The 60,948-nt window shown below is 33.6% G+C and overlaps 2 long non-coding RNA genes across 4 annotated transcripts; both read right to left on the bottom strand.

Moving 5' to 3' along the window:
- Positions 1 to 23,737: 23,737 nt before the first annotated feature.
- Positions 23,738 to 27,565, bottom strand: LOC114305251 (uncharacterized). 3 transcript variants are annotated; one of them, XR_014338614.1, is made up of 4 exons: positions 24,717 to 25,512; positions 24,408 to 24,446; positions 24,093 to 24,172; positions 23,738 to 23,989 (listed from the first exon to the last, which is right to left on the bottom strand). It is a non-coding gene; the product is annotated as an uncharacterized LOC114305251 (long non-coding RNA). The 3 variants fall into 3 exon arrangements; XR_014338612.1 differs by lacking the exons at positions 24,408 to 24,446; positions 24,717 to 25,512 and adding an exon at positions 27,079 to 27,565; XR_014338613.1 differs by lacking the exon at positions 24,717 to 25,512 and having other exon boundaries at positions 24,408 to 24,615.
- Positions 27,566 to 31,316: 3,751 nt separating this feature from the next.
- Positions 31,317 to 33,839, bottom strand: LOC145796740 (uncharacterized). Its single transcript, XR_014337247.1, has 3 exons — positions 33,615 to 33,839; positions 32,310 to 32,406; positions 31,317 to 31,955 (listed from the first exon to the last, which is right to left on the bottom strand). It is a non-coding gene; the product is annotated as an uncharacterized LOC145796740 (long non-coding RNA).
- Between the last annotated feature and the right edge of the window lie 27,109 nt (positions 33,840 to 60,948).

Below are 60,948 nucleotides of genomic sequence, written 5' to 3'. Positions count from 1 at the left end.
TACATGTTATTGATACAGCACTAAAATGTGTATCAAATGAGAAGTATGAAGTGTTTTGATATGAGCCTGAGTCTCATTTGTGTTGTTGATATTGGAAGTAATGTGAATATGTTATATAGTTCACTGTTGTAAGTTTGGCCAGGTTCTGAGCCATATTGAAAATAATGGGAATTGAAACATGTCATAAACATTAGTGTCATGAGACGGTATTAAGTTATAGTTGATTATCTTGGTTAACCATCTATTGAATGCTATAGCTTTATTCAATGCTTATATTTGGTTTAGTATTTTTCTACTGGGCTGTGGCTCACCCTTTATGGGAACATCAGTTTCAGGTTCAGGTGATAAGCTACCTCCAAGGACTTAGCTTGGAAGGAATTGGAGTTGAAGACTCTGTTTAGTTTAGTTGTTATTTATTTATTTGATATTACATGTAAACATTCAAGCCTAGGGCTTTACTTGTATTTGAGTTAGAACTCATATTCTGTGTCCAAGTGTTGGCTTGGAAAGATGTTAGCCCGTAGGGCATTTAATTTGATGTTACATGTAACGCTTTGATTTAGTAATACTCTGATGAATGAATTAATGAATTGTTTTCTTTAAATATTGCATGTCAATGATATATATATATATATATATAATGAGTTTATTTTGAGGGTGTTACAAAAAGAATTGGAAAGCTTAGACTTGTCAAATTTTATTGGGATAAATTAAATTTTCATTACAATTTGGAAATATACAACCAATAGTCCATAAATTTTGCATAACGATATTGTTTTCTTCCTTAATGTTAAATTCACATAGCACTTTATCCCCTTATAAAAAAATGTTTTCATCTTTTACACACTATACTTTATCATTATTTATCTTCCTGTCCTTATATTCTCTGTATTAATTTCATTTGATTTACTCTTATTAAAAGAAAGCTGTCAATATAATTATGTTAAATTTGTAGAGTTTATTTTTATTTTTTAAATCTCAAAAGGGTTAGTATAATTTATTCTTCATTTTGTTTCACTTGTTTTCTTTTATGGGAGATTTATTAGAAAATTCTATTTCAAGTATTTGTATTCCAATTAGTCCATAAGATATTTTTGTATTTAAGGTATTTTATGGACATTTCTACCTTTACAAATATTTTTTGAACGGTTAGCAATTTGGTGATGTGAACATTCATATTTTACAATGTGAATATTCATATTGATATGTTAACATTCACATTGACAATATGAATATTCACATCACGGAACATTCACATTATAAATGTGAATATTATTAGGGATATTTTATAACTATGTCACCCATAGGACTTAATGGAATATAAAAAAATAATGTGAATTAAATGGAACATAAGTAGGTGAAAAAAGATTTTTGAAAAAGTGCCCCATCTTTTATCTAGGAGCTTCTATTGTAAGATAATTTTATTGAGTAGATTGATAATACCGAATCGTATGTTTGACGAATTCAATTGGAGAGAAATAGTTGGACTTGATGGGCTCATTTTAGAGCCCATTTTAGTTATTTAAATGATTTATTTTTTAAAACTTGTTAATTAAAAAATATTCGTATAAAAAAAATAAAGTCAAAAAAAATCTTTTTAGCTTCTACTTTTCTTTTCTTTTTTTGAGCCTTTGATGGATTTTTTTTAAAAAAAATAGTTTGGTTTGAGTTTTTTAAATTAAGTTTATTGAAAATTGAGGTTTTTTTTTTATTTTTTTGTGTTTTTTTTTTTGTTTTTAGTAAATATTTTTAAAATTTTAAGCATTTTTAGATGTACCTTACTTAGATGTATCTAAAAACTAAAAAATTTGTGAAAAAATATTTTAAAAAATTAATAAATATATAAAAATATAAAAAATATACTGAATTCTCGTATTTTTTTTATATATTTTTGGTATTTAGTAAATTTTTAAAAGATTTTTTTTAAAAAAATTATACTTTTTATGTGTATTTATGTTAGATGTGTCGAAAAATTAAAAAAATTTCGTAAAATATTAAAAAAATTTAATAAAAACAAAAAACCATGGAAAATAGGAAAATAAATTTTTCTGAAAAGTATTTTTGAAAAACCAAAAACAAGCAAATTCTTTTCACATCCTTCTAGTCTAAGAAGGATCTCAAAGTTTACCCAAAAAAATAAAAAACTCACTAAAACAGAACCCTACTAAAATGACAATCACCGAACCCAACCTTGATATCTTGCAAGCAAAAGTAAGAGGACTTTACATGAACTATTTTTTGACCACACCACAACATAATCTCACAAATACAACTTTTTATTTTGTATGAAACAAAATTAGACCACACCACAACATAATAAGATCAAGCAAAATTTAGAAACATATCAAACACAAATTAAAAAATAAAAAATAAAAAATTTGAGAAAAAACCTGACATATTTCATTCACACACATGTTCACTTTTCAAAAACTTATTCAATTCTATAATCCAAATACGGATTCTTGAAACTCATTCAAACACCAAATCCTTCAGCAGCTACCTCCTCCAGAAAAACTACCACCATGATGGCCACCACCGTAGTGACCACCAGAATAACCGCTAGACAACATCGTTGCAGCAACAGCCCCAGTGCTATGGTTTTGGTTACCCCCACCATCACCCTTTTTTGATTCTTCATCAGCAGCATATGCAAAAATAATCATGAACATGATCGACACGAACATAACAATCATGCTAAGTAGAAGACTTACGCCACCAACAACACCACCACTATCATCACCACCCACCTAGAAAGCACGAATATGGATACGAGGTATGGATACGATACGATACCGATACGGTGATTTAGCAAAACTTAAAAAAGTAAGATACGGGTACGGTTAGGATACGTTTGTAAAAAATAAAAATTAAATAAATTATTAACAGTAAGTTACACATAAACTCAAAATGTTGAGAAATCACAGTAATTTTATGATGCAAAATACTAATCTTTAAGAATTAAGTATTAATTTAAGGTAGTAGTTAATTTAATTTTTAAATTTTCAATAGGTCTTGCTAATATTTCATTTCAATATCAAGTCTAATATGTTGATATTATAATATCAAAACAATCTACAACTTGACCCTATGCTTTTTCCCTTTGCACTAGTCAAAAATATTATATGCAAATTTATTTGCTTATTTATTTATTGATATTTAATTTTACTATTATTATATTATCTTATTAATTCTTACTTCTACGTAATTATAGGGGACATGCATGATACGATGAAAATATGTCAATTTGATGAATTCTATTACTTTAGCTTACTATGTTGTTTTTATAAAAAAAACTAAGCAAAGTATTATAAAAATATTCTATTTATCCTCACAATTATATTATATTATGATGTTATGCAAGAAATGATACAATTCTAATTTCGTAAAAGGAGTAATATGTGACTTGGACCATTTGATACTTTAAAATTAATTAAGAAGTATTCGATAATATGTGACTTGGAGCATCTGATACTTCAAAACTAAGTATTCAATACTTCAAAATTAATGAAAAATTAATTAAAAAGTATCCGATATTTTTAATACGTATCTGATACATATCCGTAAGTATCTAAGAAATATTAGTATCCAATATAGATACGATACAATATATCTTCGTATTTGAAGTATCCGTACTTCATAGCCACCCACAGGATCAAACTACCTTACCACGTTTGTGTCTCTCTTTAGCCAGCTCGAGTTCAGAAGATTTAATGCATGACTTGTATAGAGAATTTTTTTTTTTTTTTTTTTTTTTTTTTGGTTTGATTGCGAAAGTCAATGGTTAGTGATTTGTTATTAGATTAACATTTATAAAAGTTAGTTTTTCCATCCTTACAAAGTATCAAGGGTGTGTTTGGTTAGACGGATTGGATAAGAGAATATTAGAATCCATCGTTCTTGAATCCTAGAACTGTGAATCTTCCTAACTATTTGGTTGGATTAAATGTGTATTCCGTGTTTGTTTTCTAGTGGGATTAAATGTCTGAAAATGACTATTTTTAGTGAATCCAATATTTAGTTGGACGGACTGGATAAGAATAAATGTTCAAAAGATTATTTTATCATTGTAATTTATATTTTTTATTTAATATATAATTTTAAATTTGTAATCTATAATTTATAATTTATAATTTAACAACACTAATTTTTTTTAATTTATAAGGCCATAATTTTTAATTTATTATTTTTAATTAAATTTAATTTATAATTTATATTTTTTATTTAATATATAATTTTAAATTAACAACACTAAAAAAATAATTTTAATTAATATATAAATTTAATTTTTTTGACAACACTAAAAAAAATTAATTTATAAGGCCATAATTTTTAATTTATTATTTTTAATTAAATTAAATTTATAATTTATATTTTTTATTTAGTATATAATTTTAAATTAACCACACTAAAAAAATAATTTAGAAATGTTCAAAACATTATTTTACCTTTTTTTTCAATTGTTTACTAAGTAATAACAGGAGGGTAAAATGGACATTTCACATATGAGTTCCATAAGATACCAATCCCATGGAAATAATCCACCCCCCCTCTACATATGGGGGGTAAGGAGTCCGGCCAGATTTCATATACGGTGGACTAAAAACAAAAAAAAAAACAAACGCCGAATTATCCACTTCCAATGAATTATAATCCAATCTCACCCCCTAATCCCTCCGGTCAAACACCCCGAAGTGTTTTTCTCCTAATTCAACTCTCTTAGGGAGGGTTAAACTTATGACTTCTCTATGAGATTAAATCTTTAGAAGAGTCATGCTTGTATAAGACCCATTTGGGAAACGATTTATTTAGTAATTTTTTAATCAAAATATGAGATAAAAAAATATAAATATGTTTGAAAATAACTTTTTGGTTTTTTTTTTTATTAAAAAATATATAAAATAGAATGATTGGAAAAAAAAAAATTTCTTTATATGAGTTAAATTTTTAAAACTTTTTAAACCTTTTTTAACTTATCAACTAAAATCAACACTTCTTAGCGTGACTGAATATTAGAGTATGGCGTGCCATATTTATGCAGATTTGTTTTGGGTAAGTTTTATAAATATATATATATATATATTTATACGTGCAGTAATCTTTGACTCTTTTTTTTTTTTTTTGGATAAGTTTCTATTACTCTTTCTTTTTATTAGATTATTTACATGGAGATCTTTTAAATTATCAAAAAGTATTATTCTGACTTCTTAAATTATACAAATATATGCATAGACCTCTCTAATTTATTAAAAAGTACTGTTTTATCCCCTAAACTATAAAAGCATATAAATGGATCTCCCTAAATTACTGATGTGTTTCATTTTGACCACTTTCATTAAGAGTCCAATTGATACATTTTTATAATTTAAGAAATCTATTTATATACTTTCATAGGTCAAAGTGATATACACTTTTATAATTTAAGAAGTCAAAATAACATTTCTTAATAATTTAAGGGACCTTTGTGTAAATAACTTTGTTTATTTACAATTCAATGTAAAAACACGTAACATTATCAACAAAATATAATATTAAAGGATGATCATATGGCATTATTGTCTTTACAGATATTTTCCCTTATCTTATAATTTATTTATTTATTTTTATTTTTGTAACTCTTATCCTATGCAAAAAAAAAAGAAAAAAAAAAAAAGAAAAAACAAAACTGTTATTCTATCGTTTGATGCCCTCTTATTTTAACCGCTGCCCATTGGTTTTTTTTTTTTTTTTTTTTCAGACTAAAAATTGAATTTTTCATATTTGTTTTGTTTTTAATGAATTTTTTAAATATTTTGCATAAATATTTATTTTTTAGATACACTTAACAAGTATCATATTTGTGATTTTTTTTTAAAAAAAAAAATTCACCATATACGAAGAATATTAAAAAAAAAAATACATTTTCGTATTTTATTGTATTCAATGATTTTTTTTAATTTTTTTTACAAATTTTTTAGTTTTTAAGTATATCAAGATTAAATTGATCAAAAAAGTTTTAAAAAAAAATTGATTAATTCATTTTTAAGAATCACTAAAAATATAAAAATACAGATTGAAAATTAAAAAAATTATTTTTGAAAAACTCCAAACAATGCCACCACCATTACCCTTGTCTGGATCCTCATCACACGATCCACACCCAAAAATGATCATGGGCATGATCAACATAAACATAACAATCATGCAAAGATACACCATCAGTCCATAGCAATTAACCACACAAGACCTGCTTCACCTCTACTTCCGCCGCCGCCCACCATAGCAAAATATCCTGTCATGTTTTCTGGCTAGTTGGCTATTGAATACATATGTTTATTTATTTATATTTTTGGTACTCTGGAAAGGAAAGAGCAGAGTTATGTTAGAGTTTTTAAATATTTTATCAAATATTTTACAAAATCTTCACAAATATGTGAATTTGTATGAATCTCGTCTCATATGAGAAGTTTGATAGAATATTTAAAGTATATAGCATTTATCGGAATACATATGTTTATATAGATATTACCATAGTAATCCCTTCATTAAGCATTAAGCGAGTTAGACAACAACTGCTTAGGTGGGGCCCATATTTGAGAAAGCCTCCAAATTAATTAATTAAATATAAAAAAATCCACGAAATCAGTCGGGTTGGCCTTGGATATTATATTATTGTTTATGTGATATTTTATAATAAAATTTTTATAAGTCAGTATATTTGATTTATTTTTTGTTAAATAATTATAAGATAATAAATGACTCAATTAACATTTTATATAATTTTTTAGTTATCAACAAGACTCACAAAAATGTCACATAATAATGAAAAATATTTGAAACTTTCATTAATCTTTCACAATTTTTTTTTTAATTAGTTAAAGACTCAATAATATGGGATCTATCACTTTTATCACATGATTGTAAATATATTTGTAGATGTAAAATATATTTGATCAGTTTGTATGCACTTCGACTAATCACTAGGGATTAATTTCACCATCCACTAGGAGAGCCCCAATTAGCCTTGTAAATGGATCGGATCGAATCTGTCAAAATTTGAATCTGATCCGATTAAGACAAACCAAAATCTGATCCAAATCCGTTTATAGATCACCCGAATCTGAATTAGATAACTTCGGATGTTCGATCTGATAATCTGGTCCGAACTATTTAATTATTTATTGAGCTACAATTTTATATAATTTGATTTTTTTTCCATTGTTTTTTCTTCATTCAAATTGAGAATAATCGGATCAGATTATCGGAGTGGATCGGATTTTTGCATATCTGATCCGTTTAATAAACAGATTCATATTATCGGATTGCCAAATCGGATTTTTCTGTAAATGAATTCGGATTTTAGAATCGGGTTCGGTTCAGATTCAGATTAAATTTGATCCATTGACAGCCGAGCAAAGTTTTGTATGGACTGGCCAAACAAAAAAATTGATAGCATCTTGGAGATTTCGAATCTAAGACCTAGAGAAAAGCAAATTTCTAAGTTCCAAGCCTACACCACTTTGAATTTAGATTAGGGTCTTAGTAAAAAACAATAATATAAAATCATTATATTTATTTATTACATTATGTTCATTCTTTTTTATGTTATCACAAAATTAATAATTGATGTGATGACCTATTAAATCAATACAATTATAATGTAATAACAATAATGTTCCTTTTAAATAAACGAAATATATAAATGTGCAAAGAAAACTTAAGATGTAATCCAAATTTATGCTAAGTGTGATGGACATTACACCCAAATTAAATTTGGATCACATAATTTTGTTGAATGAATGTTTATGTGTGTGCACACAATAAAACTTATCATGGTGGCTAGTTTTCTTCCATTGACCACAACTACAATTGAGAAGACTCCAATTATAATTTTGGACAAGTTCGTGGGCTCAAAAACATATTTGAGAACGTTAGATTGACATTGCTTTCGTGAATGTTTTTATTTGTGTGAGGATCTTAATAAAATGGGGTATTTTTTTTAAGGTCCCTGATATTATAATTTTACAGTATGAAGGACATCAAATATTTTCATGATGTCTAAGGTCCCTCAACATCAATTCAGAGAAAATTGGTCCAGAGAAAATTCAAGTCAGAGAAAATTGATGCAGAGAAATTTTCCTTAGCCTTTCATGGACTCTAGAGAAATTTCAAATTTCTTTGCCATGGGTTTGATCCTCCACCATTGTTGCTACTGTTGTTACCATCTCCACTGCCACTCGACTCCGGAGACCAAAATGCCCCAACTGTGGCACAAGTCTTTAAGTAGGAATGCTTCCCTATATTAAAACTATGAAGCTTTTTATCAGATTCCAAATCAAATTTTCAGAGAAAATTTCAAATTTCTCTAAACAAATCACATAAAAATTTTCAAAAAAAAATTCAAAATTCTATCCACTATAGAACCAATCGATTTTGCGGTGACTTGGATACATATTCACAGAGAAAATCCCATCACCAGAGAATTTCTCTGGATTTAAAACCAGAGAAATTTTCTGCATCACCAAAAAAAAAAAAAAAACAACAATAACAACAACCCAGAGAAATTCTATTTTTGGTCTTTGAAATTTCTCTGGACACTTCAACCCAGAGAAATTCAATTGGGTTGATCCAGAGAAATTATCTGGTTTGTCTTGATAATTTCTTATTCTTATTTGCTAGTGTCCTAATTTTTGCAGAGATAGTCAAGGAAATACTAAAAGAACGCCTTGATTCCGCCTCGAAAACAGACAGCCATGGATGTTCGCCATTGCACCTAGCTTGCAACAAAGGTCACCTTGAGACAACCAGAGAACTCCTCAGATCAAACTCAGATCTCTGTTCTTTACAAGACCATAAAGGTCGAACTCCCTTCTACTGGGCAGCCATCAAAGGTCGAGTTAACAATGTCGACAAAATACTCTCCATGAGCCTTGAATCTGTTGAGATGGTTGAACTAGTGCTCTGCTGGATATGGATGTGGATTTGTGGTCTCCACTTATAGATAGTGCATCCTGGACAGATTGTCTTTTCTCGAAGCTCTAATTGTGGAAGACTTCTCACCATGCTGCGATTCATCAAGATTCGCAACTTCTTGTATTCACGGCGACAGCGTATGGTTTCAGAAGAGAAAGGAGTGTTGTTCCGATCATCTTCATTTTCTCTCTCTAGAAAGCTCTGGGTTTCTCTCTCTATATGTATGTATGTAAGTACATGTCTGTGTGGTTGTGGGTAAGAATGACAGTGGGTTTGACTGAAATTTGTCTGATATATGTTTAGGACCTTAGACATCAAAAAATAATTTTGTGGATCTCTTCCATTACGAAAAGTGGGAGAGGGACCCTAGACCGATTTTTCCTAATAAAATTTATTTTTTTCTAGCTCTATTAAATCCTTTATTTTAGAATAATCAATCTACGTTGAATATTAAGTTTTAATAATTTTTATTTGTATTAAATGTCAGAAAATACAAAACAAATGGAGCGTAAAAATGATATTTTGGCTAAATTGGGACTAGTGTTCTAAGACCATTGTCATTGTGGCTAGTGTTCTAAGTGATCACAACTACATTTGAGTTTCATGTGTTTTTTTAATTTTGTTGACTTGAAATTTTTTTAAAATTTCACATGAAACCCATTATTTTGTGTTTTCTAATAAGAAAATCACATAAAATATTAATTTCCGATAATATTTTCTTTAAAAAAAAAATTATACTCAACGTCACCCCACAACCAATCTACTCAATGACTTCTTCATAATTTTTATTTTCAGCATCAAATAAATTTACAAGAATTATTCATCAAGGAGTAAACTCCTCTCTAGTTAGATTTTCCAATTGGAGGGTGTTATTCGACCTCCATGAGCTCACTACGAAGCCTGCATTGATGATTTGAACCATTCACTATATAGAGCTCGTTGAGTATTTTATCTCTGCTAAATATTATGTTGATTGGATATTGATAGACACTTGATCGGATAATATTTATGTCAACAATTTATTTTAAAAATCAAACTTACCGTTAACATAAATGTAATCTGATCAAGTGGATATCGATATCTGACCAAAGTATTTTTTACAAGGATGAAATACTTAACAACTTTTACATATTGAACGATTCAAATTATCAATGCAGACTCCATGATAAGCCTTAGAGGTCCAACATCACCCTCTAGTCCAAATTGGACTGGAGAGAAGCCTCCATTTGGCAATATGGATTTTCCAAAGAACAATACACATTGAAACATAAGGAGGAATTTGTGAGAATATATTGTATATATGGCATGTTGTGTATATATGCCATGATTGTGTAAATAGGAATTAGCATGATTGTGTAAATAGGAATTAGTTAGTATTTCCTTTTTTAGTCATAGATTTAGGGCTATATAAACTGATGAACTCTTTGTAAATTGACACAATTGAATATACAGATTTTTCAGAAAACTTACATGGTATCAGAGCCACATCTGAAACCCTAGGTCTTGCCTCCACTTGCTATTTGAAGTTTTCTCTGGTCTTTTTTGAAGCCACGAAGGTCTTTCTAGGTCAGGATAGTCTTCTCTGAAGTTGCGACTAACTTCTGGTGCTGGGTCTAAAGTCACAAGTCTCTGAAGGTCTCTCTCACTCTCTCGTGACGTCTCTGAAGGTCTCTCACATTCTCTCACTGCATCTGTTATGGCTAGTTTTTTGGTTTTCTCTCTCTGGCTCTGGTCAAGTTCGAAGCCTACCTCTCTCTGGAATCGTGGCGATCCTATCTCTCTCTAATTCTGGGGCTGAAGTTAGACAAGACTGTTTGATTTTGGTTTGGCTCTCTGGTTCTCTCTCTCTCTCTGGTTCTGCTTGGGTCGTAATATTGCTCTTGGTTATTTTGAAAGGGCTGAAGTCAATTAGGAGCTTAGGTCTCTCCTTATTACTGCTTGACCCATTATTCTCTGTTCATTACACTTAGACCCCTATTTGGTTATTTCGGTTTTATGCCACTTGAATCCTTCAGTTTTCTAGTTACTATGTTGTCTCTGGCTTCTAATGAGTGTGCTTTCTTCCATTGGAAAGGCCATTAGAAGTATCATTGTCCCAAGAAGGGATGTTTGTCTGCTTTGCCTGTGTCTGCCTCGTCTTCTCAGCAATTTCCGATCAAGTTCTGCGCTTCTCCTTTGAGTGTCGTTCGGCTTTCCACCAGTTCTATTGCATCTACTCTGGTTCCTGATCTTGACTTGGCTTCCTTGACTACTCAGATTAGTCAGTTTCAACATACACTGATTAGTCAGTTTCATCATATATTGTCTACCTCCCAGCCATCCCCGTATGCCTCCATTGTTTCCTCTTTTCATTCAGGTTTGCTTGGGTCTTCTTTAGGTATCTCTTCGTCTGTTTGGATTTTTGACTTTGTACCTCTCATCATATGACTCCCCATCTCTCCTTACTCAAAATTGTACTCCTCATCCCCTCCCTATTACTGACAATGCTGCTAATGGGTCTGATTTATTTGTTGGGTCTGTTCTACCGTCTGCTATGTCTGATGTTTCTATTTCATCTGTCCTATATGTTCCTCAATTATTTGTCAGTTTATTATTTATCAATCAGCTTGATGCCTCTGGTTTTGATGTTATTTTTTTTTCTTCTATCTATTCTGTGCAGGATCGGATGTCTAAGCAGCAAATTGGGACTGCCCGTGGAGTTGGAGACCTCTATGTGGTAGAGAGCTTGCATTTGCCTATGGCAACCTCTCAGACTGTCTTTTCCTCTTTTCAGTTAGATTCTCTGTCTAGTCTTTTCTACTTGTGGCATTCTAGATTAGGGCATTTGTCTGTTGATCGCTTACGGTCTTTAGCTTAGTCGGGTATATTAGGTAAAGTTTCTGCTAGTGAACTTACTGAATATCGGGGGTGTAAACTTGTCAAAATGACAGCCTTATCTTTTCATAAAAGTACTTCTATATTTGATACACCATTTTCTTTAGTTCATACTAATGTTTGGGGCCCTTCTCCTGTTCTCACTGAAGGGGGTTTTGTATATTATGTGTCTTTATTGATGACTGCACCCGTTACACTTGGGTTTATCTTATGACTCATAAGTCTGACTTCTACCAGATATACCCTACTTTCCAATCTATGGCCACTACACAGTTTGGGTCTACTATTAAATTGTTGTAATCTGACTTGAGTGGGAAATATTTTAAAACTGAATTCTGTGAATACTTAGCCAAATTGGGTATCATTCACCAAACTTCTTGTACTGATTCACCTGCCCAAAATGGTCGAACTAAGCGTAAATACCGTCATCTTCTTGAGACAGCTAGGTCTCTCCTTCTCTCTGCGTCCGTTTTGGTTCCATTTTGGGGTGAGATAGTTCTTACTGTTGTTTTTCTTCTCAACCGTATGCCTGCCCCCTTTCTTTCTGGTCGGTCTCCTTATGAGGCTCTGTTTTCTCAACTTCCTAATTACTCTCTCCTTTGTGTGTTTGGGTCTGCTTATTTTGTCATTTTACCCCGTAAAGATAGGACCAAACTTAGTGCCCGGTCTGTCCTATGTGTCTTTGTGGGTTATAGTCTCACTCAAAAAGGTTATCGCTGTTATGACCTTGTTTTCCGTCCCCTTTATGTCTTATTTTCTCGAACGTCTACCTTAGTTTCAGCTGTAATGCCCTGAAATAAACCCAACATGTATAATACATCATGCCACATTCATTAATTAAATATAACCATTCTCTAACCTTTACATCATAAATCTCCAAGGTTTTATACAAAAGTTCCACATGCGGATATACATTCAATGATAAGAAGAACACATGAATCTATAGCATGTGAAACGTCTAGTCTCAAAACAAATAAAATGCCCTTAAGGGCTTACATCTTCCAAGGCAATAGCCCGGTTACACAAAATGGTCTCTTCAACCCACACACGTTTAGCCCTTGGCTTACAAAAAATCACAACAAAAACAAGAGCCATCTACTCTTCACCAAAACATATCCACGCCCTCAGTTTGGCGAGATCACCACATCGTTACCTGCACCAAAGTCCCATAGGGGTGAGCGTAAAGCCTAGTAGAGAATTCTTACAAAGTATATATAGTTATGCAAATTCTCAATGAAGAATGCAAATGCCAATGCCATGCCATGCCATTTTAAAAAAAATTTCCTTTCATGCTCTTCTTGAAATGCATCATGTTTCATTACATTTCGCTAACTCAACATTTTCCGAAACTTCCAATTTTTAAATCAATAGGGGGCGGTAAATACGACACTGGTAATCCCTAGGTTGGTGTCTGCAAGTAGGCTCAACAAGGACTACCAAAAACCCCACTTTACTGGTTGCTAACCGGAAGGGAAGTGATACCTCCTCCGCGCGTGTTTTCGATCTTTCACCCCAAACACTCAGGCCAACTTATCAATCTCATCTACACCTCCTAACCGGGCTTACCCACGTATTTACCCCTTAAACATTTCCGTACTTCATATTACAATGTCCTTTTCATTTCGGGAAGTAACTATCTTCAATCTAAATTCACAATGCATATTAATAAATTTAATGAGTATACAATGCAATGATTTTCCATACCTCATAGCTTTTCTTCATTTTTAAATATCTCTACAATAATGTCAACAGTCACATTTTCCATTTTCTCTTTTCAATGTTCTTCCACAAGATAGCCATATGTCATTAACACATAGTTACAACTTCTCGTTTCACAAGTCTTAACAATTTAGTCCCTTCAAGACTACATGTAGTGTTTTCAAAACATAAATCTTCAATGTTTATAAATCTCACAAATCCATAGTGCACAACAATTTGTCATCTCACAACCATATATCATCTTATATTTGACAATAATTCCAAAAAAAATAACTTATCCATTTCGAAATGTCAATTTGATTTGCCATTTTGTAAAACCACAACATGAAAACCTACACATATCTATTCTTTTATCACAAGAAGAATAAAATCACTCTTAGACATTTCCATACTTTCCAAAATCCCCAAATTTCTAGGGTTTCTCATCATAAACAAAATATTTCCATTCCGTTGGTGAAGCCCTACCAAAAACCATTTTTTTTTTAGTTTAATAAAAAGGAAATTAACCCTAGGATTAACAAGGGTTGAGATTTAAAACCCACTCTTTAAAACTCTCTACATTTTGGTCTCAAATAAACATTAACATAAAATTTCAAGAAAATTTTTTAAATCAACATTATCATAGCAAAACATGTATACATGACTCAAGAAATCCCTACCTCAAAGTTTGATGATGAAAGAAAGTGAAATCCTAGCTTTGAAGGAAGATTCTTCAATTTCCCACAACACCAAGAGGAGCCCTACCTTTGATTTTCAAGATTTGTGAGAGATGATGACTCTAGGCTCAAAGGATCACAAGAAATCAAAGGTTTTGGGTACTAGATGAGTGTTTTTAGAGAGAAGGAAGAGTAAAAATGTTTTTTGAGAGAGGGAGATGTTGAAAACAATGAGATTCATTCGGCCCTAAAAGATAACAAAAAAAAAAAAACAGGGTTTTCGGACTAGACCCGTCCCACACGTACGGCCTGTGCCCCCGCACGTGCAGAGCCTTCCTCCTGCACGTGCAGCCTTCCTCGCCCGCACCTAGCCCACATCTGCATATTTTATAGAGTGCTGCCTTACACTTCCCCTGAAATCCGTACATGCGGCCTCACCTCCCGCACGTGCGGCCTAAGGCCCCGCACATGCGGCCCTGGTTTCCTCAGGCCAGAATTTTTCCCACCCTATTCTAGGCACTTCAGGCTTGACCTCTCACCCTCCGGAACAAAATGAAATCCAACACCGGAACAAACAAGGATAGAAATTTGAGGTAAAGCTTCTGAACATTACAAGTCCAAGAGATTAACAAAGCTCTAAGCAGGACCCGACACACTAACGAGGTAAAACCAAGGTTAAACCAAAGAAGCAAGACGGGTAAGACACCGGGTCATCACAACGCTTCCTCCTTTCACCGCCCCAGTTTCCAAAGAGGATTTTGTTAATATTGATCCTTTCCTTCTGAGGTCCCGTCTGATGAGTACATCCCCTACTGTTGATCCTCCTACTTCTGACAACTCTGATCCTGCTGTACACCGATATCCTACTCATAAGCGTCGTCCTCCAAACAGGTTGGGTTGGTCTAATACATGTTTTTCTACTTCCTATCGTACTTTTTTTTTGGTCTATTATTCATTCTTTTTCAGAACCTCAGTCTTACACGGAGGCCTGTCAGGATCCTAATTGGGTTCAAGCTATAGAGGATGAGTTGTTTGCCTTGTAGAAGACTAACACTTAGGAGTTGGTTCCTTAACCTGCTGGCAATAATTTGGTTGGTTGCAAATGTGTCTATAAAGTCAAGACTCATTCTGATGGTTCTCTCGAGCAATACAATGTTGGCTTGGTTGCTAAGGTCTTTTCACAAGAGCATGGTATTGATTATGAGGAGACATTTGCCCCTATTGCTAAGATGACTACTGTCTGTACTTTGATTTATGTCGCTGCTGTTCGACATTGGCCTCTCTATCAGATGGACGTTAAGAATGCGTTTCTTAACGGTCATCTCACTGAGAAGGTCTATATGTGTCCTCCCTCTGGCCTTCTCCACTCCTCTAAGCAGGTTTGTCATCTTCGGCGTGCTCTGTATGGTTTGAAACAATCTCCTCGTGCTTGGTATGATTGCTTTCAGACTACTGTTACTGAGCTTGGGTTTTATCCTTCTGTTTCAGACTCCGCTTTGTTTTTGAGACATGCCTCGGCTGGTTTTGTTGCTCTCTTTCTCTCTGTGGATGATATGATCATCACTGGCTCTGACTCTTCTGCTATCTTTGAGATCATGCAACATCTCTTCTGCACCTTCGAAATAAAGGATCTAGGTCCATTACGATATTTTCTTGGTATTGAGGTTGTCTATTCTCCAAAGGGCTATTTTCTGTCTCAGGCCAAGTATGCTAATGATTTATTCACCGTGCTGGTCTTACTGATACTAAGGTTTCTGATACCCCTATTGAGCTTAATGTGAAGCTCAATTTTACTGATGGTGTCTCTCTAGATGATTCCTTTTTTTATCGCGAGCTTGTAGGTTATTTAGTTTATTTGACTGTCACTCGCTCTGATATTGCTATGTTGTTCATATGGTTAGTCAGTTCGTTTCTGCTCCTTGCTCTACCCATTGGGCTGCTTTAGTTCACATTCTTCGCTATCTCCGGGGTACCATCTTTTAGGGCTTACTGTTGTCCTCTACTTCCTCTTTAGACTTGGTGGCCTATGCTGATTCCGACTGGGCTGGTGATGTTAATGATCGGAAGTCCACTTCTGGTTTCTGTATGTTTCTTGGCGATTCCTTGATCTCTTGGAAAAGCAAGAAACAAACTGTTGTTGCTTGCTCTACTATCGAAGCTGAGTACCGTGCTATGGCTCATGCTACTGCTGAGCTTGTTTGACTTCGTTATCTTCTCTCGGATTTGGGTATACCTCAGTTTTCTCTGACCTCTCTCTATTGTGACAATCGCAGTACTATTCAGATTGCCCACAATACCGTCTTCCATGAACGGACGAAACACATTGAGATTGATTGTCACGTTGTCCGACAGCATTTGCAATTTGGCTCTATCTCGCTTCCTTTCGTCTCCTCGGCTTTGCAACTTGCGAACTTCTTCACCAAGACTCACACTACCGCTCAGTTTTAATTTCTTCTTAGCAAACTCTCTGTGTTTTCTGCTAAAACACCTTGAGTTTGAGCAGGGGTGTGAGAATATATTGTATATATGGCATGATTGTATAAATAGGAATTAGTTAGTATTTCCTTTTTCAGTCATAGATTTAGAGATATATAAACTGATGAACTCTTTGTAAATTGACACAATTGAATATGTAGATTCTTCAGAAAACTTACAGAATCAAGTTCCAACATTTATTTAGTTTACAACATATTATAAGAGAGAGATGAAATTTTCTAAAACATTAAATAAATAAAAAAATGGGAAAACAAACAAGAAAGTACTTCTTAAAACTCCATCACAACCCCCACTCCCACTGCTATCACCCCCGCTCACAGCAGCAACGTCATTGACGTAGTTATGTTGTTTGTGATCAAACAAACTACAAGCAAAGATGATAGTTGGTACAAGCAACACCGACATAACAATCATGCAGAGATAGAAGGTAGCTTCATCCGTTTCAGTACCACCACCACCACCCACTATATCAAGGTACCTTGCCATCTATAAGTGTTGGGTATATCTCCTTAGTGGAGTATGGGACCTAATTGGTTTATTAAAAATATTTAATTTGTTTTGGTGTTGGTTATAATATATTTTTATATATTATATCTAACTTGTGGAGGTCCAATGGGCATTTTATAATCAGTTTGGTAGCAACTAGGGTTTTGATAAAAAGTCCAAGATTCAACAATATATATAAATATTGCCTTTGCTTTTCCGAAGGATTATGTGGTTTTTTCAAATATTTTGATGAAAAATTCGGTGGCTTTGCTTTGTGGAGTAGTAACTAATTTACTTTTGGGAGATTGTGCTTCGGGTATGTATTTTTTGGTGAGATAAATGGTTGCTGTGGAATTCAATTTCGATGGGTTTGTTCTTGAAGCTTAGCGTCTCTGATTTGATGCTAGTTTGATTCAGATTTGTGATCTTTTTCAACTTTGTTTCGAAGACTTTTGTTCATCTATTCGGTGAGGTCTTTCCTCTTGATTATTTGTGATTATTTGGAATTCACCTAAAGGTGGTTTGTGAGATCATTCGTGTCTCGTTTGTAATCGTTTGAATTTTTTTTTGTTAATAGTGGAATCGGATTTTGATCCTGTGGACGTACCTCACATTGAGGGAACCACGTAAAATTCTTGTGTTATTATTGATTTAATTTTTCTGCAGTAGTTTTTATTCCTATTGATTGATTTACTTATGGGAAATCATTTATTTTCTCTAACAACTGGTATCAGAGCTTACGGTTTATGTAGGTTTATTTATTTGTGTAAATCAATGGATGAGAATGTGGGTCTTATGTCTAGCTTCAATGGAAGTAATTGAGTAACTTGGAAAACTAAAATGGAGGACCTATTATTTTATAAAAAAATTGTATGGGCCTATTAAGGGTGATAGTGGCAAACCAAAGGATATGAAAGATGATGAATGGAAGAGGCTTAATCGAAATGTCGTTGGTGTTATCCGTCAATGGATTGATGACAGTGTGTTTCATCATGTTACTACTGAAACTTTGGCACATGATTTATGGAAAAAATTAGAAAGCCTTTATGACAGAAAATCAACCACAAATAAAACTTTTCTATTTTGTAAGTTGGTTAATTTAAAATATAAAGATGACAACCCCATTCCGGAACATTTAAATGAAATAAAGAGTATTGTTAACCAACTTGCTTCTATGAAAATTGTTTTTGATGATGAGTTACAGGCTTTGATGCTACTTAATTCTTTACCCGAAAGTTGGGAGACTTTGATTATGACAGTTAGTAATTCGGCGCCCGATGGAGTTGTCACAATGAGCCAAGTCACTAGTAGCTTATGGAATGAAGAAATTAGAAGAAAATCAGTAGGTTTCTCTCATTCGGAGGCATTTGTTATGAGAGGCCGAAGTAAAACAAGGGAGAGGAGTAAGACTCCTCATGGTCGTGATCAAAGCTGTGACAAATCAAGAGATGGCTCTTTTTCAAAGAAAGACATTGAGTGCCATTATTGCCATGAGAAAGGGCACATGAAGCGAGAATGCCAAAAGCTCAAGAACAAGGAGAAAAAGCATGACAAAAGTGTAGATAAGAAGCAAAAAGACATAACGGCGGTTACTACCGATGATCTCATGGTCGTTTGTGAAGGTGATTGTATCAATTTTGTGGGCCAAAAGAGTAATTGAGTAATTGATTCCGGTGCTTCTTTTCATGTGATTTCTCGAGTTGATTTCTTTAGTACCTATGCCAAAGGAGATTATAGGTGTGTTCGAATGGGTAATGAAGGTTTGACCAAGATTGTTGGCATGGGTGATGTTTGCTTGGAAACAAATTTGGGCTGCAAGTTGTTACTTAAAGATATGAGGCATGTTCCTGACATTCACCTCAATTTGATCTCTACCGGAAAACTAGATGACGAAGGCTATAACAACAAATTTGGTGATGGAATATGGAAGCTCACAAAAGGTTCTTTGGTGGTGGCTAAGTGCAAGAAGACTCATACACTTTATTCGATGCAAGAAAAAATTTGTAAAAGTGTTGTCAATGCACTTGAAGATGATACTTCTACCGAATTGTGGCACAAGCGGCTTGGGCACATGAGTGAAAAAGGGACTGCAAGTTTTGTTCAAAAAAGAGCTTCTATCCGGTTTGAAAGGCACACATCTTAAAATTTGTGTTCATTGTTTAGCAAGTAAACAACATAGAGTTTCTTTTCATAAAAATTTTGCTTCTAGAAAATAAAATGTTTTAGAGTTGATTCATTCGAATGTTTGTGGTCCTTTAAAAGTTAAAACACATAGTGGTGCACTTTATTTTGTTACTTTTATTGATGATTATTCAAGGAAAATTTAAGCTTTTATATTAAAAACTAAAGATCAAGTTTTAGATGTATTTAAGCATTTCCAGGCCATGGTTGAAAGAGAAACAAGGCAAAAATTGAATTGCATCCGATCAGACAATGGTGGTGAATACATTGGGCCATTTGATGAGTATTGTCGCAGCCAAGGTATTCAGCACCAAAAGACAGTTAAGAAGACTCCTCAACAAAATGGCGTTGCCGAGAGGATGAACAACATCATTGTGGAAAGAATAAGGTGTCTGCTTTCACATGCTAAATTGCCAAGATCTTTTTAGGGTGAAGCAATGAGGACAGCGGTTGACGTGCGGTTGACGTGATCAATTTATCTCCTTCCATCCTTTGAATGGTGATGTCTTATGAGCACTTGAGAGTGTTTGGTTGCCGAGCTTTTGTTTACATTCGAAAAGATGAGAGGTCCAAGCTTGATAGTAAGTCCAGACAATGTATTCTTCTTGGCTATAGGGGTGATAAATTTGGTAATAGATTGTGGGATCCGATCGACAAGAAAGTTATTCGAAGCCGTGATGTTGTGTTAATTGAAGACCAAACAATTGAAGACTTTGGCAAAGGTGATCAACCGGAGCCAAAAACTAGTGATCTCATTGACATTGATCCATCTCCTTCATCTTCGGTGGATAATGAAAATGGGGGAGATGTGCAGCCACCTCTTGAAGATGTAGATGATGATGCTACTCCAAATGAAGTTGAGCCCAGAATTGAGGAAGAGCATCCAACTCAAAAACCGTCACCACAACTTGAGTTGAGAAAATCTACAAGGGACCGGCAACCTTCGAGAAAGTACCCTCCCAATGAATTTGTGTTGATTTTATTCAAGGAGAGCCTGAGAACTACCATGAAGCAATTGAGCATGCAAAGAAAGGTGATTGGAAAAAGGCCATGGTAGAAGAGATGAATTCCTTACTTGAAAATCACACTTATGATTTAGTAAAGTTGCCTAAAGGGAGGAAAATTATGAAAAATAAGTAGGTCTTCAAATTGAAGAATGATGGCAAGAATCTGATGTACAAGGCACATCTTGTTGTGAAAGGCTTTGGGCAAAAGAAAGGTATTGACTTTGATGAAATTTTCTCGCTAGTTGTGAAGATGTCTTCTATTCGGGGTTATACTTGGCATGGCTGCAAGTATGAACCTTGAAGTTGAGCAACTTGATGTGAAGACCGCATTTCTTCATGGTGACCTTGAAGAAGAAATTTACATGGAACAACTAGAAGGTTTTGTGGAAAAAGGGAAAGAGAAATTTGTTTGCGAATTGAAGAAAAGTTTGTATAGCCTCAAGCAAGCCCCGTGGCAATGGTACAAAAAAATTGACTCTTTCATGATGAATAATGGTTTTTCTAAAACCACTTCGAACATTGTGTGTTTGTGAAAAATTTCTTAGAATCTTTTGCTTTATGTTGATGACATATTAATTATGGGTCAAGATAACACTATGATTAACAAGTTGAAATTGGAGTTGAGCAAATCTTTAACTATGAAAGATTTGGGGCGGGTAGAGCAAATACTTTGTATGAAAATTGTTCGTGATCGCAAAAAGAAAGCTACATTGAAAAAGTTTTTGAGAGGTTCAACATGGATAAAACAAAGTCAGTTGGTTGTCCACTTGCGGGTCATTTCAAGCTTAGTTCAAATCAATGTCCTACAAGTGAGAAAGACAAGAAAGAGACGCTGAAAATTCCTTATGCTTTAGTGGTTGGTTCTTTGATGTACGCTATGGTTTGTATAAGGCCAGATATTGCTCACGCTATTGGTGTGGTGAGCTATTTTCTCTCTAATCCGGGTGAAGAACATTGGATAGTGGTAAAATGGATTCTAAGGTATCCTCGAAGGACTTCAAAGGTGTGTTTGTATTTTGGGGATAGGAAGTCGATGCTTGATGGGTTTACAGATTCTGGCATGGCCAGTGATGTTGATTCCAGAAAATCTACTTCGGGGTATTTGATGACTTTTGTAGGGGAGCTGTGACATGGCAATCTAAATTACAAAAATGTGTTGCTCTCTCAACTACCGAAGTTGAATTTATTGTCATTACAGAAACTTGCAAAGAAGAGTTATGGTTGAAATTTTTTTGCTAGAGTTGGGTTTGAAACAAGAAAGGTATGTGCTTTATTGTGATAGTCAAAGTACTATTCATTTGAGTAAAAATTCTACTTTTCATTCGACATCGAAACACATTGATGTGAGATACCATTGGATTCGTAATGTGTTAAATTCAAAATTATTACAACTCGAAAGGGTTCACACAAATGATAATATTTTGAATATGTTAACTAAGACTTTGTCGAGGGACAAACATTTGAACTGTCGAACTTTGATGAGTATGGTTGATGTCTCCACCTAAGTTGGTAAGGGGAGAATTGTTGGGTATACCTCCTTAGTGGAGTATGGGACCCAATTGGAGATCCAATGAATATTTTATAATCAGTTTAGTAGCAACTAAGGTTTTGATAAAAAGTCCAAAATTCAATAATATATATAAATATTGCCTTTGCTCTTCCGAATTATGCGGTTGCTTTACAAATATTTTGATGAAAAATTCGGTGGCTTTGCTTTGTGGTTGCTGTGGAATTCAATTTCGGTGGGTTTGTTCTTGAAACTTAGTGTCTCTAATTTGATGCTAGTTTGATTCAGATTTGTGATCTTCTTCAACTTTGTTTCAAAGACTTTTGTTCATTTATTTGGTGAGGTCTTTCCTCTTGATTATTTGTGATTATTTTGAATTCACCAAAGAGTGTTTTGTAAGATCATTCGTGTCTTATTTGTAATCGTTTGAAATTTATTTAGTTGATAGTAGAATCGGATTTCGATCTTGTAGATGTACCTCATATTGAGGGAACCACGTAAAATTCTTGTGTCTTGATTTAATTTTTCCGCATTAATTTTTATTCCCATGGATTGATTTACTTGTGGAAAATTATCTATTTTTCCTAACAATTAAAACAACAATATCAAAATATATATCAATTTCGACATACAGTTATACTCTTTGATATCAGTCTATATACGATTGTTTTGTAGATATCAGAGAGATTGTTTGAGTTCAGAAGACTGAATGCTCAAGTTTTCTTGCTTTGACGGTTGACTTGTTTACTCTGTTTTCCTCTTTGTTTCTCCACATTGAAAATTCAAAAAAATTGTAATTGGTTTTGGAGGAGGGTACACTCTGTTTGCTTGTTTCATATGAAGCTAACGTTGGGGTCCACCATTTTTGAGGTATGACCCAAACTCTCATTTGTAAACCTTACATTCACCAAGTTTCGATAACATTGTCGGGAGCCCCAAACACATTTTTGGATTTTGTAAATGTGAATGTACACATTGAAAAGACTAAAGAGTTGGTTTCACATTCATGAAAGTGTTCCACTTTAATTATAAATATTCTATTTGGAGGGAGTTTCTAAGAAATGAGTTTGTCTTGAACTTATTTTCATAATTCCAATCATTTATATTATAAGACTTATCAAATAAATTATTCAAAAAAAAAAAAAATTAGATTAGTTTGACATTTATAACTCTATAACAAGATTACACTACAAAAAAATTGACTTTTTGCGACGGTAAAATACCGTCGCTAATACTCCTAATGCCGTCGCTAATACTTTTTGCGACGGTAAAATGACTTTTGCGACGGCAAGAGGGGGGTCGCAACTGCAGGGGTTGCAAAAGAGTTTTTGCGACGGTAAGTGCCGTCGCTAATGTTTTGCGACGGCATTTTTTACCTTTTTGCGACGGCACCGTGCAGTCGCTAATAACGTTTGAAATTTCTTGACTTTTTTGCGACGACCTTATTTTACCGTCGCTAAAAATGTTATTTGAGACGACAAAAAATACCGTCGCTAATAGTCTTTTTCTTTAAAAAAAACACTGTTTTTGCGACGGTGTGGTGCCGTCGCAAAAAGTATAAAAAATATGAAATTTTCTATTTTTTGCGACAGTATAATGCCGTCGCAAAAAATATTAAAAAATAATAAAATTTTTATTTTAAATAATAAAATTTCTATTTTTTGCAACAGTATAATGTCGTCGCAAAAACTAAAACCTATAACAAAATTAATAAAAATATTAAAAATTTCTATTTTTTCCGACGGTGGTGCCGTCTCTCACTCTCTAAGAGCTGATTATTTACATTCCATTCACAAAAACATCATAACAGAAAATAAAAATAAAAATTGATCAAACCATCAAATTCAATATTTTACAATGAATAATTAAACTGTACATGTTCATAAAAGCATATTTAAATTATAAAATTCACCCAAATCCTAAAAAAAATAAAATAATAAAATAAAATCTAAAATTCACCAATCAGCACATTGGATATTTAAATGCTCTTACAAAAAATAAAAAAATAAAAAATTTCCAACAAGATCTCAATTTTGAGCCTATTTCAAAAATCAAGCTGCAAATTCCTACTTCTAGAATCAGATCTTCCCCTCGGCAAAATTTATCCTTTTGACCTACAAATAAATAGATAACAGTTGCAAATTATAATCTTTTGGAGAAACCAACCATTTAAACACCAGTAATGAAGACAATGAAAACTGTGGAAAGAACACTTACGTTGTCATCAGGAACAACTGCATATCTCTCAGAGTAAACTTTAATCGGGTCTACTGGTTTTTCTGTGACATCACTATCTCCTGAACATCACAAAGAACAAACCAAAGTTAATACCAATATTTCACTATCACATCATCATCAATTATTATCATTCAATTATAGATTAAGGTATACTTAGTTTCATGTATCATTCAGCTCCAAGGCACTAAACTAACAATGTGATCTCATCAAATATATGCTATATGTTGTAAATTCATGCATGAGCAACGATTATATAAATTTTGCACATGAAAGGAAAAATAATAATACAATCACCTAGGTTTGCCTAGGGTCTTGGGTGCTCTACTGAATTTTCTACAATATCCCCCACCAACATTGGGGCTTTGCACTCCAGCAAAATCCGTAGGTAAGGCTACACATACACCTAGACCCGATCCATACCACAGAGCATCATTGACGATCCTTGCATAAAGAAAGATTTAATACCTTGCACATTGCCTATTAGTCTGTTGGCCTAGAGAGATAGAGCACATTGGTGGATCTTCATATAATAAGAAGGTAAAGACTGATTATAACATGGGAAAAATCAGCTCATTTAAGAACCTAAACTTAAAACTTCCTTACCTTCAATAAATCTCATGGCACAACCAGTAAATGATGTATATGCACATATTTATAGGTAACAAAACTTAGTGATTCAATCACCTAGAAAGCCAAAAGTGGACTACAGGGAAAAGGAAATAAATAATAAAAACCTCACTATTTAAAGAGTAAAGAATTAACCAGAATTAATATATATATATATATATTGGGGCAAATTCGACATTAAAACCGTGCACACTGACCAAGCCAGCCAAATTTTCAGACTACCCTAAAAATTATGAAATATCAAAAGTAACTGAAACAAAAGTATCCTTTTCATGAATAACACCACTAATAACTTTGAGCCATACACATGAGTATGAATTACGTACGATTCATGCAAAGCTTCATTACCTATGATTCATGCAAATCTTCATATGATAATAAGATCCATAGAATTTTTAATTTTTTTATAAAATTTTTAGGGACAAAAATAAACATGATGTTGATGCTGTCTTTAGTCCATGTTCACAAGTCCAAACCGAGTAGCAGCATACATCATCAATCATTAGGTAGCGTCAAAATAACTATATAATATTGTTTATGTAATGTTTTGAGCAAATAAAGAGCCGCAAAATAAGTTAGGCGAGTAGTTCGTTATTTCTCACCAATTTAATAAAAATGAATAAACATTGTACTATCCCGTAAAATTTTTCACTATGCTTATGTTTGGAAAAAGTAAAGGACAATAGAAAAATATATATTTTATTTCCATTTGTCTCACTTTTTTCATAATCTAAACACAATTTACGTGATTAATTAAAAACATCAATTTACGTTATTTCTCACACTTTACTACTTTAACAAAGTGTGACATATTGCTAAATAATTTATGTGAGTGCTTCAATTCAAAGATTGTGCACGCAATAGGTCAACCAATATTGATCATGTTGGAAAGGATTAGGGTGTATTTGATGGAGAGGATGAGGAGTAAAAGAGAATTGGCTAAAAAGTGGTATGATGATATGGGTTCTAAATTTCACAAAATCATAGAAGGATAAGAATTAAGCTAACAAATATATTGCTTCTTTAGCTGGAAATAGGATTTTCAAAGTTTAGGGAATGGCTGGGGATAAATTTGTTGTTGACTTGGATGCTAAGACTTGTTTCATGCAGGAGATGGGATTTAACAGGTATCCCATGTCCACATGCAATCTGTGTCATGTGGTGTTGCTATGAGGAACCCCGAAAAGTATGTCCATGACTGCCATAGAAAGGATGCCTATTTGAGGGCATATAACCATATAACTTATCCAATGAATGGACAAGAGTTGTGGGTGAAAACAGGGAATAAACCAATACTGCTTCCTGTATACTCTAAGATGCCTGGAAGGCCAAGGAAGATGAGGATAAGGGAACCAGATGAGCTGCCTAAGAGTCCCACCAAGCTAAGGAAGTATCAAACTTCAGTGAAATGTAGACAATGTGGGGAAGTTGGGCACAACATGAGAACTTGTAAGGGCGAGTTGCAACAAGGGAAGGTAGCACCATGGTACTTAATTGTTTCAATTCAATTCAATTTACATCTGCAAATTATGTATTTTACATAATCAGCAAACCAATAACCAACAATGGAAAAGGGGAAAGGCCACACAGCAGCAGTACCAATAGAGCCAACACAGCTCTGTCACTACCTAGCCACCATCACCACAGCTCAGAACACCAGCAACTAAATGTGTAAAGGGTCCAATTGCAGCATCAAATGCCAGGCCAATAGCTCAAGGTGTAAAGGGTCCAAATGCAACAGGTGTTAGGGGTCCAGTTGCAGCAGGTTTTAGAGGTCCAACTCAAGGGTGTTAGGCCATCAGTTGATCTCTAATTGATGCTTTTATGACATGTAATGGATTGATGAATAGATCATAACAGTTAGTTCTTTTAGTTGTTTGTCTCCATGCCCATTAATTTAACTTTACATGCAACACATACATGGACTTCACATAGATCTTAACAGTAGGTTTGAGGAAGGTAGGTATTTCATTATTTATCATGTGAATACAATGGATAGCAAAACCAATAATTCAATAACAATGGAGCCTAATAAATGAGCAACATAACAAAATTCAATTTCGATATTTTAATACACACAATCTGCTTTCCTTCCTTCCCTCTTTCCCTTCCTCATCCTTACCTAGCAAGAACTCCCCCAAATAGAAAAAACTTTTTTTTTAAAAAAAAAATTCACCAAAAAAAAAAAAAAAGACTACAAACAACAATCAAGCAATTTCAAACAGATTTCAAGCAATATCAAACAAATTTCAAGCAATCTCAACTAATCTCAAGCAATTTAATGCAAATTTGAAGCATTTCTCCATCATCAGAAAGACAATTTCAGAAAAATAAATACCTAGATTTCAATCAGACGATTTCAGCAATCTGAAGCTTCGTCTTGTTCACGTGCTAGCTTCATCTTAGGGTTTGTGTGTGGGGTTTCGGACCTCTGTCGAACCAGTATCATACTCTAGGGTGGTCTAGTGAGAGCAAATCATCAAGCAAGAATGGGCCGGCCAGTCACCAGCGAATCGACATAGCAAGACGTGGTCGACTTAGATTCAGTCATGTGGTGAATCTATGGAATCCAGACCTGAAAATGCCATTGTCGACCATCGCGAAGTTCAGAGGAGGAATATAAAACCCGTCGTCGTCGGTGGGGTCGAAGTCGTCGAGGCTCGGCGGCGAGAGCTTCGTGAGAGGGTTGAGTTGTGGTGGTTATACGACGGCGACTTCGATGGTTTTGCACATATCGCCGCCGCCGCCTTGGAGGAGAGGAAGGCGAAACCCTAGATGGAGAGAGAGAGAGAGAGCGAGCAGGAGGAGAGGGACGGCTCTGTTGTGTTTGGGTTGTGTTTGTGTTTGTTCTCAAACAAAACCCTACACAAGCCCACAAATGTTATAGTTAATGAATTTTTTATTAAAATAAAAAATTATTAAAATAATTTTTATAGTTGATAATTTTTTTTTTTCATTTGGTAAAGTTAAAAATTTATTTGTTTTATATTTATTTTATATTTATTTTAATGAATAAAAAATAATTATTATTTTTTTATTTGGTAAAAATATGAATAATATTTTCCATTAAAATAAAGTTAATTTTTGTGGTCAATGAAAAAGAGAGAAGATAGATGAGAGAAGAGATAAATGAATGAGAGACACAGAGAGAGAGAGAGAGAGTCAAATAGACAGAGAGAGAGAAGAGTGATGAATAAGAGAGAGAAAGAAAAGAGAGAGAAGAAGATGAAAAAATGGGTGAAAAGATATAGACAAAGAGAGAGACAGAGAGAGAGAAGGAGCTCGATAAATAGAGAAGATGAGAGTAATAAAGTGAGTAAGGCGAACATAGTGGGGGAGAGATAGACAAATAGACAAGTAGACAGAGAGAGAGAGAAAGAGAAGAGTGATGAGTGAGAGAGAGACAGTGAAAGAGAGAGATAGACAGAAAAAGAGATAGGGAGAGAGATGGAGAGAGGGAGAGATAGAAAAAAAGAGAGAAACAAGAGATGAACGAGAGATAGACAAAAAAAAAGAGAGAAATAGAGCGAAAAGAGATGAGCGAGAGAGAGAGACACAGAAAAAGAGAGAGACATAGAGAGAAGAGAAATGAGCGACAGAGAGAGAAGATTTTTTTTTTTTTTGCAACGGAAGAATTGTTAAAAAAATTATTTTTTATTAAAATAATTTTTTTTTTATAGTTGATGAATTTTATTTTTTTTTACATTTAGTAAGGTTGAGACAGTAAGAGAAAGAGAAGAGAGAAAGGAAGATGAAAAAATGGATGAAAAGATATAGACAAAGAGAGAAAGAGCGAAAAGAGATAAATGAGAAAGAGACAGAGAGAGATGAGCGAGAGAGATAAAGAGAAGAGAGATGAGTGACAGAGATAGAGAGAGAAGACAGATGAGAGAGATATGAGCGAGAGACAACGAGAGAAAGAGAGAGACAGAGACAGACAGACAGACAAACAGAGAAGAGTGATGAGTTAGAGAGAGAGAGAGAGAGACAAAGAGAGAAAAAGATAGAGAGTGGGAGACAGAAAAAGAGACAGAGAGAGAAAAGAGATGAACGAGAGAGATAGAGAGAAGAGAGATGAAGGAAAGAGACAGAGAGAGAAAAGAGATGAGAGAAAAGATAGATAAATCGAGGAGAAGCTCGATAAATAGAGAATATGAGATGGAGAGAGTGAGCAAGACGAATATAATGAGGGAGAAATACACAAATAGACAAGCATACAGAGAGAGAGATGAGTGATGAGTGAGAGAGAGACAGAGAGAGAGAGATAAACAGAAAAAGAGAGAGAGAGAGAGAGAGAGAGAGAATGAGAGATAGAAAAAGAGAGAGAAACAAGAGATGAGCGAAAGATAGACAAAAAGAGAGAAATAGAGCGAAAAGAGATGAGCGAGAGAGAGACACAGAAAAAGAGAGATGAGTGAAAGAGATAGAGAGATATAAATAAGAGAGAGAGAAAAAAAAAATAAATGAGAGAGATAGAGAGAAGAAAGATGAGCGAGAGAGATAAAGAGAGAAGACATAAGAGATAGAGAGAAGAAAGATATGCGAGAGACACAGAGAGAAAATGAGAGAGATACACAGACAGACAGAGAAAGAAGAGTGATGAGTGAAAGAGATAAAGAGAACAGAGAGAGATAAATACAGAGAGACAGGAAGATGAAAAAATGAATGAAAAGAGATGTTATATTAAAAGAGTAAGACGACATCGTTTTTTTTATTTTTTTTGTGACAGAAAAATACCATTGAATTTATTCAAACTATTTTGTGACTGTATATATATGAAGCTGTCTCAAAACCACAATCACTATGTTAGGTTAGAGTTTTCCAAAAACTCTTTTGAGAAAATTATACTTTCTTGTTTTCCGTGTTATATTATTTTTACTGAATTTTTTTAATTTTTAATTTTTAGACACACCTAACATAAATACACCTAAAAAGTAAAAAAATCTTTTAAAAATTCACTAAATACCAAAAATACAAAAGAAATACAATAATTCAATACATTTTTTTTTTTTATATTTGTATGTATTTATTAACTTTTAAAAATATTTTTTCATAATTTTTTTTTTTAGATACATTTAAGTAAAGTGCATCTAAAAAAAATATTTAAAAATTTAAAAATATTCACTTAAAAAAAAAAACCACAAAACAGAGTATTTGCGACGGTAAAAAATGCCGTCTCAAAAACCAGAGTATTTGCGACGGTAGAAAAATACCGTCTCAAAAAACAGAGTATTTGCGACGGTAGAAAAATACCGTCTCAAAAAACAGAGTATTTGCGACGGTAGAAAAATACCGTCGCAAATACTCTCCTTTTTTGCGACGGTATTTTTCTACCGTCGCAAATACTCTGGTTTTTGAGACGGCATTTTTTACCGTCGCAAATACTCTGTTTTTTGAGACGGTATTTTTTACCGTCGCAAAAAGTCACTTTTTGCGACGGCAAGTGTACCGTCGCAAATAGTTCCGTCTTTTAAGCCCCATTTTCTTGTAGTGTTACATTTATTTATTTTTAAAACAATTAACATGATTTTGATTGTTATGTATTCCTATTTATAGTTTGAGTATCCATAATTGGCAGACTATTTGTGAATGTCATCGTTGAATAACGGAATAAGGATCCTCTAGAGTTTTTTTTTCCTTCAGTTTAAAAATTCCTAAAATTTGGAGCAATTGTGTAGGAAGATTTACATAATTACCCTCATATTTATACAAGGGCAAAAGTCGTTCATAAATGAAAATTTTTTTATTTTTTAATAGTGTCACAACTGTGTTTTCACGTTCATACCAACATGAATTCTCTACTTTACATAATAGTATAAATATAAAATAAAAAAACAGAACATGAAGCAGGACTCAATACCGAAAGGCAGGGGCAGAGCTATGCTTATAACAGTGGTGTCAACCGACACCACTGAGTTTCCAAAAAAATTTAGAGTACCATGTAATTTTTATCCAAAATTGTTGCCTACTTACACAATGAACCCAGTGGGTCTATCCACTAAAAAAAAAAAAACCATTCTGAAAACTTTACATATTGACCCCACTCACTCTCACTATATATATACAAACAAAATCAAATTTTATTCGGAAAGTTTAGCACTCTACAAATAAACCCACCGTTTGTTTATTCTTCTTGGTCCCAATCTTGATTCTACCGTCGATAATCATTTGGAACGGCAATCACAATTTATGGTCGTTTGGTCTTTGAATGTGGCACCACCAAGGTCATATTTCTTTTGAGTAGTACTACCGACCCCCAGTGAGCCGACCCCCACTGACAACCCCAGTGAGGTGTCGGCTCCCCATTGGCTGAAAAAAAAAAAAAAAAAAAACAGTTTTTTTCCTCCAATCAGAGAGGACCCCCAATACCCCCACTGGGGGTCCAACGCATTTTCCATTTCTTTTACTCAAGACGTTTTTTCTGTGTATGATTCAATTGTCTTGATGAGTTTTTGTCAATATTTGGGATTTGACAGGAACAAAGACTAGGGTTTTTTTCTTTTTTTTTGGGGGGGGGGGTTTACAAGTTTGTAGATATTGGGATTTATAGTTTTGTGATTTTTTTTGTGTTGTGCAGAATGCATTTTACACTTATTTTAAATTGACATTATTTTTGGATTACTTTTGTCAATATAATTGCGAATATATAAAATTTATAAAGTATCATATAAAAGTTAATGTTGCTTGGTTGTGTAGAACTAAAAATATGATATAATGACATTGATGATGCTTTGTTAAATGAACCCGCTGAATGAAATTCCTGACTACGCCACTGCAGAAAGGTGAAAAAAAAGAAGCATACCTGACATGATGAGATGGCATACTTACACCTATGGTATAAGACTAGTGTTGACAAGAGAAGAGAATGTATGTCGCATTTTTTTCACGTATCATTGACTTTCACTACTTCTAAATCAATATGAACACTATCAACTATATACAACCATATTTGTTCTGACCACGAAACTGACCGCAGGCTGCCTCAACAAAAAAGCGCATTGACAATGCCTTCATAGAAATCGGACTGAAAAAAGGAGCAGATCGATTTCTGAAACTATACAGTGAAATACTGGAGGTCCTCAATTCAACAAGTTTTCGAAGGGCTCATCCGTTGCATAGACACTGTCCCTTATTAGCATCGAATGGACTTTGTGCTTCAGCTGGTCTACTTCATAAATTCTCTGCACTTTCTCATCTATGCTTTGGGCTTATCCCCTGAAAAATGACATGTTGAGTGAGTCATACTTTCAAACATCACAAGTAAAAAATTAATGGAAGGACCTCAAATGAGAAAAGTCATTTGGAGGTAGATTATTAACGGAGACAAGGGGATTTCAATAATTGGATATTTCTCTAAGGGGATTCCATGAAATAAGCGATAAAAAGCAAAGTGGATAATATTCCAAAAAGTTTCACTTGAAAAGTAAAACACATAAATGCAGGCAATCAAAGCTATAATAAAAATAAAACTAAAAAACTATAAAAGCCAAAAGTTCAAAATGTCTGAATTTGACGAACTTTTTACGCACTCATTTGTCCACTGGACAGGGAAAAGGGGTAGAAACTCACGTATGGATTCAGGATCTATATGTACAAAGAAACTTGCAGCAATTATTATATAGCAGAGGAGGAGCATTAGTTCCTCAAAGTAATTAGAAGTCCACTCCTGCAAGCACAATGAAGAATGACTATTGAATGAACCATTAAAAAGATGAGGCGTTCAAATGCTTCAGAAAAATGATATTGGAAAATTATTCTTTACTTACAATTATTTAAAATTAAATAGAAACTTTATCACAATTAAAAAGAAAAAAATAAATAAATAAACAAAAGAAAGGGCAGTAATGGAAAATAAGGAATCCCGTATCCATAATAGCTCTCTTGAACAAAAGCTCCGCACACCCACATGCTCTTTTCTCCTGAAATACAGGTGTTTGGGAAAGGTTTTTTTTCGTTTTTTGGACTAAAACTCACAAAAAGATAAAATAAGTTAAAATAGTTAATAAGACAAAATGTCGCATCAAACCGATAATCATTCACTTTTTCTCTCATAAGCATCACATCCAATTATAAAAAAATTTAACCCTCTTTCCAATACAAATATTTTTGCCTATTAAAATAGCCAAAAACTAAAATAACCTATTAAAATAGCTAACTTCCCAAACAAATATTTGGGGGAAGAGGGTGGAGGGTTTAGCTTAACCATGGAAATAAATCAACTAGGCAGTGGACTTCATTGTTTTTTTCACCTGACCCCCATACGAGGTGAAAAAACAGTAAAATTTCATTAAGGCGACAAATATCATTTTCCCAAATCTATGATAATATTTATTGTCATCCCTAATAGTCGCTTTAGTCCTAGTTGGGTTGACATTTTTTTTAAGAGTAATACTGTACAAACTAAAAAAATTTACAAATTGTTATTAGTCAATAATGTATCACTCATCATATTATTGAGATAGTCCTATTTCAATTTTCCAAGTTTCAACATTGCATGACACATCAGATAGTAAGAAAACCCAAGTAGGACTTCACAGCTGCAGTATAGGATGGGTTTCTATCAGGTCCAAATTGTGGACCAGGAGATCTAGAGCAATCACAAAGAAGAAATGAAACAACTACAGCAATCACTCCAAAGACCATTATGCACATAGGACCTGCAATCCAGCCTAGCTGAGCCACACTCCAGGCGAGTGACAGCAGTCCAGATCCTATTACCCCTGTTATTACATGGGCAATTGCTGTCCAAACAGTCCCTTCACATTCAAAACCAAACCCAAAATATAATTAAATTTGTTGTTTATTCAGTCACCATTGGATTCAATTCCTCATAAACATTCAATTGGATATGCATTCATGTAGATACATACATACCTGTTCTTATCAGTGGCCCATTAGGCTGGCTGTACAGAAGATGATGATGATGGAGTATCTAAAAGCAATGGAATGGCCTGTTCATCTTCTTTGTCCGACATGAATATTACAGATGTGCTGAGTTTTTTAGATTGAAATGCATTTGTTGAGGAATTTGAAGGTATGGTTTTTGGGTAGTTTAGCTTATCTGATCTTCCGTTCTTTACAAGGAACCCACATCTATCAGTCAAAGTATCAAACAATTTCAAAGACAAAAATGATATTCAGATCAGAGGATTTCACGTTATGAAATGTAAATAGAAAACACAAAAACATGCAGCGGATAAAATAATCAGATCATACCTTTTGATTGATCTAAAATCTCGTGGATAAATCACGTGCTTCCAGAATCTAATCCATCAATCCCAGCAGTGGGGTGATATTACAATGGTGAATATCACCCACACAAACCACAGTGCAAATGACTTGATCGTTGTTTCTTGGGAGAGAGTAAGTTCATGGGTAGAAACAGACTATACGTTGTTTCTCACTTAATTACCCATAACCATATATCAGATATACAATATATTATTATATCTATCCATATCAGTTAAAACTGATAATATCTGTATCTTGAGTGGTTATCTTAAATAGGTTTGATTTCAAATTCAAAACCTATTTGGATAAGGATTCAAATTCAAATCTAATGGTCATGCCACATGGGCGCCCATTACTAACATCTTCCACTCGCACATGAGTTGGCATGACACTGCCACATCTCTATCTCAATCTCCCCAAAAAACGAACAATCTCATACTAGCCAATGCACCGTGCAACCGCTGAGAACACCTGCAAGTGGGAGCTCTATACTAGAAACTCAATATGAGTCAGCACAGAGACATCAACCCAAAAAAGAAAAGAAATAGTGTCTCATATACCCCAGACCCATCTAATTACACCGGTCCAAAAAACATCTCTAATCCCTCAAAAAGAGCATGTTTGACCCTCTCAATTCTTGCAATATATTCACACTCAATTCGCCTCTCATACAGAGCGATATGAGTTGCCGGCAGTGAATATACGACAGTGGTGTAATACTAGATGATCTTCCCTTTGCACTCATGCCATTTAGTTTAGGATTGACCGCTTTCCCAGTGATGTCCCTTAAGGCCGAATCATGCATGACCGCAGGCAACATACCAAAGTAGCAGAACATCAACCCCTTACCTTATGACATAGTCAAAAGTCACAAAAGGGTACATAAATGAAAGTCATATCAATAATGACACGTAAGACTCACACGGTGAGGAAGCAGGGATCCATTCTCTCACCTCATTACTTGGTCGCCAAGCACATATAGTATGAATACATGCTACGGTGGAGTAACTCTTCCATAAAGAGTGATGTCATACTCGATACACCGTACAGATATTAGTCTAGTCGCTTTCTAGCGCCTAACCCGAATTCTCTATTTGCTCGCCTTCTAGGCGCCAAATGAGATCTCGCATCTGGCTAATCATAACAGGCACAACATGGAAAGTGGGTACTATCATCCATGTTTGGTCCTTAACACGACCTCATCTTGGTTGTAACCAAGGCGACATGCATAGTGGATTATTTAAGCCTCTCTTGGCTCCAAATAAAAATAAACCACCAGTCTCAACCTTGCTTGCTCCCAAGCGCCAAGGGCGATTGCTCGTGTGAGTGAGCCAATCTTGCCTGCTGACATCATCATCTGCTAATCATTATGACACAAACCATAATAGTGTCAACATCCCATCATCTCAAAATAAGTGATCGATTTAAAAAAAAAATGACCACAGCTTGCGCAATTATAGATTCCAAACATAAGCCTTATCAGCACCTCTTGCGATAAGTATATACAACGGAATCCACCATGTGCGCCTCACATGAAATGATTTAAGATCACTACCTCTTGCGCAATAACCTCTCTAAAGATATTTTTTGGTGACCAATTTGCGTTTATTCTTAATGCGCCCAACTAGCGCAGATGCGCCCAACTAGCGCATTGAATCTTACAAGGAGCAAATTAATATGCTTCTAATAAAGCATTTTATCCACAGTCTAATGAGCAAGGTCAATGTCTAAACAACTCAGTTAACCATTTATCAAAGATAAAACTTATCATGCCAAATACGCCCACATAGCGTACTTTAGGCTCCCACAACAAAGAATAGATCAAGGAATATAGGTCATCTGTTTCTCCCAAAGACAATCTGAGGATTCACTCAAAAGCTAAGGCTCTGGCTTTTACCGATAGGTAAGTCAATGGGTTTGCAATTTTTTGCATCTAGAATCGTTCTAGGATATTCCTTATGTAAGTCATCGAAGACAAACCGAGAATTTTCCTAAAACAATCCCTAAGGATCGTACATCCGAGCATATGAATTACATCACCCATGTCCATCATATCTAAAATGGAGGACTGCCCACCCTAGGTGGCGACAACCTTATAAATTCCTGGCTCATAATGACTAAGTAAGGAAAAACTTCTTTTGGACCATTGATCATGCCTCAGTGGTCTTCATCGATCATCGTTGCCCTATCATGGCTTGACGAAATCTAAGAACCACTGTTTGGATAACTGCTTTAGGCTGTAAAAGATTTATTGGAACTAGCAACCTTTTTGCGCTCCTAACTTTTCACCATAAAAGCAGATGGTAAATCCCTACGGATCTACTTATCCAATTCTCTAATGAGAAATCGGGTCACAATGTCCACAAAACAATGTTCCGAACTTATGTCAATTATAGCCTAAGTCAAAATAACCTCACTCCCCAGGAGGAAGTCTTCTCATGGTCTACACTTTCCTCAATGGTGCGACTTTTCGGTATCTAGCGAGCCTTATGCCTCAACAATGACTATCCAAATTACGCATAACTCTATAACAGTTTTGCGTCATAATGGAAAGTCAACCAAATTATAAAAAATGGTTAATCCTCAAAGACTTTGTCTTAAACTGCGCAACATTTGATCCACTTTCTAAAAAACAGGGGACTGGAGCCTTTGGCATTATCCTAGGCTCTTTATCATCTTGCGGAGCAATCATGAACATTTCCCTCTCAATCACCCAGTGATGACGTAGAAAATTTTCACATTTGCTACCACGCAACTAAGAATGTAGAGTATTCTGCTCTAATGGAGTAATCCATTAGTAGGCACATCGCTCCCACTGTCCCTAGGATATTAGAAATTTCTTTCCATTCTCAACTAGGCTACATAGAGCGCTATGCTTGGAATTCTCCATCTTATAGAGTTCCAAAAACTCTATTCACGTCACCTTTACTAATAAAACTTTATGTGACTTAGTTACACTACCACAAAGCTGCTTACCTATATGCACATGACCCGGAGGGTTTGCATGACCGCATACAATAATGCGCCACACGACCCTTTGTGTTTACAAGACAGCATACAATAATGCGCTATAGAACCCTAGGTCTGATCTTCACAATCTTATGAGAAGTAAAATAAAGATAAGCTGCTTAATGGTTACAGATCGCCCATAGATGGCTCTCCGCTAACCCATTACTCAAATGGAGTGTAAAATCTGATATGGAGGGCACTTAGTTAGGGATATAGGCAACAAACTAGTGTAATTTCCAATTTGGGAAACATTTTGCGCCATTATCCACCTAACATTAACAATATTTAATTCCTTATCTCTACTACACAATTGTGTTGTTGAGTACTAGGAATAATCAATTTTCTAAGCATCCATCTCTCTTCACAGAGTTTTCTAAAAAATAACTCAAATAGATACTCGCCACATTGGTCAAAACTAAAAGCATGAAAGCTGTTATCTAATTGATCTCAACCTCATATGTGCAATGTCAAAAATTATCTCAAAACTTTTGACTTATGGGAGATCAAATAGTCTTGACTCAGATGCGTATCGTAATCTATAAATGTGTCGAGATTGAGGCTTAGCTATCATACCCTCACACATATCTAGTCACAAATATCATAGTGGACTAAATGCGCCAACACAAATGACCTTCTATGGCTTTCCTACTTACTTGTGCGCACCCATTGCGAACAAAGTTACACATTCACATGAGAGCAGGATGTCATAAGCGAGTGGGCTCGAGAAGGCCTACTCATACCATCGTGTCATCATCTCATTAATGTGATTAAGTATAATAAGCCACTGGTTCATGACCAATGTCATAAACTAATTCCAATCATCTTAATGTGTGAGTTCTCAAAGATAAGTTTAAAAAGGTTTAGGCCCAACTAGGTAATGACTCAGGACTAATTCATTTTCATTAGATCATAAAAAAAAATGTCATGGAGATATCAACTGCGCCTAAGTCGCAAATTTAACTAGTAAGTGCTAATCCCCTGCACCTTCAAGTCAATTTTATTCTCCATACACTTTAATACATCTAGTTGAAAGATGACGATACTCCTCTTGCCATATCTATTTCTCGCTTCATAGTTACTTGCAATTAATTCTACTATCCACAAGAAGGAGAGAATAAGCTATCAACTATGACAGCTCCAAAGTAACTTAAGCGCGAATTAGGCTAAAGAGTTTAATTCAACACAATGCTCTCACAAGTGATGCATCAAATTCTTAGAGTCATAACAACCTTGTCGGCCTTGACCTTTTCATCACTATGCCGCAACGTTTGCGCTTAGTGTTAAACGTTATTAAAAAAAACGTTAGCCTAGCTAAGGAATTATACAAAGAAGCCCCTCCTCATGTCTCATACTCAAGTGTGGAAACAGTAAGTGTCCAGACTTAGACAAGTTGGCAATGCTTATAGATTTTGCAGCCACTAAGCGCTAATCTTTTCACTTAGTGTTAATAGATTTTGCAGCTATTAAGTGCTAATCTTTTCACTTAGTGTTAATAGATTTTGCAGCTTCTAAGCGCTAATCTTTTAACTTCACGTGATATTTCAACGCACACTATTATAGTGCATGAAATTTTGCTCCATCCAACTCCCAATAATTGGGTAGAGAGCAAAACACTGCTCATACTGGCTACTCGTCTTACACTTAATGACTAATTTATTTAAGCTCGCATTTCTAGGATGACGTGACTCTTGAATGTTACTTCATCCAATGATGTAACATTATTTACAAATCAAATTACAAAGTCAATCCGCGCAGCTCATTAGTCAAGATCATATACTGATCTATTGAGGGCTTACTAATTTCATAACTCCAAAACTCGCCAACCAAAACTACGTAGTATGCCGCTAACCATAGCGCACACATTAGTTTTTATTGTGCCAAACAAGGCACCAAAACCACGGCGACTTTGAGTCATGTTTCCTTACTTTGGCTCAATTAAGGTTTGACCTAAAGTCTCCAAGACTTTTGCTCATCTAAAGAATGGGATTAGTTTGTTCATATTTGAACATCTCTACTAAGTCTAGGTCAACCAAATTAACTTCCATAAGCTAAATCAATTTAGAGAGAAATTCGCATTGGGATTAATTTGATTAGCATAATATAATTTTGCCGCAAAAATCTAAATTAAATAGTGACAATATTACACAAGTCGCAAGATCGAAAATCCGCTATGCTCGTAATCATCTCTTGCGCCACAGGTGACAATTATCCAAAATTTAATTTAATTTATGCGCAAAATATTAGTTTTCGGGAGTTAATCTACAAAGATTTCTCTCAACCGAATAACCTCCCACTGACTATGGCATATACAAAGCATGATAAATTCCATACAATAGCATCTTAATGTAAATTTACAAATAACTCATGCTATATTCATTTAATAATGGAATTCTAATAAATAAATAAATAAATAATCATGCTCCTCTAATTACAACATATTACAAATTCTAAAAAAAAATATGCTGTATTAAATATTTAAATTATGCCATAACAGAAAGTACATCATCCTGAAATTTTCTGGAATTTTCTGGAATTTTAAATAACTAATTAAACACACATAAAATTAGAAATAAAAAATCCAGAAACTAGTAAACAGAAACAATATTTAGATTATGCCATAATTAAAATGTACATTGTTCTGAAATATTCTGAAATTTTTCTGAAATATTCTGGAATTTTAAATGACTAATAAATACACATAAAATTAGAAATAAAAAATCTAGAAACTGATAAAATGAGACAATATTACCAGTAAATAATAAAACCTTTCAGAAGTCTACAATAAATATTTCAGCCCCAGAAAATTATTTATGCAATACCAGAAGCAGTTTAAAGCATAAAACATGAATTATTAACACAGGAAAAATAATTTATATTTTCTGAAAATTTTCAAAATTTTACAGAATGTAGAAAAATTAATTCTGAGTCTAACAGTACCAACCATGCTTAAAACAAAGCTATAACGAATAAATTATGGCCAATTAACGCAATTCAGAATTAAAAACAAACAAACAGAGCCTTAGAGCCAAGCCAGCGCGGAAAAACGGCTCAGCTCGGCTCGACGCCGCTCAGCGCAACTCGGCGTGAGTCAACGCGGCGCGGCGCATGGCGCGCGTGTGTCTGCACATGTGGCGCGGCTGGAAACGGCGCGGCTAACGCGCGCGTGTGGAAGGGAGGGGACAGATCGCGCGTGTGGCGCGTGGGGGGCACGTGCCTAGCGCGCTCAGCGCGTGGCAGCGCGTGGCGCTGCTGCTCGGCGTCATACAGCGCGTGAATCACACGCGCCGCCTTCCGGGGTGTTTTCCGGTCTGATTTTTGTACTGTCGGACTCCATTTTCCAAAATAAAATCATTTATGCTCTTAAAAATGACATCAATGATCATAAAAATGAAATATTTTGGATCTCCACATCTTTTATAAATATACACATGATAAAAGAAAGCACGAAAATATCCATCAATGGCTCTGATACCAATGTAAATCAAAAACACAAAAACATGCAGCGGATAAAATAATCAGATCATACCTTTTGATTGATCTAAAATCTCGTGGATAAATCACGTGCTTCCAGAATCTAATCCATCAATCCCAGCAGTGGGGTGATATTACAATGGTGAATATCACCCACACAAACCACAGTGCAAATGACTTGATCGTTGTTTCTTGGGAGAGAGTAAGTTTATGGGTAGAAACAGACTATACGTTGTTTCTCACTTAATTACCCATAACCATATATCAGATATACAATATATTATTATATCTATCCATATCAGTTAAAACTGATAATATCTGTATCTTGAGTGGTTATCCTAAATAGGTTTGATTTCAAATTCAAAACCTATTTGGATAAGGATTCAAATTCAAATCTAATGGTCATGCCACATGGGCGCCCATTACTAACATGAAAAAAAGAAAAAGAAAAAAAAAAGGGTATTGTAAGCATTGTATCATATTCAGGGGATTTCTAGTTGTTATAGATATTCAGGGGATTTCACGTTATGTTTTTTTTTTTTTTTTTTGTTGAAATAAAAATGATGATGTCTAATGGATTGATATGGTAAATATTAAAGTATGTAGGTTTTATAGAGTTGGAGTTGAATTTGGACAATGAGTCAATCATTCTTGAGCTTCAAAATTTTTTGGACAAATTACAAATAACAAATCAAATCTTGAATTTTAAATTTGAACAAATGAACCCTAAATTAAAAAAAAAAATGAAAACAATTTCAACCCTCAGTATATTTTCTGTTAATTATTACTCAAAGGAGAGGGTATTCTGTTCAATTTATTACTCCTTCATTGTATATACGGTCAATTACACTTTTCACTAACATAATTTGAGTTAAATTTCATTTTAATTTCTATAATTTTAAATTTAACAGTTTGATCTTTACTTGAATCAAATTTCATTTTAATTTCTATAATTTTAAATTTAACAGTTTGATCTTTACTTGAATCAAATTTCATTTTAATTTCTATAACTTTAAATTTAACAATTTAATCTTTACTCTTTAATTTCAATTTGGTCGTATTACCTCCACCTCTTCAAAAAGGGAAATTTGGCTATAAACCCCATTTACCTTCCTTTCATTGTTAAAAGGACTAAGAAAAAAATTAAATTTTCTAAACCCCTTCATAATTATAAAATCTTGCATAAAGGGCAAAATTTATTATTTAAATATTTTTTCAGACTATTATACCCTCAACTAAATCTTCCCACCTTCTCCACCCACTCTCTCTCCACCTTTTTGATCTCTATGACTCTGGCCAGCCAAAATCGAGTTCATCTAAGCGTAAGATTCATTCAATCTTTGACCTAGAACACTGACCTGGTTCAAGCAATCACAATCTGACCTGTGTATTTGAATTGAAGCTTAGTTTGAAGCTTTAATCTAATTTGCGTCTGTTAAGAAACCAAGGACTTCATCGCAAAATTGATCTGATTCGACAATCAACCCGAATTCAAGCTTCTGGAACTCGTGATTACGAACTGGAGTCCTTCGCGATCTGACCTTGGGTTCTCTCTTGTGACTCGTTGTTCTTTGAGTCAACTTCGATGAGAACTTTGGATTTCAAGTTCTAATTGGAATTGCGATTTCAGTTTGCATCTGGCTTAAAGGTTGCAAACTCTAAGTTCGAACGACTTGCAGATCGACTTTGCTAACTGAATCGAAATCAGACTTGTGTTTGCTATCTTGAAGCGAAATTAGACTCAATTTGAAGCTTCTATTGCAATTTGAAGATCCATCGAGTTCGCAATGACCACGTGGAGAAGAGTGCGGGTGGAGTTGTTTGGTTATACATATTTTTTTAAACACAGATTTGAGTTTTGAATATATGTATATATATATATATATATATATTTGTGTGTATGAGTGTTGTTGAACACATGTATTCTTTTCATTGAGATTTGTGATTGTTGATCGAGTTTTAGAAGTTTTTGTTCTCAATTAGATATGTTGATTTGTTGATTAATTTGTTTTGTTTATGTTTGTTTGTTTGTTTTTTTATTTATTTTTGTTGTTTTGTATCTAATTTCATTTGACAGAACCAGAGTAAAATTTTACTTTTATACAGAGTAAAATTTTACTTTTGTGTAGAGTCTAACATTTTACTCATTTTTCAGAGTAAAATTTTTACTTTTATACAGAGTAAAATTTTACTTTTGTGTAGAGTCTAAAATTTTACTAATTTTTCAGAGTAAAATTTTACTTTTATACAGAGTAAAATTTTACTTTTAGTTTCAGAGTGTAATATTTTACTCTTATTCAGAGTAAAATTTTACTTTTATACAGAGTAAAATTTTACTTTTAGTTTCAGAATGTAAAATTTTACTTTTATATTAAAGCCAAAATCAACCACCATCAATATTAAAGCCAAAATCAACAACCATCAATACTCAATCAACCCTCAACAAGCGATTCCCACTAACATCCAACCACCCCAAAATTAAAACCCCAAAATGAATTACAAAAAATATATATTCAAAGACCAGATAGAATTATCAACCAAATGACAATATTTAAAAAAATGATATAAAAGTCCATTTTTTAGACTATTTTCTAGATTCGTAAGTGATATGATTGATTGATAATTGAAAAAATATTCTCTTAGATATTCTAATCGATTGCCACATTATTAAGTTTGAAAATTGAGTCTAATTTTTTGACTTGTATAGCAATGCCCTAAATAATTTACAGGATGATAAAGAGTGATCACTAACAGAGTGATAAGATGAAGTTACACTATGTTTGAATTGAGTGATTTGGAGGGAAAAGAAATGAAATGAACAGATATGTATTCTCTTACTTGTTTCAATAACTTAAGTAGAGAGAATGGACAGAAATGGAGAAAAACAAAGAGAAACCCATTTCTCTTATAACTCCCATTTTCAATATTTCCAAAAGTAGAGAGATTGAGAGAGAAAAGAAACTAACAGATTCTTATATTTTCATAATACCAATTTTGTTCTTGTAAAAATAAAAGAAATAAAATGATTGATTGACTTAGAAGTTTATTGTGGTAATATAATATAAAACAGTTTCTTTTCGCTTCGCTTATGAAATCTAACCAATCAAGAAGGAGAGAAATCACAATAATTTATTTTCTTTTATTTTTTCTTTCTTATAACTTAAGTAATCATTTCTTTTCTTTTCTCTCCTAAGTTTCCAAACATAGTGTTAGTGCTTTTATCCAACAAAATCATAGAACCCAAACTGAAGATGGAAGATGACGTCTTCTTTCAAATCTGGTTCGTCTTCGTCCAGATTCGTCATTAAATTTTAGAAACTAACAAATCAGTCTAAATTTTGAAGGAAAAAAAAAATCAGATTGATAATAAATTTTAATTATTAAGAGTATAAATTTTTCCATGTATATGTAATTATTTTTTGAAAGTATAACTATTTTAAAATTTTCTTAATTTTTTTTTCTGTTAATCGAACTATAAGAGAATTGACAGATGGTTGAAATAGTGTTGATTTTGTATGTTCAGAGTTTAATTTTTAAATATCTATTTTTTTTTATTGAGCAATGATATATTCACTTTCTTTTTAAATATCACAAAAAAAATGTTCACTTTCTTTTTAATCGCACACTTTTGTTTTGGTTTTTATAATTTCTGGGGCAAATTACAAAAAAAAAAAAAAAAATCAAAGTTTCACATGTTTTTCAATTTAAACCTCAGAGTTTCAATTTTGACAAATTAAATCCTAGAGTTTCTTTCTTGTTTCAATGTGTACACTTCATCCATATCCGTTTGATTGAACTAATGGAATTTGGGCAAAATTCTTAGATTCAAACACACTTGTTCACACACTTGTATCCCCCTCGTCGTAACTCTGTTTCGCTTCATTTTTGCATCATTGGATTCACCTCATGGCCTAGTTTTCATCCCACTCCTCATATGCCTTGTTCCATCTCCTTTTCATGTCGTCAAAGCTCCAAAAATTGGCCAGAAAAAAGATTTTTCTCTCTTAGGGCACAATTTTCAGATTCAAACACACATATTCAAGCACTTGTATCTCTCGTCGTAACTCCGTTTCACCTCATTTTTGCGTCATTAGATTTATCTCAAGGCTTAGTTTTCATTCCATCCCTTATACGCCTTGTTCCACCTCATTTTACGTGTTGTCCGAGCTTTGAAAATTGGCCAAAATAAGATCTCTCTCTCTCTCTCTCTCTCTCTCTCTCTCTCTCTTTCTTTCTTTCCTTCTTTCTTCATCTATCTTCTATCTCCATGTTTTTTCCTTTCTCTTTTCTTTCCACAATTATTCTCTCTTTTTCTCTTCCTTGGCCCTTCCCCCACTCTTATGTTTCTTTTAGTTCTTGCAAGTCATATACATTCATACTTGACGACACCGCCACCCTCACCGTTAGAGGTTCGGTGACCACCGCAAGCCCAGTGGAAGGACCATGAAGGAAAAGAAAAAAAATAATAATTGCGGAATGGAAGTAGGAAGGAAGAATCATGGAGATAGAAGATAGGAAAAAAAAATATTTTTGGCCAACTTTTGGAGCTTTGACAGCATGGAAAAGGAGGTGGAATAAGGCACTTGAGGGGTGAAATTAAACTAGGCCATGAGGTAAATCCAACAACATAAAAATGAGGCAAAACGGAGCTACGATGAGGGAGATATAAGGCTTGAACATGTGGGTTTGAATATGAAAATTTTACCCAAAGAAAGAAAAATCTTATTTTTAGCCAACTTTCAAAGCTCCAACAGTATGCAAAAAGAGGTGGAACAAGGATTACAAGGTATGGAACGAAAACTAAGCTATGAGGTGAATCCAACGGCGCAAAAATGAGGCGAAACGGACTTACAACGAAGGAGATACAAGTGCTTGAACATGTGTATTTGAATTTGAAAATTTTGCCCAAAGAGAGAAAAATCTTATTTTTGGCCAACTTTTGGAGTTCCAACAGAACACAAAAAGTGGTGGAACAAAGCGTACGAGGGGTGAAATAAAAACTAGGCGATGAGAAGAATCCAATGACACAGGCGAAACGGAGTTACGATGAGGGAGATACAAGTGTTTGAACATATGTGTTCGAATTTGAGAATTTTGCCCAGATTCCGTTAGTTCAATCAAACGAATATGGACAGAGGGTTCACATTGAAATACAGAAGAAACTCCAGGGTTTAATTTTTCAAAATTGAAACTTTGGGGCTTAAATTGAAAAATACGTAAAGCCCTGGAGTTTTTTTTTTCTTTTTATAATTTGCCCAAATTTCTTTTTTGCAATTGATGAACTAGCTTATTTTTATTTTAACAGATGCTATTGAGAGTATAATGAAATTGAATAATAAAATTATTAGCGCAACAGTATTAAATTAAAAATTAAGATCAAGTATATTGTATTAGTGAAGTGGTATTAAGTTGATTTATGTTAAATTTATAAAATTACATAAAAGATTATGTCTATAGAAATCTATATAATTGTATAAAACCTTATATGGCAAAATTGCACCAAATGTTTATTCATCTTCCTGTGATTTTTTTTTAAATTTTTTTTCTTGATATCTTTAGCAAAAACTGAATAAATTTACATCAATTATTTGACCTTATGATTAAAACAAACAAATATTAGAGCATCTCCAATAGTTTGTTAATGGAACTATCATTGTTATAATATAACAGCTATTATTGAAAAGTGGTGCTCCAATGGTGAATATAGCAGCTGTTAAATTTGGCAAATGCCAAAACTTATGCCAACTCAGCCAAAATCAATTGTTTCTCTCCATCTCTCCCAGCAAAATAGATAAAATTTGCAAAATCGTCATTTTTGTCGATCCAAATACAGAAACTATTGTGTTTGGGACGATCTGCCGGAGCATTTGACCATTGGAGCATTGTTATAATTTGACAATTTATTACTATTCATTGCCAAATCTATATATTATATAAGGAAAACAGAGGTTTTTAGTGAGGAGTCTTGTGAGAGGTTTAATATCTCATACTAATTTTCGTGATTTTCTTAATTTTAAACAATTAAGAAAATCTCTATTGGCTAGCTTTTATTTGATAATCCCATATCCAGAAAAGAAGGAAAAAAAATGAGTTGTTTTATTCATATAAAGTGAATCTTATACTCCCATCCCATTTAGTGAGGAGCCTTGTGAGAGTTTTAATATCTCACACTAATTTTCTTGATTTTCTTAATTTTAAACAATTAAGAAAATCTCCATTGGCTAGCTTTTATTTGATAATCTCACATTGGGAAAAGAAGGAAAAAAAACAAGTTGTTTTACTGATATAAAGTGAATCTTATACTCCCATCTCATTTAATATTGTAGTGTTGTGCATGTTTCAATTTAATATAATTTAAATTTTAAAAGTTTTAATTAATTAATTATGACCTAGCTGATTAGGCTAAATCATTTTTTATTTGATTGATTCAGTGGTTTAACCACGATTTTAGCGGTTTTATCAAAATATATTGATTAGATTTTTTTGATTCGAAATAAACTAAAGATTGATTTGATTAAAGATTGAAAGATTGAGATTACTTAATTAAAAATAAACTTTCCATCCAAATAATTGTTAACTTTTATTTTATAATTCCACATCAAAAAAAGAAAAAAAAAAGTGAGTTGTTTCACTTATATAAAGTGAATCTTAATAGTGTAGTATTGTGTATACTTCAATTCAAGACGGTTTAAATTTTAAAATTAAAATAACATTTAAAAGTTTTAATTAATTAATTTTTGCATAAGTTGGTTGGTCATTTGACCTAACCAATTAGGCTGAATCATTTTGGATTTGACCGATTCACCGGTTTGATGGTGATTTCTCAAACTAATTTTATTAATTTTAAACAATTAAAAAAAAATCATTGACTAACTTCCAGTTAACTATATAAAAATAAAATTCTGATTAGTTTATGATTTATTTTATAATCCCACATTGGGAGAAAAAGAAAAAGCAAAGTTTGTTTCATTATCTATATATTATATAAGGAAAAACGGGTTTTAAGTAGAAGCCTTTTAGGAGCTCCAAACCCTTATTCTAAAATTATTGAAATTTATTAATTTTAAACAATTAAGAAATATTTGGTTAGCTAACTTCCATTTATCTTTTATTTTACAATCTCATATCGAAAAAAGAAAGAAAAAGTGAATTGTTTCACTTACATAAAGTGAATCTTATGCTCTCATTTATATAAGCAAAATGAGATTTTTAGTGAGAAATCCTATGATTAATATCTCATACTCATTTTTTTGATTTTCTTAATTTTAAAAAATTAAGAAAATCCCCATTAAATAGCCTCAATTTAACTTTTATTTTACAATCTCACATAGAAGTTTTGATTTTAAAATAATTTTGTATGAGATTTTGAAAATCTCATAATATTTAACTTTAAAATAATTACAATCCCACATCAAGAAAAGAATAAAAAAAAGTGAGTTATTTCACTTATATAAAGTGTTACAATCCAACATCGGGAAAAAAAAAAAGAAAAAAAAAGTGAGTTGTTTCACCTATACAAAATGAATCTTATAAAGGAGATTTTGAGAGAGAAGTCCCTTCTAGAAGCTCCAAACCCTCATTCTAAAATTATTGAATTTTTTTTTAATTTTAAACAATTAAAAAAATTCTCATTGACTAGCTTCTATTTACCTTTTATTTTACAATCTTACATCGGGAAAAAAAGAAAAAAGTAAATTGTTTCTGTAACGCCCCAAAAAAATTGGGCAGGATATATGTATTTATGCAACAAAACCCACCTAATAGACAAACACATATATATTTCTAAGTAATCTACACACCCATTTCCATTAAATCCCAAACATGCATTTTACAACAGGTATGAAATGGAAGCCAAACAGATAATAAGTGTCCTATAGGCTTACAAATTTATCCAAGAACATTCTTGGTTACACAAATTGAGTCTCGCTCATTACATCTAAGCCCTTAGCTTTACAAATAACAAACATACACACATAAGGCATAATTAAGAAGCTCTTGCTTCCCAAAACTCCATCCACACTATTGCCTTGGAGGAAGCATCTCACCTATACCTGAAAATGGTATTCCCATATAGGGTAAGCCAACAGCCCAGTAGAAACAATCTAACACAATTTATGAGGTTTAACAAAGGTATAAATACCACGTACATAAACAATACCAATCTTGAAACATCCACAAGACCTGCATATCCATATGCCACTAAGACCAACCTTATTCCATTTTCCTTTAATTTCATTTCCAGTTCATATATGCTACTCAATTCATGAGTTAAATTCGTTATCTTTCAACAATCAAAATGAGACTACAACTCAATGATTTTCCAATTATGCAAAACTCACATAAACACTTCAAACCTTCCATTTTACGGATATTTCGTCCGAAGGAATCGACACCCATTTATATATAAAATTTTGGGTCTTTCACCCAGGACACTCCGGCCAATTTGCTTTAAATGGAGTCCATTCCCTTTCTCCTCCCAAACAAATATACATATGCAATGTATTTATAAACATAATCACATATGGAGTACATTTCCTTTCTCCTCCCAATAAACATACATATACAATGTATCTATAACATGGTCATATTCAATAACAACAATAATGGATTAGCATTAAATCGCCTAATTTTCATGTAATTTCTACAACAATCATAGTTATCCTCTACTGATGGCCCAATACAATTATTTCTAAAGAGATGTTTAATATCAAAATAAATAGTTTATTCAAAACTTCTATAGGTGAGATAATACATATCCAATATCACCATTTATAATCACAATCTGCCAGTTTCACGTTTTCAATGTTAGTCCCAATTATTTATGCAAAATAATAATTTAATCAAAATTAGGGCAAAATCCCCCTTTCACCAAATATCAACCCAAACACCAAAATCAACTATTTTGGCACAACGTGATCTTATATTCAAGCCTCATACTCGTTTACCTCATCTTCATCAAAACCCCTCTTTTCATTTCACACCTAAATCCTAGATTTGTCCAAACCACAACCAAATCTCATCATCTATACACAATAGCAAATAACTAAGCTAAAAACCATATTAGAGTGTAGAAAATCCCTACCTCAAGTTTTGAAGAGAATTTTGAGATGAAACCCCAAAATCTATGGTGTCAAAACTCGACCTCCACCGCACACAATGAAGCCCTCGAGATGATAATCAACTTTGGTGAAGAACTTAGGCCTAAATCCCAATGGATTTGGAGAAATCAAAGAGAGAAGATGACTTCTAGAGAGAGAAGCTCTAGACCTGGTATAGCGACCCCGGTCTTTTCCCATTTGTTTATTGTATCCGGACTTAGGTTTCGTAGCTCCTGTCATTGTATTATGGTTGTTACCATCCTTTAATTTCCTATTTCTGAGTTAAGGGATGCAATGGGCAGGTTTGTAGCAGGTTGGTTGAGCTTGGGAGCAAAGGGTTGCTGCCCAGAATTTTGACCCTTCGCTCGAGTGAGAAGTTCTTCGCTCGAGCGAGCTCTTTGTTTTGGTCCGTAGCTCGAGCGAGAGTTCCTTCGCTCGAGCGTGTGTCTGGTTACAGACCTGAGGGTTTGAGTTCTTCGCTCGAGCGAGATTTCCTTCGCTCGAGCAAGCTTCTGGGTTGTTGGCTCGAGCAAGGCTTTCTTGGCTCAAGCGAAGCTTTTCTGTGTCTGGTCGCTCGAGCGACCAAGTCTTCGCTCGAGCGAGCCTGTCAGGTTTAAATAGGCAGCAACGTGTTTCAGATCAATTTTTCATCCACTTTCAGATTCCAAAACCCTAGGTACGAGTTCTCTCTCCCTCTACACACCTTCTCTCTTAGGATTGATCTACTTAGAGTGAGTTTCTACCTTAGATCCTTTATTAAAAAGTTAGAGTGGGTCGAGGGCTTCGTTTTGATCGGAACAATCTTGAGTTTGGAGCACTTTGGGTTTTGGGTTGTCATCTCCATCTTCTCCATTTTTGTTGATTTCTTCGAGGTAGGGATTTCCTACTCCAATGTATACGTTTTGTCCTAAGTTCTGGCATTTTAACATGTTGGGGGTATTTTGGTAATTTTGGGAAAAACCCTAGTTGTTTAAATAAATTGAATTGTATATTTAATTTAAGGAACATTTGGGAAACTAGTTAAATTCATGAGGTTGAGCAATTTATTGATTAAATGGGGTAGTTGGTTAATTTAAATCACTCGTCCATTTAATTGTTGAGTTATTTATTTCCAAGTCTAGAAATAACTGTTTTGGGCTATCGGTGGACGATAGTCGTGATTGTTGTAGACACTGCATGTGTATTAGGGATAACTGAAACTAATCATTGATTAAGTCATCAATTTTGACTGTTGAATTAATACAGACATTATGTGTATTGATTGTGTGTTGTATATGTTATGTGTTTACATACATTGTTATGTGTGGGAGGAGATAGGGGATGTACTCCACGGTTTAGGGGAAGATAGGGGATGGACCTCTAAACCGGATTTTGTTTGGGAGGAGATAGGGGATGGACTCCATTAGCATCACTTTTATGTGTGCTTATTTATATTGAAGTGTCTTTATTGATACAGCACTAAAATGTGTATCAAACTGGAAGTATGAAGTGTTTTGATTTGAGCCTGAGTCTCATTTGTTTGTTGACATTGGAAGAATGTGAATATGATATATATAGTTCACTGTTGTAAGTTTGGCCAGGTTCTGAGCCATATTGATAATGTTGGAAAGTAAAACGTGTCTTAGACATTAGTGTCATGAGACAGTTTAATGATGTAATTGATTATCTAGGTTAATCATCTATTGAATGCTATCGCTTTATTCATTGCTTATATTTGGTTTAGTATATTTCTACTGGGTTGTGGCTCACCCTATATGGGAACATCATTTTCAGGTTCAGGTGATAAGCTACCTCCAAGGATTTAGCTTGGAAGGACTTGGATTTTGAAGACTATTTTTCAGTTATTTGTTTTTATTTGTTAATACATGTAAACACTCAAGCCTAGGGCTTTATTTGTATTTGAGTTAGAACTCATACTTTTGTGTCCAAGTGTTGGCTTGGAAAGATGTAAGCCTGTAGGGCATTTAATTTGATGTTACATGTAATTCTTTTATTTAGTAAGACTCTGATGATTGTTATACTAAATTGTTTCCTTTTTAACATTGCATGTTGATGTTATATATATTTAATGGGTTTATTTTTGAGGGCGTTACACCTGGAAATTTGGAGAGTTTTAGAGAGAGAGAGGGCTGCAGAAAGTGAGCTGAAACCCTAATTTACAGACTGATATAACAACGTCACTCGAGCGTGAAATACACTTTCCCGTAAGCAATTTCGAATGCATTTTGCATTTTTGCTTTCGACGAGCTGACCGGGCAACTCAACCCCCGAAGTTGACTGGGTGAAAATCGGGATCACTACAACCTCCCCCCCTTAAAGAATTTCATCCCCCGAAATTTCAAATCAAACTACCCAAACGAAGGGGGTTCTAGCGATCAAAACAACGCTATTTCATTTTTAAATCACAATATTAACTCTGAACTAATTTTTTTTTTTTTTGCCATTTCCACCATGGTTATCTTATCAACAACAACCGTCCACATCAACTTAAACATGAAGCAAAGAAATGACAATCCGTAACTACTTCATGCTTAACATAACAACATACATAACAACATATGGTCAACAATTTCAACACATTTCCCTCAAACACTAGGGAATATTACAAGGAAAACAACTTAAGCATTTTCAAACAAATCTGGATACTTAGAGCGGACTTCCGCCTCCCGTTCCCATGTCGCTTCTTCAACTCCATGGTGTCTCCATAACACCTTTACCAACGATATAGTTTTTCCCCATAGCACTTGCTCCCGGGTATCTAATATTTGAACTGGTCATTCTTCGTAAGAGGCATCCTCATCTACTTCCAAGTCAACCCAATCAAGTACATGAGAAGGGTCGGGTTCATACTTCCTAAGCATAGCTACATGAAATACGTTGTGAACTCCCGAAAGTTGCGGCAGTAAAGCTAACCGGTATGCCATATCCCCAATTCGCTCTAAGATCTCAAAAGGCCCAATGAACCTTGGAGATAATTTACCACTCTTACCAAATCTCATCAAACCCCGCCTTGGTGAGATTTTTAGAAACACATGGTCACCAACTTCAAAAGATAAAGGTCGTCTTCTCTTATCAGCATAACTCTTTTGTCGACTTTGGGCCGTAGCTAACCTCTTCCGAATGAGAACCACTTTCTCGGTTGTCTCTCTAACAATTTCTGGACCCAGTAACGGTGCATCACCTACTTCAGCCCAACAAACCAGTGATCTACAAGGTCGGCCATACAAGGCCTCAAATGGTGCCATCCCAATACTAGCTTGATAAGTATTGTTATAGGCGAACTCAACCAACGGTAAGTGCTTCTCCCAAGGCCCCTTAAAATCAAGGACACAAGCTCTAAGCATGTCCTCCAAAATTTGGATGGTACGTTTCTATTGTCTATCGGTTTGAGGATGATAAGCGGTGCTAAGAGTCAACCTAGTTCCCAACGCCTCTTGAAGGCTTTGCCATAACCGGACAGTAAAACGAGGATCCCTATCCGACACAATAATCACAGGGACTCCATGAAGTTGAACTATCTCTCTAATGTACAACTCTGCCAAGCGTTCAACTGAGTCGCTGGTGCACATCGGAATGAAATGGGTAGACTTAGTCAACCTATCAACAATCACCCAAACGGCGTGATTGCCTCGTTGTATTCTAGGAAGCCCAACTACAAAATCCATGGTAACACGCTCCCATTTCCACTCGGCTATAGGTAAAGGTTGACAGGGTCAAAATCGGGATCGCTACAGTTTCATTTACTTAAACTGAATCTTATGCTCCAATTTATATAAATTATTGAATTTTCTTAATTTTAAACAATTAAAAAAATCTCCATTGGTTAGTTTCCATTTAACTTTTATTTTACAATCCCACATTGAGAAAAGAAGGAAAAAGTGAATTGTTTCACTTATATAAAATTAGTCTTATGCTCCCATTTATATAAGCAAAAGGAGATTTTTAGTAAGAAGCACTATAATCAATACCATTTTTTTTATTTCTTAACTGTTTAAATTAAGAAAATCTCCATTGCTTAGTTTCAATTTAACTTTTATTTTACAATTCCATATAGAGGTTTTGATTTTAAAAATAATTTTGTACGAGATTTTGAAACTCTCATAATATTTAACTTTAAAATAATTACAATCTCATATCGAGAAAAGAAAGAAAAAACGAGTTGTTTCACTTATATAAAGTGAATGTTATACTCTCATTTAGTATTATAGTATTGTGCATGTTTCAGTTCAAGATAGCTTAAATTTTAAAATAAAATTTAAAAGTTTTAATTAATTAATTTTGTTGTAAATTGGTTGGTCTTTTGACTTAGTCGATTAGGCTAAATTGTTTTCGATTTGATTAATTCACTGGTTTAACCGCAGTTTTAGTTGTTTTATCAAAATATATTGCTTAGATTTGTTTGATTTGAAATAAACTAAGATTGACCTTATTAAAAATTGAACGACTGAGATTGTTTGATTAGAAATGAACTTCCCATCCAAACAACTGTTAACTTTTATTTTACAATCCCACATTAGGAAAATGAGGAAAAAATGAGTTGTTTCACTATATAAACCTTATGCTTCCATTTAATATTGTAGTGTTGTCATATGTTTCAGTTCAAAACAATTTAAATTTTAAAATTAAAATAAAATTTAAAAGATTTAATTAATTAATTTTTGTATAAGTTGGTTGGTCCTTTGACCTAGCCGATAGGGTGAACCATTTTCGGTTTGACTGATTCGCTAGTTTAACTGTGATTTTAGCAGTTTTATCAAAATATATTAGTTAAATTTGTTTGATTCGAAATAAATTAAAGAAAGATTAACCTAATTAAAGATTAAATGGCTAAGATTGCTTGATTCGAAATTAACTTTCCGCCCAAACAATTGTTAACTTTTAAATCCCAATTGGCTAGCTTCCAATTAACTTGTAGCACTTGTACCCTTTTAAAACTTTTGGGAAGTATATTTGAATCCTTTATTTTATTTTGGGGATCTTTGGTGTTGTTGTATCTTGGTTTTGGATGAGTGAAAATCGATTTAAACTTGTTGGGTTTGGTTGTTCGCACTTGTTCTTGTCAAAAGTTCCTTGAAGACTTAGAAATTCTATTCTGGGTTCGACACCAGCCTTCTTAAGGGTTGACCCTTACCTGTTGGTGAAGTTTCTGGAAGTGTTGTTGGAAAATAGGGTCGACACCAGTCTGGGGAGGGTCGACCCTCTTATATTGCAGAATTTGTGTGTTAGTTGCTGGAAAATAGGGTTGACCCCCTCTTGTTTAAGGGTCGACCCCCCTTTCTTGTGCCAGATTGTCTTTTCTACCTAAAAGGTCAACCCCCCTGCCCAAAGGGTCGACCCCAGCGTGTTTCTTTTCAGATTTTGGGGTTTGAATGGGCCCTACCTTTGGAGGGGTTTTGGGCTTATCATTTTATTTGACCTTAGGGCTATTCTCTACTACTATAAATAGGCCTAAACCACTTTTCTCTCATTATTTTTGTCCCTTTTTTCCTCTCAAACCATGAGTTCTCTTCTCTCTCTCTAAAACTCAAACTTTTTCACTTAAATCTCTAGATCTACTCACTTAGAGTGATCTTTTCACCTTGGTCCTTTGAGAAAGAGTGTAGATCTCGTCAAGGGCTTCCTTTTGGTCTGAATGGTTTGTGCTTTCTTGTCTATGGTTTTTGGGTCGTCATCCCTTTGCTTCAAGAGGTAGGGATTTCTTTGCTCCTTTCCAATACTTCGTCTATAGATAGATATATGGTAGATTTTATTTCATAAAAACCATATTCATTATGGATTTTCTTGAAAGCCATGAAAGGGGATCTAGGGTTTGATATTTGTGATTGAAGTTGTTAAGTTGTTTGCTGTTGGGTTATTTGGGAAATGATTTATTATGTTTGTGAATAGAGGGAGGAAAGCCCTAACTTAATATTATTGAGTTAATGGACTTAAAAGGGAGGAAGTTGAATAATCTTTATATTTTGCTAATATGGGTTGTATAATTGCGTTCATATCAAAAGAAAATAAAAGGAAAAGTAGCCACATTGTTGGTATTGTTTTAGACTAATCATGTGAAGTTGAGTTGAGTTATGGTTTTGATACCAATGGGATTGGTTTTGTAAAATAAAGAGGATGGATTTGGTTTTGATTTTGTAAAATGACGAGAATGAATTCTTAGAAAATGGTTAGAGTTGTGTGGATTGAAAAATAAACAAAAATAGTCTTTTTGAAAGAAAATGAAATCATGACCTTTGTAAACGAATAATGAACTTGAGGACGAATCTTGGAACCTTTACATATTATCATTGTTATTGGACTGAAAGTCTTGCGAGAATTGGATTTTTGTTTTCCTTTCGTATTAGATGTAGAAATGGATAGATATGAATGTAAATGGTGGAGTTGGATATTTGTAATTTCTCACCTATGAAAATATGGATAGTTTATCTATTTTGGAGATTGTATATATGTTTAGAAATATCTGTTTTGGGCTATCGGTGAAGGATAGTTATGACTGTTGTAGAAATTGCATGTGGACTAGGTGAATTGAAACTAATCCTTCGTTGGTTGTCATTGAATATGACTATGTTTATATACATTGTATATGTATGATTAGTTGAGAGGAGAAAGGGAATGTACTCCATGTGCGATTATGTGTTTATATATGTTGTGTATGCATTACACTTGTGTTATTATGCATTATTGTATGTTGAGATGGTTGGGAATGTACCCGCGCTTCGAATGAGAGGTACCAGTACCTTCCAGCTAGCGCCTGGAGAACTTGGCAGCGCTTTGAATGAGAGGTACCAGTACCTTCCAACTAGCGCCTGGAGAACTTGGTAGTGCTTAGAATGAGAGGTACTAGTACCTTCCAGCTAGCGCCTAGAGAACTTGGCAGAGGTGTATCCTTGGCTTGGCATTTTGTTATGGAAAGGTGTATCCTTGACTTGGCATTTTGTTATGGAAATGTGTATCCTTAGTTTACCGTGCTTAAGGTACGTAGATAGAGCAGAACTTATTTATCATTATTGTCTTGGTATATCTGTGCATATTATGGGTTATGATGGTTATGGTTCTGGGAGGTTGAGTTGCCTCATTCATTGAGTGAATAGTTGTTGGTTGCTTGTTGCTTTCCCTTTGTACTGAATGTATATATGTATAGACATGAATGTGTTGGGAACAGACGTAAGTACTGTGTTGAGATTGTGAATAATGTGAAGAACATCGAATGCATATGAACATGTTTCAAAAGATAAATCAGGTGTACGTCCAGAAAGTGGGGGAAAACGTAATAGGCTTTGTGAAATTATTTTCGTGAACTGGTTATTGTCATATGAATTTTGGAAAAAAGGGTGACAAGAAGAAAGAAAAGTAAATTGCTTATATTGTTGAATGAAAAGAATGATTTTGAGAAAAATTCCTATATAAGTATTTTTCTATATAAGCCGTCATATTATGCATATGATATGATTTAAAGCATTCATGATCATAACTATCTGTATGTTGTTATTGTTTAGGATCATATTGGGATCCCTACTGGACTTTATGTTCATCCCATGTTGCTAACCATTTTTCAGGTGAATGTTAAGAAGGATTTCAAGATTGAGGATCTTCTTCATGTGTTGGCCATGGGGCCTTTTACTTGTAGGCGGAATGCCATTGATGTAAAAGGGTTAAACCCTTTCTTTTAATTTAAAAGATGTAAGCCTACGGGCAATTTATTTATTTTTATCTCATGTTGCATTCATTTAATATTCGAATGAGAGAACCTTTGATAATAGTACTCTTTGATGTGTTAAATTTCTGCGCATGATCTCTGAAATTGTGTTACAATAAAGGATTTGGTAATGGTATCCGTAGATATAAAAGTGGGGTGTGACATAACTTTTATTTTATGATCCCACATCGAGAAAAGAAGGAAAAAATGAATTGTTTCACTTGCCTAAAGTGAATTTTATGCTCCCATTTATGTAAGTAAAAAGAGATTTTTAGTGAAAAGCCTTATGATCAATATCTCATACTAATTTTTAAAATTTTTTAATTTTAAACAATTAAGAAAATCCCAATTGGCTAGCTTCCATAACTTTTATTTTACATTCCCACATAGAGGTTTTGATTTTAAAAAAAATTTTGTATGGGATTTCGAAACTCTCATAAAATCTCTCTTTAAAAGTATTCTTTTATAAAATGTATAGATATATCGATAATCTCAATGTCACTCTTACTGCTTCTTAATACAAAATTATGAGATAATTATGATAATTTTAATTTTGTACTTAAAACTTATAAATTATGAGATAGATTATTATAATTTTAAATTTATATTGTGTCAATTTTAAATTTAAATTAATAGATTGCTTTCCATATTTAGTGGTAGTTTAAATTTTAATAAAATAAAATTTTTAAGTTTTGATTAATTAATTTTTGTGTAAGTTGGCTGGTCTTTTGACTTAACTGATTAAGCTAAACCGCTTTTTGTTTGAATGATTTGCTGGTTTAACCGTGATTTTAACGATTTTACATGTTACGATGATTATTTCTTACTCATTAAGTTTTTTAAACTTTTGTAATTATTTCCCTTTCAAATACCAATATGATAATTTTTTTAAATTCATATATATTTATTCTAAAATAGTTAAGTATTAGAACTATGTCATTTTTCTATAACAAAGCATAATTTTAATTATTAATTGTCAATACAACAATTTTAATCTATCTATATTGTATATTATAGTAAATGAACATTTAAAACAAAACTCTTAAACTTATATATAAAATTTTATTTAACGAGAGACAAAATATTAAAAAAAATTAAATATAATTATCATATTTTTAATAAATAATTTTTTATTTTATCTCGTGCATAACACGGGCAATATGCTACTTATAATAATAACAATAGTAATATTTGTCATTAGAGATGCTCTTAGAACGTATACTCTTAGGGTGTGTTTGATTGGAGGGATAAGGGGGGATTATTTATTGTGCGAATTGTAATTCAAGGGAAGCATTCAATCTGGCATTTGATTTTTTTTTTTAGTCTGCCGGACATGGAGTCCGGCCGGACTCCTTATTTCCCATATGGGAGACTATTGTATCCTAGGAGGGAGGTGGGACAATTTTCGGAGGACTATCCACTGTTGGGATTAGGTGGTGAAATGACCATTTTGACCCTCTTAACTCTCTACTATTTAATTATGTATTATATTTAGTAAAATTCAATAAAATTTAAATTTCTCAATTTAAAAATAAAATAGTTTTATTTAACTTTTTATTGATGTTTTATTTATTTAATTTTTTAAAATAATTTTTTTATAGATATTTTATTCATGTTTTGTTTTAAAATTTTGTTTATAATTTATTTAATTTCATTATTTAAATTTTAATAGATGTTTTATTTAATTTCATTATTTATTTATTATTATTTTAAAAATAAATTTATTTAAAATTTTAATTAAAAAAATAACATATATTTTTATTGATATTTTATTTTATTTATTTAATTAATTTTTAAAAAATAAATTTATTTAATTGTGTAAAAAAATAAAATAAAATAAATTTTTATTTAATCTAACTAAAAATAATTAAAATATTAAAGATATGTTTAATATTGCTATTACTTAGTAAACAATTGAAAAAGGATAAAATAGTCTTTTGCTCATTTATCATATCCAGTCCGTTCAAGCAAACATTGGATTCATTAAATGTAACGCCCTCAAAATAATACATAAAACCTAACATTCTTGACATGCATAGATATAAGAGAAATAAACATCTTTCTATTCATCAGAGTAGTTAAGTACAAAAGTATTACATGTTGACAATAAAAGTAAATGCCCTATGGGCTTACACCTTTCCAAGCCAACACTTGGGTACAAAAGAGAGTACTAACTCAAATACACTTTAAGCCATTGGCTTGAATTTACATGTAATATCAAAATAACCAAAACAACCAAAGAGAGTCTTCAACTCCCAGAACCACCCAAGCTATGTCCTTGGAGGTAGCATATCACCTGAACCTGAAAATGATGTCCCATATAGGGTGAGCCAATGCCCAGTAGAGATATACTAAACCAAATATGAGAATTAACTAAAATAATAGCATTCGACAGATGGTTAACCCTTATAAACCAATTTACCACATAATCCAATTTCATGACACAAAGTCCATGCTTCATTTCATATTTCTTTATTTATACAATTTCAATTCATAATCCTGACTCAGAACCTGGCGAAACAATTTAACGAGATTATAACTCATATTATAACACTTCCATATTTCATAATTCACACGAGATAACAACTCATAATGAAACACTTCCATATTTCAGTAAGTACACATATTTGCTGTACTAATGTCATATTAAAACAACTTCCATACATCACAATAGATACATATATTTGCTGTATCAATGGAGTCCATCCCCTATCTCCTCCCAAATAATATCTGGTTTAGGAGTCCATCCCCTATCTCCTCCCAAACCGTGGAGTACATCCCCTATCTCCTCCTACACAATACAATGTATATAAACACTTATCATATACAATGATTAATCAATACTCATATTTGATGTATTATTCCAACCGTCATATTCAATGACATAACACGTTCGATTAGTTTCAATTTTCCCTAATCAACATACGGTGTCTACAACAATCAAGACTATCCTCCATCGATAGCCCAAAACAGTTATTTCTAAACAGATAATAAATGCATCAAATAGATATAATCTCAACATTTTCATAGGTGAGTGATAAATTAATCCAACTACACCATTTATTCTCATAACATCTTAATTTCATTATTTCACAATGAATGTCATTAATTACACTAATGACCCAATAAAACCCACATATGACATTTTCTCCCTTTTTCTCAACATTAGCCCTAAGGCTCATTTTCATCTTTTCAACAACAACAATTTCATTTTTTTCATACTCTCACACACACATGGAGTTCAACATTTGAAAACCCCAATTTATAATCTCAAATCAAACCCTAACTTCCCAAATATTTCCCAACAACACCGTCCTATCAAAATGACCAACATTTATGACAAAACTCATAAGATGGAGTAGGGTATCCCTACCTCGAAATGGAGAGACCAAATGGAGAAAATGGTGAAAATCCAAAGTGCTCCAAACCCACAAATTTTCAAATTAAAAGGAAGCCCAAGTCACCCTCTATCTTTCTTACAAAGAGGTTAGGGTAGAAACACACTATAAGTAGATCAATCCCTAGAGAGAAGGTATATAGAGAGAGAAGATGCAGCTGGTCTAGGGTTTGTATGAAAAACGAGGATGAAAAGCGAAGAGGAAGTTGCTGCTGTGTGCTGATATAACAGAGGCTTGCTCGAGCGAAGAAGTGGTCGCTCGAGCGACCAGACACAAAGGACCCTCGCTCGAGCGTAGAAAGCCTTGCT

Source organism: Camellia sinensis, chromosome 8 (genome assembly GCF_055761805.1).
Source record: "Camellia sinensis isolate YWXY chromosome 8, ASM5576180v1, whole genome shotgun sequence".
NCBI lineage: Eukaryota > Viridiplantae > Streptophyta > Magnoliopsida > Ericales > Theaceae > Camellia > Camellia sinensis.
Note: the sequence above shows the minus strand (reverse complement) of the source record. Positions and strands in the feature narration are given on the sequence as shown.